Raw genomic sequence first — 72,089 nt, forward strand, 5'->3', positions numbered from 1 at the left:
TGATTCATCATAGTGAAGTTTTGCGAGTCTGAAATAGCGATTAATAAGGAATCGCTATTCCAGACTCGCAAAACGGGATCCATGTAGGAATCGCAATATTTTTTGCGATTCCTACAGGTTCTTTATTTGCGATTAGCTAATTGCTAATCGCAAATAAGGAATGACTCCCCATTCATTTCTATGGGCCTAGGCCTAGGCCTATGGCCTAGGCCCATAGGAATGATAGGGGAGTCATTCCTTATTTGCGATTAGCAATTAGCTAATCGCAAATGAGATTACGATTTCAAGGGTGCAGGGGTGTCCAGAGGACACCCTGTAACACCCCTGAAATGTAAATTCACACAGATGTTACACACACACATGTCCAAAGGACATGTGTGTGTGTAACATGCAACTTAGAAAAATGCATTTAAATGCATTTTTCTAAGTTTTTGCTATTTACCACGAGATTTGACCTCGTTAGCAATTTCGCTTGATGAATCAGGCTGATAGTCCAATAACAAGAGGGAATTCACTCTTTAATTTGGTTTTTCGAGGAAGTCCACGGCGGTGGTTATTCTTGAAATTGTGGTTGTTGGTCCTGACGAGAACCCCTACAATGATTTGGGTTTGAAACGCGTAGACCTTTGTCAATGCCACTCTCATTTAATTTGTGTTGACCTTGTGATTAAAACTGATGCGACATTATAAATGATTGTATCACTAACATTGTTTAGTAGCTCATGTAATTTTTATGCATTTTTGTAAACCTTGGTATGGTAGTGGTATGGCCTGTTTTCATAACAACTTTACAGGCCTATTAGGACTTTGTTATATGTGTTAAGGGTGTTGAATGTGTAAAGATGGGTATGATTGCATGAATGATCTACTAGGATTGAGTGTGAATGGAAAGCTGTGAGTGTATTTATTCTGTGTTATTATATGTTTTGTCATTTGTTGGTACATATCCCCTATATATTTTCCTAAATGAAAACAAATCCTTTTGAATATTGAAAATAAACGCAAATAATAAGCTTTTGGGTGCTTGGCTCCATTTTCATTGCATCTTTCATTAATTGACATAGGAATTGCTTATCAGTATTGGCAACTTTTTCGTTGTGTAGTGTAGATGACTCAGCCTTACTGTTTGGAGTCAGGTCCTTCTTTTGTTATAAGGCATATTTAAGTGTTCCTGGGTCTCGACCGACTTTTAAAGAAAATGGCACACATTTCTGAACACCAGGTCAGTTGTACAAGCTTCAGAGACATCATTGCTCCCTCACTAGTACTGTGTAATCGAAACTGTAAAAATGTAGTCTGGCTGCGAGGTCTCTCTTTAACCTCCAAGCCCCACACTGCAGGAGGACTGGACATGTCTGCCCTGACACTAACTGGACTGGTGTCTTGGGTCTCCGTCAGTGCTGCCCACTACTACTGCAGCCTGGCCTTCCTCTCTTTTCCCCTAGCACCCATGGCCAACTCTCCTAATTGTGAACTCACCCTTCTGTAGCAAGGGATAACTGCCGTGCAGATACGGGGTAAACCCTCCAATCAAAACCTGTGTATTCTAATCCGCCATGTGCACCAGACTGATTGCAGATCTAAGCTTGTGATACTGGACAGCAGCAGCCCTATGTACATAAGGGCTGCTTTATAGCTGGAGAATGAAATCGCAGTGAATTAGAAGCTTGCAAAGCAGTTCTTCGAGGCTGCAAGAAATGAGTCTGCGGGACAAGGTACTCTGAATAGTTTGGGTGATACTTTCAGTTGTGTATCAGGACATCACTTTATACTGCAAATATTCCAGTGTGGAGGTTCAGGACTGGGCCTTACATTTTCTCACTGACTTTACTCAAAAGCACGGGCCTTGCAGGTGTCCATACTAGACACTTCTGGCATGAGCCACCAGCAGAGGTCAGGATAGAGTGCTCAAGCAGAGCCTTGTCTCTCAGTACTTGAATAGCAGAAAACCTCCTGTTGCAATGTAGGTACATTTGGGGAGCTTAGGGGCACATGCATCAAGCATTTTTGTCTTGAATCCCCCCATTTGCGAACGCAAAAAATACTTTTCAGATGCAGCAAACCATATTTTGTGATTTTGGTAACCTGTTACCAATTCGCAAAATGGGTTTGAGATTCGCTATTAGAAACAGGCGTGTTTAGGGCGTCCTTCCTAATACTGAATCGCATCGGTATGCATGACTGTTTCATGACTGAAATGCGGTCATAAAACGTTCGCATTTTACCACCTACTTCAAGTAGGTGGTAACCCATTTGCAAATGGAAAGGGTTCCTCGAGAGACCCAATCCCCTTTGTGAATGTGTGTAAAAGCATTTTTTAAGAGCTGGCAGTGGTCCCACAGACCACTGCCTGCTCTTAAACAAGCATTTGCAATGCAATCTGTCTTGCCTTTGGGACCTTACATGTATTTAGCTATGCAGCACATTAGCCTGAGTGCTGAAACTTCTACTCTTCTTTAACATGGAGGGAAAGTAAGCACCAAATTGCGTGACACGCCAGGTATGGGAACACATGGAGAGAAATATTGCCTTTCAGCGGGAAATTGTATAGTTCAAGCTCTGCTTTTCATATACAATCAGGGCCTTCTGTGGTCATATCACTGAAAATACAAGATTTGAAAAAAATATTATTGTCTACGGGTGCTTGAGGAAGACAATTTCAATGGACTGGAATCTAGAGAATGCTAAAGTGATTCTGGTATTTTACTGACCTCTGCTGGTCGTTTTCTATCAAGAAAGTTAAATAGAGGCTATTGCCAGAAAAATAAATTAAAGAAAAGAAGGTCCCTCAGCAGAAAGCAATTCTGGTATTTTTCTGACCTCTGCTGGTCATTTTCTATCAAGACAGTTAAACAGAGGTAGTTGAACAGAAAAAGGTCCCTAAGGGAAGCAGAGAAGTCCTAGGGCTGATCTCCAGAGCCTAAAATATACATACACATATAAGTATGTACTAAAGTATATACAAGAGGTCTCGAATGCTCAACCTAAAAATGAAAGGAAAACTTTTCATCTTTATTTTTGTATTGCATCCTTTAAGGAAAACAGGCTGATTTACAAAAAAACAAGATTGCTTTATTTAAAAGAAATCACAGAAATGGTGCTCTTTGACCCCAACAGGCCACCATCCCTCTCATTTTTGCGATTGCTAGGGGATCGCAAATTGTGACCTAACTCGTTAATATTCATGAGGTAGGTCATTTGCGATCTCCTAGGAATCGCAGAAAGTGATCAACACACTTTCATGCATGTCATTTTGAGAATTCCTAATTGCGAATCGCAAAGATTCGCAAATAGGGAATCGCAAAACGATGTGTTGATGCATCTGGCCCTTAGTTTCAGTTCCCCTACTCAGATATCATAGGAGTGATGTGGATTATTTTCGTGCACTGTTCGAGCTTTTTGGGTTGCATGACGAGAATGCCAGTGATGGAGCAAGGTTTCGCACATAAAGCGATTTAATGGGGATTTGTACAAGAAGATGAAAAACTTCCACATGAATAATGGGGAAAAGCCTAAAAGAGTGTTTGAAGAAATAGAAATGAGTAAATGTAGAAAATTTGGCATCTGTTTCTGTAATATGTGATGATGTAAAATATCATCAAAGAGGGGATTGATGGAGCAAGGTTTTGCATGTAAAGCACCTTGCTTGGACTCAGCCCTCTCGAAATAAACTGTAATACACTAATAAACATGTTTGGTCTTATTAACAATCCAAACATTACATTTCTAGTATCTAGGGGAAGCTTTTCAAGGTTTCGCACGTAAAGCACCTTGCTTGGACTCAGCCCTCTCGAAATAAACTGTAATACACTAATAAACATGATTGGTCTTATTAACAATGCAAAACATGACATTTCTAGTATCTAGGGGAAGCTTTTTACTAATAGTTACTCGAGTGATCTAATATGGCCGCCGCAATGCGGGAACTTTTTCTGCGCATGCGTCTGTCATGCTCATGTGACCTGCCGTATTCACTCTGCTTGGTGGGAAATTCTTGCTTCTGCGCACTAGAACTAAAGATGGCTGTTCTATGTTCTCATGTGCTAATGCTTGCGCTATTGCTTTTACTAAGTAGTTTGTTCTGCATAACGACTAATGCTTTAGTTAAAATAAAGTAATGAGTAGAGATAAGTGATATACAGTGCATTCATTTATTTCTTGTTCTAAAACTGTTTATTTTCTGCTTTTGCATGTATAGTATTCTGGGCATGACATATACTTCTGAACTCCATCTTTGGAGGAATTGCGCCTGTGCAGAGAAGCTCAAATTCCTGAAGCACTGGCATTGAAATCCTTCCAACTCCCGTCTTGCTAGAAGATGTTCCTGAGAACTCGACCTCCTAAACCTCCAAGAGGATTTCAAAATATACATTGTATTAATATTGGAACATTCATTCTTGGGTGGAATAAAAGTGCATGGGAAATAAAATATTGGCAGCATTTGGGGGTGGTACAGTGCCCTGGAAAATGGTATATCTAAGGTAGGCTTAGCTAGTTAGATTGTCCGACTTGTCCGAATAGCTGACCTTTCACTGGCCCAATGCACTCAATAGGCGATCGAGAACAGAGGTGCTGGTGGAGCACTCTGTTAGAAGATTCGATAACCCAATCGGGGTTCTGGGAAGGAGTTCCATAACCAAATCGGGGTTCTTGGGGAGAAGATTCATTAACCCAATCGGGGTCCGACTGTTAGCTGCAGAGAGGGGTGTGACATTGGCGTTACACTTTAGCTGTGGGTGCCGGCCTTGACCTGCGGTGGTCTTTTCCTGATCCAATCTGGTGTGTACTTATCCAGATTCTGGTCTGCACCTGTTCTATCCTTTTCTTTTGGGGTCCTATCCTTTATCCCAACTCATGGCCAGGGTTGGTCTTCACAGCATTCTATGTAAATATAAAAGTCATAAGGGTATGTCAGTGTGCTGTTTCCCTTTTCTTACCCTTCCTATATTTCAATGCTTAAAAAACATTTCATGATACTCTCACATCATCTTGTTTTGATATTATTCTTGATTGATCAAACCTTGACTAATTTAGTATGGACATTGACATTTAAAACATTATTTAAATAAAACGTTTAAATCTTTCCAGAGTCTGTGGTTATTTATGAGTGAAAATGATTCATACTGCCTATTATTCTAACTCCTTTGATCCCTTAGGACGCTAGGTACCGGTGACAAGGATTGGTAAGACAAGGTATAGGTTTTAAAATCATTTTTACTGGTTAAAAGTGTAGGTTTACCTGTTCAAAGTGTGTATGTCTTTATGGGCCCAGGTGAGTATGGTAAAATTCTGGGCAGGTGAACCCACGCTCTATCAGTATTTTTGGTAGCAGTTAGATGGTTAGGGTTTAGTTAAGATAGGTAGTTAGTCACTTGATTGAATTATATTGATTATTGATTATGTATTGATTTTGTGTATTAACCAAAACCCGTTTGTATTGTTCTATGTTTGTTTTGGAATCCCGGGGGGCAGAATAGGGGGTGGTAAATGGAAGCCACTTTGCATTGAGGTCACTTGCCTAAGAAAGTAAGTGCATGGTTAGGTAAAACTGGAAGTACTGATTAGGGAATTTTCTGTATAAATGTGTGAATAAATGATAGCAAAGGAGTTTGCTGGTGAAACTTTGACCTTATGTCACCTAGAAAGGGTAAGCCTGAGGGAGTAACAGGTTCTCTAATGCTTGTATGAAGAGTAGGCGGACGGGATCTACTCGTAGTGTATGAAGAGTAAGCGGAAGGGATTTACTTGCAGTAAAAGAAAATCATCTTTCCTTTGAATTTAGTCACTTAGGCACAGTTGCGAATTTTTTATGTAGTAAATTAATAAATATTGCATTTAAAAGGGAAACGAAGTAAGTTCTCGTATTACCTTGCAAAGGAGGGAGTCGGTTGCGGAGCTGCTCTGACGGCACTCAGAACCGCGCTGTTATTGGTTGAGATAGCGGGTGGGTAATTGTAAAGGAGGGGTGAGTACAGGAGCTTGAGAACTTGTCTCACGAGAGAAAGCAGCGCAATTATTGGTCAAAAGTAAATTTGAATTCAAGTCACTGATTGGTTCATGAAAATAAGAAACGCGCTGGTATTGGTGAAACATTTAGTAAACAATTGAGTGTAGCTGCATATTAAAGTTATTGGCGTAAAATTTATGTGGCATTGTAGATCCAACAGTTATAGGAAATAGACCCGATAGGAGGTGCTTAGGTTTTGCGCACGAGCAGTACATGAGGGGAAGACCTTATATCATGTACGGAGGAGAGAGGAAGATGTCGCTATTTAAAAAGATTAAGAATTTCTTCAAAAAGGACAAAATCATTAAAACTAGAGAAGGGATTATTATTCCTCCACCAAATACGCCCGCATCATACATGATGGTAGAAAGGGGCTACCACACCTATGTGTGGTTAGAGAATTGGACAGAGTATAAAAAAATGATGGTGTTTTGGCATTTCCAGAACATGGTACCTTTAATGGTAGAGTTTTGTACAATTTGAGAACATGCATGAATGAATTAGATCCCAGACCTAGATTAACTCAGTATGAAGCATTAGAGGAATGGGAGACTGAGGCTTTCGAGCGAGATAGACCCAGAAGTAAGGGTGGGCGTAAAATCCGTTTCGCAGGCGAATTTGCAGATTTTCCGCGATCTCGCGATCCGCGAATCTCGCGAAATCGCGGTAAAATCCGCGAATCAGCTGGATGAATTTTCAGCCAAGCAAGGGTTACAGCAGCAGGTGCAAAAGTTGAACCTAATTTCTTTGTAACCTTTTACAAAAGGGTTACAAACAAATTAACTTCAACTTGGACACCTGCTGCTAATTGCTTCCTGGCGCCTCGTTGCCTACTTGAAACTATTCTCTGACCCTGCTCTGACTCTTGAAGCAGGGTCAGAGAATAGTTACAAGTAGGCAACGAGGCACCTGTCCAAGGAATTAAACCTCATCAAGAAGCACTTACAGATATAAAAAATAGGAAGAAGGGAGAGGATGGCAAATACACCCATTTTGAGTTGTCAGGAGGGGTTAAACTAAAAGAGACCTTTACAATTTTCATATGCATTTTGCTAAAAATAAAAAGCTGTATGTTCTGTAGGGGCAACTCAGGAATCTGGCCCTTCAGAGATCCGGCCTCTCTTTCTTTCTCTCATTCTCTCTCTCCCTCTCTCTTTCCCTCTCTTTCCCTCTCTTTCTCTCTCTTTCTATCTATCTATTTAACTCTCTCTCCCTCTCCCATAAACGACTGCATGGGTAACTTCGCTATGCAAGCGGCTCGCGAAGACGCAAAAAGCCCCGCGAACACACAAAAAACCCTGCGAACATGCAAAAAACCCTGCGAACACGCAAAAAAAACAAAAATCGCAAAATTCGCCCATGCTTACCCAGAAGCAACAGAAATAGGAGTAAATTTTATCCCAGATTTCCAAAAGTGACAAGAGATAAACAAAGGAAGAAATGGAAACAGTCTATGTTAGTAGAAGGATTATGGGCCCGATGTAGCTAAATCTCATTTACCGACTCTAGAATACCAAATTTGACCAATTCAGTATTCTAGATTCAGTAAATGAGATGTAGGAAATAATTCGGCAATTTTTACCGAATCGGTATGATTCGATAATTACCGAATCAGTATTTACTGATTCGGTAATTACCATTAATTCCAATGGGCCTTGAGGTCCATAGGAATCAATATCAATTACTGAATCGGTAAATACCGATTGGGTAAAATTACCGAATTGTCAAGGGGGACATAGTGTCACTTTGACACCCTGTTGTACACCTGATCCTGGCTTGTATGCCATGTGGCACACATACATGCCCTAAGGGCACACATGTATGCGTGCCGCATGGCACAGGTGTACATGCACAGATGTGCATGTACACAGGAATTCGTTATTTGCACAAGATATTATTTTGTGGTAAATAATGAATTCTTAAGGGCCTGTGGCACTGTTTTCAGTGCCACCTACATCTAGATTTACCGATTCGGTAAATTTACCGATTCGGTATTTTACCGAATCAGTAAATTTACAGAATCAGTAAATTTACAGATTCTGTAAATTTTAGGCCCCCTACAAAAACCAACTACCGGTCAGTAACGGCCGAAATCGGCCGATACCGACCGGCATTTGGTGTCCTACATCTGGCCCTTAATCCTGTAAGGACTTTAGAGGAAGCGTCAGGAAGCAAATACACGGAGAAAACAAAAAATGTAATGATCAGTGGTGGGTCAGATGATGACTACTTGGAGGATGTATTAATGAAAAGTCCGCCACCTTACCATGAAGAAGCAAATAGAGTTAACCCTAGCACCCCGTTTTTAAACCCACCTTTGGTTCTGCAAGTTGTGTATGAAACTTTGTTAGAAAAAGTGATACAGGAGAGGGAACGAGAAGCCATAAACAAACAGAGCAGTGAATTAATTCAGAAAATTTCACAGCTAAATATGAGTCCTGAAGCCTTGACCATTCCGGTAACCATAGGTCCTGTTGTCCCCTTTGGAGCCTTCAGAAACCATTTTCCGACGGCAACTTAAAACTCATCTGTTCTCCTTATAGCCTATTTAATTGCCCCTTGCCTCGTACTGTCTTCTCCCCCTTAGTAGTTTCTCGCCTCTTCTTTTAGCGCGGGGACACGCCGAGATGGCGTACTATTTTCCATGCGCTCTATAAATGTCTTTATTATTATTCTTATATGGAGAGAAACAGACCTGTCCTAGACCCCCTGTTTTAACTGCAACCTAGAAAAGAACCCTTGATAGTTGATGATCAAGCAAGTGAATGTGAGTCAGTGATTTCCCTCATGGTTTTACCTATAAGGGAACCAATGGGTGATTCTGTCAGGAAAAACACTCCTGGAACTTCTAGAGAGGTACGGATGGAAACACCCTCAGGTACAAGAAGTGCTACTGTAGTAACCCCAGAAGAAATAGAGAGATGGTCCAGAGAAATCGAAAAACCAAAATCTCAGCCGAAGGTATTGGATATTTTTAAATTAAGAGTCGAATTAGAGGAACTGATGGCTGGAAATGTGGGATTAGACAGGTTAAACACTCTCAGTGAGGATGAATTGTTGTTTATATGTCGAAGTATCACTCGCAATATCAAAACATTTCATGAAAAGTTAATGAGTTTGGCTTCTGAAATGGGAAATGACATTGGAAAGTGCAAAGTTTTACAGAAACCTTACCGAGCTAAATTTTCTGACTAAGATTTAGAAAGCATGAATGTGTCAGGACGTAAAGTGCAGATTAAGGAGTGACTATCATTGTTGCAGAAGTTGGGTGATGTAGACAAATGGAAAGCTAGATGGGAAAAGAATAAGGAGGAGGCAAGCGAAAAATACTGAAATTGAATATTTACAAAAAAACAAAACATAAAAAGTGGAAAGGTTGTGCCAGATGAGAGAAGTGCCTGGAGGAGGTTATGTGCATGTCCCATGGTCCCGACAGGATATTTTATCATTTACGAATGATTTCCCGAAACTCAGAGAGAAACCTGTAGAGTCGTACAGACAAGTCAAGAGATTTGTAAAAGTTTCAAAAGTACTGCTAAAAGATTTAGATGGGTCATTTAACATTGTAGTTCATGTGGATTTATGGACAGAATGTAAAATAGCTGTTGATTGGCCTAATGATGAGTACCCGAGAGACCCGGAGAAAGTAGCCCCATCAGATTATGAAGAAATATAATCAAGTAATACTGTACTTGAAAGGAAAGAAATCCCCAAAAGAAACTGACTGGACAAGAATAGATAGAACTACCCAAAATAAAGATGAATCAGTACATGCATATTATAAACGCCTTTTACGGATATTTAAGCAGTACAGTCGTTTGGAAAGCACTGATACGAAAGACATGACCCCTTTTATTTATCGATTTGTGTCAGAGTTAAAACCAGAAATTTCGCAAATGATTAAAGATCATAAAATCTGTTTGCAGGCCAAGCCGATAGATGAGATACTTAAGTATGCAAAATATTGTGGGGATGAAATTGACAATAAACGAAAGAATTTAGAAGAAAAGGTAATGTGGGCACAAGTAAAATTAGCAGAGGAACAGGAACTTCAGTTAAGCCAATTGAAAAACAATCAGAATCAAGGAGATGGAAATGGGGTAAACCAAAAGGTAGAATGAACAGGGAGGAGGCCAAGAAGAAATTTTCTTCTCATGGGTGCAGAAAAATGAGGCATTGGAGGAACGAGTGTAAGGCTGTATTGAATAATCCTGTACAAAACGATAATTAGAATCCACAGACGTATAATGGGGTGTCAAGGAAGCCACAGCAACAGGTAATACAGAACCAGTTACCACTTGCACCTATGCCAAATTCTGGGAGCCAAGCAAATTACAAAGTGGATACCACAAATTGGGAGAGAAATGGAAGGAGAGACGCAGTGACATCACAATTTCTTTCGAGTGACGCATTTTTTTAAGAAGATAGTTACTGACGGTGCCTGAGAGGAGAGGACGAGGAATGCGTGCTTGGCGCATCCTTGCCGGTAGATCAGTCAAGTCCATACACTGAGGAAAAATTTGAGGGAAATGATGTAACCTTTTTGTTGGATACTGGCACTACCCGTTCTACTGTGAGAACGGCAGACGTTCCAAACCTACCCCTCTCGGGAGAAGCGATCCAAGTAGTGGGTGTTTCTAATAAACAAATTAGTACCCATGTTACAGAAACTATGGAGATTAGAATAGGTAATTTTAAAGAAATGCAAAAGTTTATGGTGTGCGACTCCAGTCCAGTAAACCTATTAGGTAGGGACTTACAGTGCAAAATGAATTTCACAATCTTTTGCACAAAGAATAAAACGAAGTTCTCTTGGGACCAATTATAATTCACAGATACCTAGAAAGATCACTAATCTTTCTCATTCAACCGCACTTTCCGTCCGGACTCATTCAGTACCACTTTGGTCACCAATCCCCAATTTGATCAACAACCCAGGTTCCTACTAGTCAATTAAGACATACAATACTCTAAAGAAAACATATATATGACAAAAAGTGATGAATTTAATAAAAGGATTATACAGTCAAAATGGCAATTAAAAAAACATAGACTAATCCACAGTCTACACAATAGATAAAAAGACAATATAATAAAAATGAAAGGATGAGAGAGACATCAAAATACAGTGCACAATGTTAATGACATCCTGAATCAGTTGCTCCACATGGAATTCATTATATTCTTTTGTAACTGTCCATGAATCACATCCTCTTTTGGACAGAAACAAGTTCCTTGGATACAACCCTGTGTGAAGCTACAGATGCGTCAACGCGTTTCAGTGGCAAAATTGTTAGTTCAAACCACCTTCTTCAAGACATGAACATTTATTAGTCTCTCTTGTTACCAGCCACGGAAATTCCTAATGGAGAATATAAACATTGAACTCATCAATATTATCAAATACATTATTTCTAAACAGTTAACCCCATAACATGATCCCTCATTCCTAGTTTTCATCACCACATAAGTCTTGCCAACCCAAATACGTTGTGCTAAAGGGTCTAAATTAGTGTCATCTTTTGGAAAAGAAAAAGTATCAATCAAATAAAACACATTTTTTTTAAATTTCACACTTTGACATTAAAAAGAGAAGATGACAAATTGTATACTCATATACAATGCATCTAGTTTAGAAAAACATATGATTACCCTGCATTTCTAATTTAATATTATAGAATACATTTGTCCGTAGGGTCCCAATGGCAACACACATCCTCTCACCACCACGTCTATCACGCCAAAGAACTCCTTCACCCACCCATCATGGCACTACTCCACACAAGCTATCATAGACGGCCTTACACCCACCTCTCGATTTTCAGAGGTAGATCAGAGATTTGTATATTTCACTTTAAAAATAGCGGGGCTCCTTAGGGCTCCAAACGCTTGTATGTACAATCTCTCTAGATTGGGGATAAGAATAACCAGTTATACATATGTAGCCGAGTACATCAACCCTATAACTGCATGTATTAATGTTAGATCCCTGCTGTGTTGGGGAGACCTACCTAGTAACCCGGCGTTGCCCTATTCCATGAAGCAAAAATAAAAGTAACAACTGATAGGGCCACTCCACCACCCTTTTTATGGGTGCACCATTACAGAGGTCCTACAGACAAAATATAAGAACGGTGGGCATTAAATTAGTGTCCCCAGTATCTAATCATGTCAATAATAATCACCGTTTCTGGCACCAACACTCACCGATATTGGCGATCTATTTGGTATGTTCTTGTATTAAATGCAGTCCATGTACTTGGATACACCTTTGTCCTCCACTTTTATTCAAAGTACTGGTTGAATCTGAGGAATTAGGCAGTACACCCCCGTTTATTTTGTATTGAGTGCATGTGGAGAGCAGGGTCTCAGGCTCTCATCATATTCTTAAAACATTTCCCAAGTTTCACCTGTATGGATATGTTTTCAAAATTGGTTAATAAAGTTCCTCTAATGGACTTTCGGGATTCTATTGAGACCACTGCTCTGCCTTTGTATCTCCAGCTATTTCTAACAAAGGGCGGGATTCTATATTTTCCCTTCAATGTTTGTTCCCTCACCTGGTATTGTGATCCTAACCATAGGTATCAATATACAAGGGAACCCGTAATAATGGCCAAGGACCACGGGTAGTACTACTTATTTTTATTTTACAAAGGTCCTAGGCTTTAGTAATACTTAGAGAAATGGTTTTCACAGGCTTGAAATAAGGACTGTGTTTTCCTTCTTCAGTGTCCAGCCGGACCTAGAAGTATTTATTTTGAACACAATTTTAAAGTATAAACAGAGTAGGGTGAGACAAGTCACACATTAATAACTGGGCACAAGCCTGTACCAAGTCAAAGGAAGACAATACATGGGAGAAAGAAAAGAATTAACAGGCAAACAAGGAGAGCAGGGTGGCTTATAGTACAATGCAAAATTTAAATAAGCTCAAACCCACAGTAACTGTCATGGAAAATGCAAATCATAGAACAAGCAGTACTGCACAAACAGTCGACGAACGTTTCGATCCCTATCTCCAACAATATAGTGGGATCATCTTCAGGACTAAAATGAGCTTTGCCTGATTGGTCGAGTGAGCCTGTAGGGTTTAAACAGGAAGAGAAGGGGGAAATGAAGAAGGTTTTTCATCAATTATTTACATAGTGAAAGGCTAAACAGCTAGTCAGAAACCACTCTTTTCATGCAGGGTGCAACACGTGCACATGCAGTTGTTTGTTCCAAAGGGCACGGGTGGCAATGTGCTCGTATTTGGAGTGTGAAAAATGACGAGTTAAGTGGGACATACCGCGTTGTGCACTGAAGATTTTGTGCTCGTGACGGGATACACGGTGCTTGTGCAAAAATTGACAAGGTGGGGGAGTGTTGGCCAGAAGGTCGTCAAGGTTGTGAGCTAACCGTAATACAAAGATTCACATTTCTAGTTACCACGAACGATGCAAAATGGGCAGGACGTGGCTGACACACATCAGTCGGCATTCAAGTTTCGATTGGCTGATGAGGATTGTGTCCTACAAGAAGGTAGTTATATCGTAAGCTTTGCGAATAACAGGTTTGAATAAAACGAAATGGAACGGAATAAAGTTACCGGATTTACCGTTTTCGCCTAGCAATTTTGCGTGGCGTCAGGAAAGTTACTGGCAACAAACCGGTTTGGTCGGTTCAATTTTGACCTGTAAAAGGGTTGGTCAGGAATTAGAGCCTACTGGGTGAAGCAGAGGCAGCGATTAAGGGCGGTGAAAGAACAAAATATTACCGTTGGAGCCTAGCGTTTCTAGCGTAGGCTTGACGGGGAGCTTCAATGAAAGGGAGCCTGTGAATAAATACATGAGGAGTTGAAGGTTGGAAGTGAGTGAGGGTGAGGGCGGCGAGTGCAAGCGGGTTATTACCGTGAATTGATGCTTGTGATCTCTGCAGGGCGCTAAATAGCGTGGGCCTTTTCCGTGCGAGCCTGCAAGGAAAGAATATGGAGGGCGCACATAAGACATATAGGACTGAGAAGGGCCCTCGTTGGAACCAGGGTAAGGGGAGTGCCTCAGATCAAGGCTTACCGCAAATTGCTCGTAGTGGGGCCGAAATAGGGTCCCGTCTGGAGGCACAATGGCCGAGTGCTGGGTGCCTGCATGCAACGCTGCCTAATGTGGTCCTCGATTATGGTGATGGAAAGTGAGGAGGGACTAGTCGGAAGTGATGACAGTGACTCCAGTAATGGGCGCCATCTTGGAATGGTGTAACCCCGGGAGTGAGTGAAACAGGTGCATTCAGGACGCGTTTTTTTGGGGGAACAAGGTCACAAAAAACAGCTGGTATTTTGAAAAGGATTAAAATGAACACATACGATTATATGGGCTCATGTAAAAGTGCGTTCAGGACGCGGTTCCCAGGGTAACAAGGTCACAAGTTATATATTAAAAACAACTGACATTTTGGAAGAGTTAAAATGAACACAGACAATTATGTGGGCTCATGCAAAAGGAAGGAAAAAAACATCAATAGACAGCTTATGTTAAGCTAGTCCAGTCCTCTGTTCTGTTGAGGCCATCCTGGATAGAGTTGAACTGTATGACGGACTTCAGCTCTTCTTTATTGAGTAACTGTCCCATGTTGCCACCTCTCGTTGGAAGTCTCAGCACTTTCAAGACAGTCCATTTCAGGTCGCTATCAGAATGTTTTTGGGCTGCAAAATGTTCCACCAAAGGTGCGTTGGGGGTACCGCATCGGATGCGACTTCTGTGTTGCCCAATGCGAATTTTTACTTTCTGGCTGGTTTGTCCATTGTACACTTTTTGGCATGGGCATAGGATTAAATAGATGACATTGCAGGTGTTGCAGTTGGAAAAGGAACGACATTGTATGGTAACATTGTTAAAGGTGAAACTTTTTCCTTCTATAGTGCTGTCACAGTTATTACATCCACCACCTTTAGCATGCCCAACAATGGGGGACAGACCCCATACATTATCAAGTGTAGCAGGAGGTAGAGAATTGGGTAAAGCAGCCCTCACAAGGTGGTCTCTAAGGTTCTTACTCTTTTTGAAGGCAAAAACTGGTTTTTCAATGGAGAGGACACCTGTGTTTAGTATTGGCCAGTGCTTGACAATAGACTTTCTTAGTTGGTTGGAAATTGGTGAGAAAGTCGAGACACACGCTATGCGCTTTGAGTCAGTCTTTTCTTTGGGTGTAAGCAAGGCTTCCCTAGGACAGTACCAGGCCCGCTTGGTAGCGTTCTTTACTAGTTTCTTTGGGTACCCCCTTTCCTTAAGTTTGGATGCTAGGGTGGCAGCTTCTCGAAAATAGTCATCCTTACAGGAGCAATTCCGCCTGATTCGCAAAAATTGCGAGTACGGGAGGGAATCGCGTAGTGCTCTCGGATGGTTACTATTGTAGGCCAAGAGGGTGTTCTTTTCAGTGGGCTTGCGATATAGGCGTGTCAATAAGGAGCCTTCGCTGTGATAAATTGTAAGATCCAAAAAGGAGATGGAATCATTATTGGTGGTAATGGTGAAGGTGAGCCCTAAACAGTTATTATTCAACCAATGTAAGAATTGGCGCAGGTAGTCGATGTTTCCATTCCATATGATGAAAATGTCATCGATATACCTGCGCCAAAACTTAATCCCTGAGAGGAAGGGATTAGTGGGATTGATGATCACATTGGTCTCTATCTCGTCCATGAAAAGTACCGCCAAGTTTGGAGCAAAAATTGCGCCCATGGCAGTCCCCTTGATTTGTTCATAGAAATTGCCGTCGAAAAGGAAAAAGTTCCTTGTCAGGCATATTTCCAGTAGTTGAAGGATAAACATGCTCGGTCCAGCATGGGGTCGAGGTCGTGAGTCCAAAATCTTTTTAATCACTAGGAGTGTCCTAGTGATTAAAAAGATTTTGGACCACGCCCACTGAAAAGAACACCCTCTTGGCCTACAATAGTAACTATCCGAGAGCACTACGCGATTCCCTCCCGTACTCGCAATTTTTGCGAATCAGGCGGAATTGCTCCTGTAAGGATGACTATTTTCGAGAAGCTGCCACCCTAGCATCCAAACTTAAGGAAAGGGGGTACGCAAAGAAACTAGTAAAGAACGCTACCAAGCGGGCCTGGTACTGTCCTAGGGAAGCCTTGCTTACACCCAAAGAAAAGACTGACTCAAAGCGCATAGCGTGTGTCTCGACTTTCTCACCAATTTCCAACCAACTAAGAAAGTCTATTCTCAAGCACTGGCCAATACTAAACACAGGTGTCCTCTCCATTGAAAAACCAGTTTTTGCCTTCAAAAAGAGTAAGAACCTTAGAGACCACCTTGTGAGGGCTGCTTTACCCAATTCTCTACCTCCTGCTACACTTGATAATGTATGGGGTCTGTCCCCCATTGTTGGGCATGCTAAATGTGGTGGATGTAATAACTGTGACAGCACTATAGAAGGAAAAAGTTTCACCTTTAACAATGTTACCATACAATGTCGTTCCTTTTCCAACTGCAACACCTGCAATGTCATCTATTTAATCCTATGCCCGTGCCAAAAAGTGTACATTGGACAAACCAGCCAGAAAGTAAAAATTTGCATTGGGCAACACAGAAGTCGCATCCGATGCGGTACCCCCAACGCACCTTAGGTGGAACATTTTGCAGCCCAAAAACATTCTGATAGCGACCTGAAATGGACTGTCTTGAAAGTGCTGAGACTTTCACCGAGGGGTGGCAACATGGGACAGTTACTCAATAAAGAAGAGCTGAAGTCCATCATACAGTTCAACTCTATCCAGGATGGCCTCAACAGAACAGAGGACTGGACTAGCTTAATATAAGCTGTCTATTGATGTTTCTTTCCTTCCTTTTTCATGAGCCCACATAATTGTCTGTGTTCATTTTAACTCTTCCAAAATGTCAGTTGTTTTTAATATATAACTTGTGACCTTGTTACCCTGGGAACCGCGTCCTGAACGTACTTTTACATGAGCCCATATAATCGTATGTGTTCATTTTAATCCTTTTCAAAATACCAGCTGTTTTTTGTGACCTTGTTCCCCAAAAAAACCGCGTCCTGAATGCACCTGTTTCACTCACTCCCGGGGTTACACCATTCCAAGATGGCGCCCATTACTGGAGTCACTGTCATCACTTCCGACTAGTCCCTTCTCACTTTCCATCACCATAATCGAGGACCACATTAGGCAGCGTTGCATGCAGGCACCCAGCACTCGGCCATTGTGCCTCCAGACGGGACCCTATTTCGGCCCCACTACGAGCAATTTGCGGTAAGCCTTGATCTGATGCACTCCCCTTACCCTGGTTCCAACGAGGGCCCTTCTCAGTCCTATATGTCTTATGTGCGCCCTCCATATTCTTTCCTTGCAAGCTTGCACGGAAAAGGCCCACGCTATTTAGCGCCCTGCGGAGATCACAAGCATCAATTCACGGTAATAACCCGCTTGCACTCGCCGCCCTCACCCTCACTCACTTCCAACCTTCAACTCCTCATGTATTTTTTCACAATCTCCCTTTCATTGAAGCTCCCCGTCAAGCCTACGCTAGAAACGCTAGGCTCCAACGGTAATATTTTGTTCTTTCTCCGCCCTTAATCGCTGCCTCTGCTTCACCCAGTAGGCTCTAATTCCTGACCAACCCTTTTACAGGTCAAAATTGAACCGACCAAACCGGTTTTTTGCCAGTAACTTTCCTGACGCCACGCAAAATTGCTAGTCGAAAACGGTAAATCCGGTAACTTTATTCCGTTCCATTTCGTTTTATTCAAACCTGTTATTCGCAAAGCTTACGATATAACTACCTTCTTGTAGGACACAATCCGCATCAGCCAATCGAAACTTGAATTCCGACTGATGTGTGTCAGCCACGTCCTGCCCATTTTGCATCGCTCGTGGTAACTAGAAATGTGAATCTTTGTATTACGGTTAGCTCAGTCACAACCTTGACCTTGTCAATTTTTGCACAAGCACCGTGTATCCCGTCACCGAGCACAAAATCTTCAGTGCACAACGCGGTATGTCCCACTTAACTCGGTCATTTTTCACACTCCAAATACGAGCACATTGCCACCCGTGCCCTTTGGAACAAACAACTGCATGTGCACGTGTTGCACCCTGCATGAAAAGAGTGGTTTCTGACTAGCTGTTTAGCCTTTCACTATGTAAATAATTGATGAAAAAACTTCTTCATTTCCCTCTTCTCTTCCTGTTTAAACCCTACAGGCTCACTCGACCAATCAGGCAAAGCTCATTTTAGTCCTGAAGATGATCCCACTATATTGTTGGAGATAGGGATCGAAACGTTCGTCGACTGTTTGTGCAGTACTGCTTGTTCTATGATTTGCATTTTCCATGGCAGTTACTGTGGGTTTGAGCTTATTTAAATTTTGCATTGTACTATAAGCCACCCTGCTCTCCTTGTTTGCCTGTTAATTCTTTTCTTTCTCCCATGTATTGTCTTCCTTTGACTTGGTACAGGCTTGTCCCCAGTTATTAATGTGTGACTTGTCTCACCCTACTCTGTTTATACTTTAAAATTGTGTTCAAAATAAATACTTCTAGGTCCGGCTGGACACTGAAGAAGGAAAACACAGTCCTTATTTCAAGCCTGTGAAAACCATTTCTCTAAGTATTACTAAAGCCTTGGACCTTTGTAAAATAAAAATAAGTGATCCTAAGCATGGCCTATCTCAAAGACAATGCCCGTACATTGCCCCCGATGCCGGGACATAAGAATAGATGAACAAGATGCCCCATTGCTGTTCCGTGCTTTAACCATGATATACTGGTTTCTGTGGTTACTACGCTCGTATGCAGTTACCAAAAATCGACCATTCCTTTCCTCATCCCTGTACTTGTGACTGTGTTCCTAAGTGGGAGATAACACGATAGCCTGAGTCGGGGATAGCACGATAGCCAAAGACCGTGCATATGATTTGTGGAGGACTCCACGCTAAGTTCTGCCGCATGTTCTATAAAGCACTGGGACCTATTCATCCCTAAACAAATGTTCCTCCCCACCGTTCGAGCGCTGAGCCCAGCTCACCTTGTTCAGTTTCAAATCTCGTATACGGTCACTCCATGCAGCGGTATTTCCTTGCGTGTAAGTGTAACTGTGCGCGTTGTTCTTTTTAAATGTTATCTCTGATTATCAACACCTGATCTTCCGTGAGCGTCAGCCTGACGCCGTTAGAATGTCATAGGTGTGTAGGCTTCTCTCTGTTCGTATACACCTAAGAATTTAAAAGGGCAATTACCCGCCCCTGTCTGCCATATCTTATATCCTGAATTAAAAGGGCAACAATGTTTCTGTTGTATAATATGGGCCCCACTTTTCATATTTACATAGAAAATGTATAAAGGGCTAGTATTCTATTATCTATTTTCTACAAACATTTCTAGGCGTTTGCTCAGCTTTCTAAGTGTGGAGTTCCTCCCTTAGGAGGTCTTATATAATTATTTATGCTATAAGACGGTTACAATGCAATCTATTTATCCACCAATGTATATTTTTTTGTTTTTTTGCTAAAGGTAATCTGTATGCATAGTTTTTGTTTTTAGTAAGTATAGCAAAAACTCGAGTGCATGTTTACTCCCAAGCTGATTGTAAGAATTTGATCATTTCTCCTAGCTTCAAAGTGAGTCCGGAACAAAGCCCAATCCCATCACGGGGCAAATTCACGTGTGCATGCATTTAGGGAATAATGTATGGCTGGTACATACATCTCATCACACTTTCAAAGCATGTCATATGTTTTTCTAAACTAGATGCATTGTATATGAGGATAACATTTGTCCTCTTCTCTTTTTAATGTCAAAGTGTGAAACAAAAAAAAATTGTTTTATTTGATTGATACTTTTACTTTTTCAAAAGATGACACCAATTTAGACCCTTTAGCATTACGTATTTGGGTTGGCAAGACTTATGTGGTGATGAAAAATAGGAATGAGGGATCATGTTATGGGGTTAACTGTTTAGAAATAATGTATTTGATAATATTGATGAGTTCAATGTTTATATTCTCCATTAGTAATTTCCGTGGCTGGTAACAAGAAAGACTAATAAATGTTCATGTCTTGAAGAAGGTGGGTTGAGCTAACAATTTTGCCACCGAAACGCGTTGACGCATCTGTAGCTTAACACAGGGTTGTATCCAAGGAACTTGTTTCTGTCCAATAGCGGATGTGATTCATGGACAGTTACGAAAGAATATAATGAATTCCATGTGGAGCAACTGATTCAGGATGTCATTAACATTGTGCACTGTATTTTTATGTCTCTCTCATCCTTTCATTTTTATTATATTGTGTTTTATCTGTTGTGTAGACTGTGAATTAGTCCACGTTTTTTAATTGCCATTTTGACTGTATAATTCTTTTAATAAATTAATCTATGTTTCTTATATATATGTTCTCTTTAGAGTATTGTATGTCATAATTGAGTTGTAGGGTCCTAGGTTGTTGATCAAATTGGGGATTGGTGACCAAACTGGTACTGAATGAGTCCGGATGGAAAGTGTGGTTGAATGATAAAGATTAGTGATTTTTATAGGTATCTATAAATTATAATATGGTCCCAAGAACTTTTTGGTTTTTTTCTTTGGCTTACCTGTGGTACCCCTTCTCTTGGGTGTGGGGTCGCTTCCTTCTTCTTTAAAACAATCTTTTGCAACCCAAGTGGTGTTGAAATTCAAACCCCAGATGAAGATGGAGTTTATAAATTAATGTTGGCCAAACAAGAAACTAAAAATAAAAAGATGTTAGTGACAGACCTCCCAAAAGAATGCAGCGCACAGTGAATCCTGAAGTGTTGGATTTTACTGGAAAGGATGTAGGATTAATGGCAAATGTTGACCCAGTAAAAGTGACAGTGAAAGAAGGTGCAGTCTACTCAAACATTCAACAGTACAGAATGAGCCCAGAAATAAAAGCAGGCGTTGCAGCAGAAATAAAGCATTTGGTTGAACAAGGCATTTTACAAGAAGTAATGAGCAGTCCATGTAATTCACCGATAATTGGCATAAAGAAACAGAGCGGGAAATATAGGGTCGTACAAGACCTTCACAAAATTAATAAAATTGTCTTCCCATGGTGTCCAGTTGTGCCAAATCCTGCAGTGATTTTGTATCAGATACCGTGGGGAGCCGGATGGTTCACGGTAATAGATCTGTGCCATGCATTTTTCTCCATACCTTTACATCCAGGTAGCAAATATATTTTCTAGTTCAAAATTCGATGACCATGTCTACGTTTGGAACCATGGGCCTTATTTATGAAGGACTTGCGCCGCCGGTGCGTCACTTTTTCCCATGTTAAAAGTGACGCACCGGCGGCGCAAGTCCTTCATAAATAAGGCCCCATGTCCCTCAGGGGGTACACAGAGAGTTCATCGATTTTCAATCAGATATTGAAAAAATGCCTTGAATCTCTGGTCTTGCCCAGACAGTCTGTCCTGGTGCAATATATAGACGACCTGTTGGTGGCGTCTAAGACTCGGAATGATTGTGTTGTTGTTACCATTGCATTGCTGAATCATTTGGCAGAAGGAGGGCATAAAGTGACACCTGCAAACTTACAATTCTGCACCAAATCTGTAACGTATCTGGGGCACCAGATAGAAAGAAGTGGCAGAAGAGTTACCTCTGAAAGGATCAAAATAATTAGAAACATGACTCTACCTCAGGCACAGAAAGAAATCAGAATGTTTCTTGGAGTTGTAGGTTACTGCAGGCAGTGGATTGTGGGATTTGCAGTCCTAGCTAAACCTCTGATACAGATGACAATGAAAAGAGCAAAAGACTCAGTAGAGTAGGACGACGAAACCATGACTGCCTTTTTGAATCTGCGAGATTGTGTTTGCTCATCTCAGCCTTAGGGATGCCTGATTATTCGAAAGAATTTGCATTATTCTGTGATGCACACGACAATTGTGCATTGTCTGTTCTGACCCAAACTCATGGTTTAATGAGACGTCCTGTGGCATATTTTTCATCCACACTAGATCCAGTAGCATCTGCATTGCCAGGATGTCTGAGAGCAGTAGCTGCAACCTGCATGAGTCTTGAGCAAAGTAAATCCATCATTATGGGACACCCTGTAACTGTGTATGTTCCACAATCAGTGGTAATACTGTTAACCAGAACACGTACTCAGTATTTGACTCCTAGTCGGCTGACTAAGTATGAGCGAATTCTTCTGGGTGCAGGGAATGTGTCTATTGCCAGGTGTACTGTCTTAAATCCAGCCACACTGTTACCTGATTCACACTTCGTAGAAGTGAAAGAGGAAGTCGAACATGATTGCCTCAACCTCACAGAATACAGTACAAAGCCCCGACCAGACATAAGAGAAGAGCCATTGTTGACATTTGAATATGAGCTGTTCGTGGATGACTCATGCATGAGACATGAGGAAGGAGGATTAAGCGCTGCTTATGCTGTGTGTACTTTGTGGGGTCCAGTGGAGGCATCCTATTTACCTGGAGTCAAGTCTGCACAAGTAGCCGAATTAGTTGCATTGACAAGAGCCTGCAAATTTGGGAAACATTTGAGAGTAACCATATACACTGACAGTCAGTATGGTTATGGGGTTGTGCATGACTTTTGCCAACTTTGGATGCAAAGGGAGTTTCTGACTTCTTCGGGTACTCCTATTAAGAACGGACATTTTGTAAAAGACTTACTAGAAGCGATTCAATTACCAAAAGAAGTGCTGTGGTCAAATGTGCTGCTCACCAATCTGGAAATGACAAAGTAACAGCAGGTAACCGATATGCTGATCAACTAGCCCAGCATTGTGCCAAACCTAAGATGGCAATAAATAAGAAAATTGATGCACATGGAAACAGCTGCCAACGTATGTCGCTTGGAAGAGTGAAAACATGGGAGAAGTGAGAGATTTACAAAATGAGGCAGAAATGAAGGAAAAGGAAGAATGGGAGAAAATAGGATGTCAGAGAAGGGCTGAGGATGGTGTTATTGTTTACCTTGATGGGAGACCTGTGTTACCAGATTGTTTGCTTGCTCCTATGGCTAGGATGTATCATGGAAATACACATGTAGGTAGAGATGCTATGATTAGACAGTTGAGACAGAGTTGGTTCAATGTGAGGTTCAAGAAAGTAGCAGAGAGTCTTTGCCAGAGGTGTATAACATGCCAAAGAATGAATTCTGGTAAGAGAACTGCAGTGTTGCCAGGAAAGATTGGAAAGGCAGAAGGTCCCTTTATATGACTCCAGTTTGATTTAATTCAATTACCCCCTTGCCGAGGACTGACGTACGTCCTAGTCATTGTCTGCCTGTTTTCAAAATGGGTGGAAGCCTACCCTACATGCAGGAATGATAGCATCACTGTAGCTAAGTTACTACTAAGGGAACTCATACCACGTTTCGGTTTTCCAGTAACGATTGAATCAGACCGAGGGTCTCGTTTTAATAATGAAATAATTTGTCTGATCTGTGTAGCATTCCAAATTGAGCAAAAGCTGCAGTGTGCATACAGCCCAGAGGCTTCTGGAGTGGTAGAACAACTGAATGGCACAATCAAGTCACGATTGGGAAAGATGTATGAATCTACCCAATTGGAGTGGCCCGATGCGTTACCTGTTGTTCTGATGGGACTCAGAAGCATTCCAGACAGAAACACAGGCTTGAGTTCCCATGAAATACTCATGGGAAGAGCAGTGAAGCAAGCATGGGTACCAGGACACAAGCTGATAAATATATCTGATGATTTTGTGCTCGAGTACAGTAAAGAACTGGCTGACCAAGTGCATTCTGTCTCTCACCAGGTTGGGGAAGACGCTGTTGTAAGAAATCAACTCCAGCACATGACCTGAATCCAGGTGACTGGGTAGTGATAAAAGAACATACTCGAGAATCTTGCCTAGCACCAAGGTGGGGGAGACAAATCAAGTGATATTGGTTACTACCACAGCTGTAAATTGCAGGGAAATTTCAAACTGGATCCATGCAAGTCACGCCAAAAGAGTGACTGAACCTGATGGCGTAGGAGGTGAAGGTTGTGCAGCTGAGGGGTCTCAAGAAGTTGATCTCGAAGTAGTTGATGAAGAACAACCGAGCACCAGTCAGGATGAATGGATTCCAGTAGTCGACATACCTGCAGATTTTGTGAGAACCAGAAGTCAAACCTATCTAGATAGACAGAGAGATAGTGAGGACGAGACAGGAATAGAAGAAGGTACTCAGATCCTAGAAATCCAAGTCAAAAGTGGTTCTGAGGAGTACCAAATAAGGAAAGGTTGGTGTACTCAGATATTTGAAACTCCAGCCAGTACTACAGAGTCTGAGGAGGGAAAGATAGGTATTAGGGCGAAAGCTCAGGCAGAAGATAATCAAGAAAACCAAAGGCCTGATCAGGACCAGTCAGGTGTAGAAAAACATGTTCAGGAAGAAAAAGGCGAACAAAAACAAAATCAAAGTCAAATATAGCAAACTCCTGAACAAGGCCAGATTATTATCCAGGCAGAAGAAACAAAAGTAAGCCCTGGACCTAGTCAGATAGAGAGGAATTCAGAAGTTGACAGAGAACAAACAGTGCTACAACTAAATGAAAATAAAAGAGCATATAAAGAAAGTCAAAGCACAGTGCCCGCTAAAAGGTTCAGACCGGGAGATAAGTAACCTGGTTTTGCCAAAAGACTGATATTTCTCTTAAAATAATAAATTAACCACATGGCTGCTGCAGGGATTTTTGCCCTGTGCTGCAGATTCTGCATTCCCATTGTTCATGACGAGCTCAGCTCGTCATCATCACAACTCCACTGTGCCTCATGACGAGCTGAGCTCGTCATGAGCATGGAAAGGGTTAAGAACCAGAGCAAGTAAACAAAATACCAAGCCAAGATTGGACGTCCATAGAGCAACCCAGAAGGAGAAGTCCATGTTTGAAAAAACTGAATAACAAGTTCAAAGGACCTGAGTGAACCTACATCATACTTGAAGATTTTGAAAATCTAGAACTAAGTGATGACAAACTGATTGTTGATCAGACTGACGAAGAAGTGAGACCAACTTGAGACAAGAATCACAGGTTAAAAGACTGTGAAAAGTTACAAAGAAGGGATAAAATCTCCTTAGTCGAAAATGGCTGATTATAATGTTAACAGAAGACCGAAAAGAAATTGTTTAAAGACATGCTGTAGAATATGTACACATAGTATAGTAATGTTAGTTATAGTATGGTTTGGATTGACATTAGCTATACCTTACCTAATGAGCAAAGAAATGCAGAATAACACTAATCTACCTGAGCAAGTATATTCACCTAAGACAATAGATATACATACAAATGAGAAAGCAGTTAGTCTTAAGCAACCTGGAGTAGATTTAGTAGCACCAGATGAGGGAGATTTACATTATAGAAGAGCTAGAAATAGAACTCATTTAAATGTATTTGCTAATCTGTTAGTACATTATGTAGAAGCTATGGAAATTAGTGATTGCTACGTGTGCATGAGTTTGAATTATTTAGAAGAGGCGACAAAGTGCCATGTCTTTAGTGATTTTCTAAATAAAGAGTGACTACCTTGGGATCTTAAAAATCACTGCAGAGAATTACAGAGTTTACCAGTCAAGTAGGAGATTCTTCTGCCCGCCCCCTAACATCCCCCCCCCGCCCCCGGTGATCTTTCTTTTTTTGGGGGGGAGGGGGTCGTCGTCCGGTTTTGCTGTGGGCCAGCCGGTGCTCTTAAAAATTCACTTCGCCCACCACCGGCAGCCAGTGAAGATCCTGATTCTATAACAACTAAACTTCCAGTAATTTCACTAGTAGAAACTCTACTAGTATTAGGTTTACTATTAGTAAGTTTACTAATAGTAAATTTAATAGTAGTAACATAGCTTTGTGAACATCTGAAAGTAGTAAAGTTCAACTTTCAGTCTAAATTTGACTTTGGTCTCACTTCCCTTTTTGTGAATTGTGCTTTGTGTGTCTATGTGGATGTGGGTGTGCTTGGCATTGTTATATGGCATTTTGCCAACATACCAATTTTAAATTATGCCTGGGGTGTTGTTTTTCGTATTTAAAATATGTTTTTCCGGAAAACTGTTTTGTAAAATGCACCATAGAGCGTATTTGTTTTTAAATGGCTGTCACATGGGGAATACATACCCCATCATAACCTAACCTTAAGTTCAAGTTCACTCACTGCACCATATCAGGAGTTCAACTCAAATCTTAATTTTCTGCCAAGCTATTTTGGAAGACCACCAGCCGCCCATGAAAAAGTGTCTTTTAAGGGATATGTAAGGAAGGAAACAGGGTGAAAAGGATGCGGCCAACGTTCAGACAATTTATGCTATTTCCTCGGATAATCACAATCTTCAAAGTAATGCATCACGCAAACAGAAAAAGGCCCTTCTTGCATCTTTGAAAGTGAATGTGAGTTGGACATAAAATAGTTGCTTATCAGTTAGATAGTATGGATAGTAATTTGCTAATTTCTGACAGCTACATTTGATATGTTACACTTCTAGCCAACTACAGGACCGATCATAAAATATGGATGACATCATCATGTTGGTGCTGTAATGCTTAAACCTTTTCAACATATTCAATGACTGTTTCTTTAGAGTGTCATAGGTAATCAAGGCCCCTCCAATTCATGTAAAATGTGTGCCAATCTCTGGAAATTCATAGTAGTGTTACAACTGGTTATAAACCCACATTGAGCTTCATGAAATAAGTGTGTAATTAAGCTTCAACAAACTGAGGGAGGGGAAACCAAAAGATTAATGAAGTGCATGTATGCAATGAATCCGAGATTGGTAAGTCATGGCACCCAGGTAAATTAGTGCATTTATCTCAGATTTTAAGTATTTTAGTGGTATTAGTTATTTATTGAACCAGTAATGCTAAATGCTGTGTGTATTTAAATAATATATATAGAGATGAAGTATGCTAATCAGTCCTCAGATGGATGCACACTGCCATACATGCAAAGTTTCAGCTCGCAATGAGCCCCAGAGTCGTCCAATTCATGGCAAACAATATCAGCTGAATTAGGAAATGAAGATACCATGTGCGCTGTGTCTGCCATGCCCCAGAAAGAAGAGGCAAACTCGAAACTTGTTGGGAATGTGAACTATGCATAATTAACTGGTGAACGGGACTGCCTGTACCTTTAAATAAAAGATTTTTGGGGACTATGCTCACCTGTGTCCGAGTGCGATCCAATACCAGGACCCTCCCCACGAGCAAAACATTGTATGTGTGTTTCTGTAAAGTTTAAATATTTTTCATATATATCTATACCAAGGTATATTAAAGAATGAGTTGATTTACAAGTGCTTGAAGGAATTATTTAGTAAGTGCTTGACTGACTGCATAAGTGAGTGATTGAACGTGTCTTACTGAATGCATGGGTTAGTGACTAAACTGCGTGAAAGTCTGTATTACTCTCTTAGTTGGTGTGTAAGCAACTGCATGGGTTGGTGAATAGCTACACAAGTGTCTATATGGGTTATTTATTTGTTGTCTGAGTATCTGTATGGGTCCCTGAGTGGCTGTGTCAGTGGGTGGGGGTGTATGACTGTGCATAGATGCCCGAGTGGGTGATTCACTGGTAGTATGGATTCAAAAGTGCATCTAGGAAGGGCTGTATGCGTGAGTTAGTATGTGTATGGGTGTGTTGATGAGTGAATGAATGTCTCAGTGGTATATGTGTGACTAACTACATATGTTTTATGACACTATATGTGAGTGTTGGAATATATAAATGACTATATGTGAGAGTAAGTTATTTGAAGAGTGGGTGTATAAATGAGTGTCTGCTTCTATCAGTGATTGTATAAGACAGCAAATATGTGTTAGTATCTGTATAAATAAGTGATGTGGTGTGTCTATTAATAACAGAGTTGGTGTGTATAACTGTATACATGTGTAAATGGGTATGTGATTGATTCTTTGCATTACTGACTAGGTTTTTGAGTAACTCTACGGATGAGTGGCGGAGTGTGACTGCATGTATAGATGTATGAGTGCATATTATAGTACTGTATTGATTAGTAACTATATGTATAAGTGACTGGATGTGTGTGTAGACCTAGGAAATAGTGAGTGGTATGTAGTATATGGCATTGTTGTGTGTATGGATTCAAAAATAGTAGTATGCATTTTAGAATGGGTGTATCAAAGTTTACATTAGGGCATCAGTATGTGCATCAGATTATCACGTGGATGATGTCATCAGTGATGTCATCAGTGATGCCATCAGTGATGTCAATTGAGATGTCATCAGTGATGTCATCAGTGATGTCACTGACCATGTCATGAGTTATGTAATATGTGACATCATCAGCAGTGCATTGCGGGCGCACAAGTTATAGTTAGCTGGTGGAGAAGTGTGGCTCAATGGTTAGAGCGGCAGACCCTGATGCAGAGGTCTAGCCCGGGACCAGGGTTCAATTCCACGCCTTGGCGTGTCTTGGGGTCAAAAATTCCACTACCTGATAATTCTCGCCTCGGTGCCTATTCCAATCATGGAGTCCCACTCTGCAACTCTGGGCAATAGCTTGCTTAAACTCCACAACGGCCCCCACAATGCTAAGGATACCTGGCCTCCACCTTGGGGGTGCCCAGGAGTGGACGCCTCACAGGGAAAGCCAGGAGGGGTTCCACAGCGGTATTCAAACAAGCGCCTTGAGACCCTTACGGGTGAGTAGTGCGCTACACAAATATCAATTTACATTTACATTTGTAGCTCAACTAACTATAACAGGCGAATTTCTCTGGTTTTCTATGAGTCAAATGTACAACTAACTATAACATCCCTGAAACCTATGTTTTTTTAGTGAATTTCTAAGGTTTTTTAAATGCTAATTCCTAACTATAACGTCCCTGAAACCTATGTTTTTTTTCAGTGATTTTCAGCGGTTTTCTAAATATTGAACTACTATTGTGTATTTGTCATTAGTACTGTTTTTTCTAACTTTTCAACTTCATAAAATAAACTGCAAAAGTGCTGCGTATTATAATACATTTCACAAATTACAATGAGTTTTTAAATAATACAAAATAATTTAACATTCAGATAAAAAATGTTCTCCTATTTTGCTGTCATCCGCTACTACTTAACTTCACTATTCACAGTAGTTTCATCATAAACAGCAGGGAAAAAAACTATCAACTAGATTGTTAAAAAAATCACTACAAAATCAACGCAAAGAACACTTCCAATACTATTTCCAATCTTCAAATCTTACCTTCACTTCATAGTTTCTCTGCACATTTTCCCAATACGCCAGAAAATGTATCAAAACATTTGCTTTGAAAGCATCCAGTATGAATTCCTTAAAGTATTTTTACACCTTCCCACAAAGCCAAATGGTGTATCTAAAATCTTTGTTTCAGACATATCAAGTATGAGTTGGATAATTCATAAGGCAATCTGGGTTTCATTTCCAAGTGTGTATCGTTGCAGTGACTCCAACCATTATTACATTTTAAAGGAACTGTATAATGTCCACTTGTAGTAGTACTTCCAGCATGGAAAACAATAGCAACTGTTGCAAAAGTTCTTCCAGAAATAGATACTTGACTAGAATCAACATTTTTAATTTTGATTTCCACTTTTCTTCCATTTGGTCTGCAGCTTTGCAGCATTATAATCAAATATTTCCATATCTTTGTAGGCATAATGTAGATAGCATTGTTGATTTACAACAAGAACACATCATCTTGTGATCAGCTTATTTTACTAGTTTAGAAAATGCTACAGATTTGCAGTCAGGTATTGTTAAATTTATAAATCGTTCCCTGTCAACTAGAGTGCTTGAAGTTAATGAACACTGTTTACATTTATGTTCCCATTTGTAACTGAGTACAAATAAAGTCTCAATCTGAATTCCTTCATCTTCTAGTACTGCAAGCATAACCATCAGAAATTCTTGTGCTTCTTGTTGTATATTAGCACTAAGGGGCTCATTAGGATGGCGGACGGAAGTGCCTCCGCAGACCCAGAGCATGCGGAACATGTCTATTTTCCGTGCGCCCGTCACGGACACTCCGGCCGCCAAATCAGGATACGAAATACGGCCCAAAATCCGTCCGCGGCGGTAGAACACTGTCTGCCGCACAACCACACCCAACCACGCGGCGGACGTAACCTATCCAGAGACTCCGCCATACGGACTGACGTCTAGGACCGTCCTCCAAATCAAGATGGTGGAAAATACACATAAAAGCGCAGCGGAAAAACAACCTGCCTGAACACTGCGGATGCTCCACAGCGACCATACCCACCACGAGCCGCTCGCCGACATGGACCCTGCACTACAGGCTTACCCGATACTCTTCGCGATCCACTACGTCATAGTCTTGGCCCACCATCGAGGACGACGCAGGTAGGCTACAAACCATTCGCTGACTGGAGAGGAGTACCTGCAAGGGCCGTGACGTAGGGAGGGGGGAGTGATATGTCTCGAAATGGACATATTCTTGTGTACGGCAACGCCTCCAAGGGTCGTGACCCAGGTAGGGGAGAGTGACATGTATCTGAACCCACCGCCCTCAAGAAAATACAAATCCACACCAGCATCACACACGCAAGAATGACTCCGACAAACCACGACACATGAATCACAATTTTATTTACGCAGAATCGGAGTACCATCACAGTCTAGGATGGAGCATGGGCAGTGTGGACACCAGAGCAGGTACATCAGAGGCAGTACATCAGTATGAGGATAGCAACAGGGCACTGTGGACACCAGAGCAGGTACATCAGATGCAGTACATCAGTATGAGGATAGCAACAGGGCAGTGTGGACACCAGACCAGTAACATCAGAGGCAGTGCATCAGTATGAGAACAGCAACAGGGCAGCAACAGGGCAGTGTAGACACCAGAGCAGGTACATCAGATGCAGTACATCAGTATGAGGATAGCAACAGGGCATTGTGGACACCAGAGCAGGTACATCAGATGCAGTACATCAGTATGAGGATAGCAACAGGGCATCGTGGACAGAAAAGCAGGTACATCAGATGCAGTACATCAGTATGAGGATAGCAACAGGGCAGCAACAGGGCAGTGTGGACAACAGAGCAGGTACACCGGAGGCAGCACATGAGAGGGGCTAAGTGCACCAACAAGCCATGGCCAGGCACAGGTCCATCAGAGGCAGTACATGAGAGGGGCTAAGTGCACCAACAGCCCATGGCAAGGCACAGGTCCATCAGAGGCAGTACAGGAGCGGGGCTAAGTGCACCAACAGTCCATGGCAAGGCACAGGTCCATCAGAGGCAGTACAGGAGAGGGGCTAAGAGCACCAACAGTCCATGGCAAGGCACAGGTCCATCGGAGGCAGCACATGAGAGGGCACAATGCAGTATCAGAACAGCAACAGGGCAGTGTGGACACCAGAGCAGGTACATCAGATGCAGTACATCAGTATGAGAACAGCAACAGGGCAGCAACAGGGCAGTGTGGACACCAGAGCATGTACATCAGATGCAGTACATCAGTATGAGGATAGCAACAGGGCATTGTGGACACCAGAGCAGGTACATCAGATGCAGTACATCAGTATGAGAACAGCAACAGGGCAGCAACAGGGCAGTGTGGACACCAGAGCAGGTACATCAGATGCAGTACATCATTATGAGGATAGCAACAGGGCATTGTGGACACCAGAGCAGGTACATCAGATGCAGTACATCAGTATGAGGATAGCAACAGGGCAGTGTGGACACCAGACCTGTAACACAGAGGCAGTACATCAGTATGAGAACAGCAACAGGGCAGCAACAGGGAGGTACCGGGATTTGAACTGATGGGTTTCTCAGTCAAACAGCAGGAGTCGATGTGCTGCTCGGGTGTTCTCTGTTACCGCCCCCCGGGACCAGCACCTTCCATTCCTCTTCTCATTGACCTAATCTATGAACTTGCCAGCTCCCACTCCAGGTTATTAGTTCTTGGTGATTTTAATCTGTGGGCAGGCAGTTCGCTGGACAATGCTTTTTTCTCTCTTAGCCAAGCGTGTACAGATATTAATTTAGTACAGTTGGTGAATGCCGCCACGCATCGGAAAGGCCACATTTTGGACCTGGTGTTCGCGGATCCTCAATGGGCATCATTTGTGGACATCAAGTGCCAATATTGGACGGATCACTTTCTGATCAGGTTTTCCCTTTGGTCGGAGGACCCTACTTCGCGTAAGGCTGGATTACCTCTAGCTAAGCTAGAGAGACCTTGGTCCCGCATCTTAAACAATGTCCCATTGCCGAACATCTTAGATAAGGACTTCAAACTTGGCAATACAGTTGAAGACAGTTATAACCTCTTCTGTCAGTCCATAGCTAGCTCACTGGATAAGTTAGCGCCCCTTCGGAAGTCGCGAGGGAGAGTGAACCGAGCCAGTCCTTGGTACACGAGCGAACTTCGCCAGCTCAAACTCGACTGTAAACGCGCGGAAAGGGTATGGAGGAAGCAGTACCTAGACTCCGAGAAAATTGCATTTAAGTCTGCTATGCATAAATATAAAGCCCAAATTAAGATCGCAAAAGCGACCTTCCTTGAACTTACTCTGAATCAGGCCCCAAACAAGGCTCAGGCCCTTTTTAAAATCGTCAAGGACCTGGCTCATCCGACCTGTGTGGCCAGCGCTGTTCCCTCGTCGCAAGCTCTTTGTGACTCTCTGGCGGATGCCTTTGAGGAAAAAATTCGTAAAATCCTAGCAGGTCTGCAGGACCCACGGAACCTTACCACTGAGGAGGGAGCTCCGGAGGAAATGGCCAGTCGACCCCTGCAGAGGGCTACCATTCTCTGTCAGGAAGCTCCGGTCTCGCCCTCCAGTCGACCCCGACCAGCTGAGCAGCCCTCCAGCCCGGGAGCTCCGGCGGCGGAAGCCAGTCGACCCCAGCTGAGTAGCCCTCCTTTGCTTTTGTTGGATCAGGCCCTCAGCTTGGGAGCTCCGGCGACTGCGGCCAGTCGACCCCATCTGAACTGCTCTCCCCTCGCGGCCCTTGATTCGGCTCCCTGCTTGGGAGCTCCGGCAATTGTAGCCAGTCGACCTCAGCAGGGTAGCCTTCTCCCTTTTCCGGTGGAGCCAGCTCTCAGTTTGGGAGCTCCGGCGAGCGAGGCCAGTCGACCCCAGCTGAGCGGCTCCTCTACCCCCACTTTGGATCAGGCTCTCTGCTTGGGAGCTCCGGAGATCGCTGCCAGTCGACCCCAGCAGAGAAGTCATCTTTCTCCTTCCTTGGAGTCGGCCCTCAGTTTGGGAGCTCCGGCGTGCGAGGCCAGTCGACCCCAGCTGAGTAGTTTTCCCCTTCCATCCTTGAAGGAGTTCGGCGACCTAGCCCTAACGATTTCCTCTGGCTCGCCTTTGGACCCTCTCCCCCCTAGACTCTGGAGGGTGTTTCAAGAGGACCTCTTCCAGCCCCTGCACGCCATCTGCTGTCAGTCATTTGAGACAGCTACTGTTCCAAGCTGCTGGAAGAAGGCAGTGGTATCCCCGCTTTTAAAAAAACCTACGCTCGACCCTGCCTGCCTTTCTAACTACCGGCCAATCTCCCTGCTCCCTTTTCCGGTTAAAATTATGGAAAAGCTGGTCACCCGTGCTCTGTCCAGTTTCCTAGAAGGGAACAGCTGGTTGGATGAGACGCAATTCGGCTTCCGCCCAGCACATGGGACGGAATCCGCGTTGGTGACCGTGTTAGACAACCTGCGGGCGCGAGTCGACAGTGGTCGGGCAGCATTCTTGGTGCTGCTCGACATGTCGGCCGCGTTCGACACGGTCAGCCATCCCACCCTGATTTCTAGGCTGGAGGAATGCGGGGTCAGGGACAAGGCCAGGGATTGGTTAATCTCCTACTTGGACTGCCGTCAGCAACGGGTTTCATTACCCCCCTTCAGTTCGGAGGAACGGAGAGTGGGACAAGGAGTACCTCAGGGCTCGGCCATCAGCCCCATACTCTTCAATGTCTACCTCCGCCCCCTGGTCCAGCTCATTAAAACCTTCGGTATCTCTGCATTTAATTATGCAGATGATACCCAGCTGGTCTTCTCTCTGGAGGGACAGGACGCAGTCACACTGGAGACTTTTCATCGGTGCATGCAGGCGACAGCGGAATGGCTCCGGCTGAACTCGTTACAGTTCAACGGAACTAAGACGGAGGTTTTACATTGCTCCACTGATCGAATTCCTCGCGACCTCCCAGTGGACTTCTGGCCTCCGTCCTTCTCAGAGACGGTGTCTGCGGCACAATCAGCGCGCAATTTAGGCGTCACTTTTGGGCCTAACCTGCAGTTGGATCTACATGTGAATAAGATCTCGTCAACATGTATGATGCTGATTCGTATGCTGCGCAAGGTCCTTCCTCTCCTCCCTGTGCAAGCCAGACCAGAAGTAGTGCGTTGTACCATCCTAAGTCGACTTGACTATTGTAACGCACTACTTCTGGAGGCCCCGGTAACACTCTTGGGCAAGTTGCAAAGGGTGCAAAACATCGCTGCTAAACTCGCCCTTTCTCGCCCTTACCATAGTTCTTCTACGGCAGCACTGCGAGAACTTCATTGGCTGCCAGTTCATCTTCGGGTGCGCTACAAAGCAGCATGTATTGTGTTCAGGGCTATTCACGATCTGGGCCCCATTCCTTTGCGGCGAATGTTTGCCTGGTACTGTCCATCGAGAGCCTTACGCTCTTCGTCATCCAGGCTATTGGTAGTCCCACGATTCCAGAGAGTGAGGATGGGGGGCCGCTCTTTCAGAGTAGCGGCAGCCAAACTCTGGAACTCTCTGCCTATATCCTTGAGAAGCCTTGGAGATCTCCTATCCTTTAGAAAGGCTTTAAAGACTCATCTTTTTCCTAGGATAGGCTGAGCTACTGTTTTCATTGAGTACGGGTCAAAGCGCCAGGATGCCCTTGGTGGTGACAGGTTGCGCTATATAAGTATGCCACAATACAATACAACAGGGCACTGTGAACACCAGAGCAGGTACATCAGAGTCAGTACATCAGTATGAGAACAGCAACAGGGCAGCAACAGGGCATTGTGGACACCGGAGCAGGTACATCAGATGCAGTACATCAGTATGAGGACAGCAACAGGGCAGTGTGGACACCAGACCAGTAACATCAGAGTCAGTACATCAGTATGAGAACAGCAACAGGGCAGCAACAGGGCAGTGTGGACACCAGAGCAGGTACATCAGATGCAGTACATCAGTTTGAGGATAGCAACAGGGCATTGTGGACACCAGAGCAGGTACATCAGATGCAGTACATCAGTATGAGGATAGCAACAGGGCATTGTGGACACCAGAGCAGGTACATCAGATGCAGTACATCAGTATGAGGACAGCAACAGGGCAGCAACAGGGCAGTGTGGACACCAGACCAGTAACATCAGAGTCAGTACATCAGTATGAGAACAGCAACAGGGCAGCAACAGGGCAGTGTGGACACCAGAGCAGGTACATCAGATGCAGTACATCAGTATGAGGATAGCAACAGGGCATTGTGGACACCAGAGCAGGTACATCAGATGCAGTACATCAGTGTGAGGACAGCAACAGGGCAGCAACAGGGCAGTGTGGACACCAGACCAGTAACATCAGAGGCAGTACATCAGTATGAGAACAGCAACAGGGCAGCAACAGGGCAGTGTGGACACCAGAGCAGGTACATCAGAGTCAGTACATGAGAGGGGCTAGGTGCACAAACAGTGCATGGCAAGGCACAAGTCCATCAGAGGCAGTACATCTGAGGGCACACTACAGCAACTTACAGCACACTATCAGGTGGATTGCATGAAGTACCCGCATCGGACAGACTGCCAGCACCAGAAACCGGAGTGTGACACACAGCCACAGATGTAGTGACTGACACGTGAGCCACAGACCCAGATACACTGCCAGCACCTGATACATGAGTGTGAGACACAGCCACAGCCCGAGTGACTGACACATGGCCCATAGACCCAGAAACACTGCCAGCACCTGGTACAGGAGTGTGAGACACAGCCACAGCCCGAGTGACTGACACATGGCCCATAGACCCAGATACACTACCAGCACCTGATACAGGAGTGTGAGACACAGCCACAGACCGAGTGACTGACACATGGCCCATAGACCCAGATACACTGCCAGCACCTGATACAGGATATGTCTCAACTGATACCCTGCCACTAACAGACACATGAGAGTCAACTGCACCAGCGCCACTGGGACCACTGAAATGATGAGCCACAGGGCTGTATGGTCCAGGAGGCAGGGTGGCTCTGGGAGCGGGAGATAGTTGCAATTGTCCGACATCGGATTGTGCATGTGTCAATGCTGTGTGTCTACGTTTCTTTTGGATATGTGCCTGCACCCTGGACAGGACAGGACTTACAAGTGGACCGGACTGAGAAGAAATTTCACCCACTATGGGAGTGGCATCTGCTGGGGGGGGAATGCTCTCTGGGGACGTGCTGGAGCCTGCTTGTCATTTGCTGTGCGGCTGCCTTGTGGCCTCTGCAACATGTGTCATGGGGGATGCTACTACAGGGTCCACCTGCATCCGTCCCTGACGGGCCCTGATGGGAGTGGAGGTAAGGGGTGACTCCACTGCGGAGACATCTGTATTCTGTTTCCCAGAAAACAGCTGCCTCAGTGCAACAATGGGTGATGTATGCCTGTCCCTGACAGCGCCACTGTCCATGGGAGATGCCTTGGGCCTTGGATGTTCAATTTCCGTAGGAGTACTGTTGTCTGCGGACTTTCCCTGTTCCCTGGATGGTGCCCTGTTCCAGGCAGCAGACTTGTCGTGTGTGGTGTACATGTCCCCAGGACACACCTTCTGCCCGTGTGTGTCCCTGCCCCTGGGAGTGTCGGTGCTCTTCTTAGGTGCGTTTGTCTTGTGACTGTCCTTGTCCCTGCCCTTGGGAGTGGCTCCTTCCTTCCCAGTTTCCCTGCCCTTGGGAGTGGCTCCTTCCTTTCGAGTTTCCCTGCCCTTGGGAGTGGCTCCTTCCTTCCTAGGTTCCCTGCCCTTGGGAGTGGCTTCTTCCTTCCTAGTGTCCCTGCCCTTGGGAGTGGCTCCTTCCTGCCTAGTGTCCCTGCCCTTGGGAGTGGCTCCTTCCTTCCTAGTTTCCCTGCCCTTGGGAGTGGCTCCTTCCTTCCTAGTTTCCCTGCCCTTGGGAGTGGCTCCTTCCTTCCTGGTATCCCTGCCCTTGGGAGTGGCTCCTTCCTTTCTGGTCTCCCTGGCACTGGGAGTATGCGAGCCCTCAAGAGATTCATTCGTCTTCTCAATGTCCTCGTACAAGGTAGTGTCACTGGAAGTGGGAGTGAGTCTTGGCTTGGTAGTACCTTGTGTGTGGGATGGCTGTGCAGCATGTGTGGCCATTACACCCAACCCCTCTTTAGCTTCACGTGTGTGTACTCCACTATATCTGACGTTGTCCTTGTGAACAGATTTACCTGACCTAGGGGATGGGGTCTGAGGCCTCCGTGCCTTGACGTGCTGGCTGACGCTGCTTCTAGTGCAATAACCTGTATTAGAGTCCTGGTCAGAAAATTCACTCCCACCTGACACATCCAGAGTTGTAGATGGTGGAACAGAAGTACCACCCAGTCCATGCGACTGTACAATGGCAGACGACACACTGTTAGGCAATGACTGCAGTGTCCTGTGTACACCAGCCAGATCACCATGCATACCTTCCATGAATGCCACCACCTGCCCCAACTTCCTATCGTGGTCTTGGAAAGCATTAATCATATTGGTCTGCCCCACACACAGCTGTCGCATCAGATCAACAGCCTCTGCACAAAGAGCATTTTGGCTCACCGAGGCTGGGGCAGCGGTGCCGACACCGAACGCCACTCTGCTCCCCCTACTCCTGCGTGCACGAACAGTACATGGTGCAGTTGGCGGCAGGGTGGGCCCTGTGTGCTGTGTCCCGACCGAAGGTGTTGATTGCCCACTCCCAGTCTGTGACAACAGTGCTGACTCACCAACACTGTCGGAAGATGATGACGATGTTGTCTCCACATGCGAGTCCTCCGGGACGGTCCTGTCCCCCTCTCCGGCGCTGGCCCCTTCGGTGTCAGTCTGCGTGTGCGCGACGTCTGATCCGGATGCATTGCCTTCTGTCATCTCCGCCGTCTGTGGCTGAGTGCCCTCTGCCAAAGCTGAAATGCACAGGAAATTGGTGCAAGTCATGGGCACACTCACGTACAGCACTGCTACGGAATCCCTAAAGCCAATGATGACAATGTCCATTGATCCCCAACCTGCACATGGCCCACCCCAACCAGTCATCCTCACAGGAATTAAGTGGCGTTGGCCGTAATACATGTACAGCATGCACACTGGGCATGAGGAACTACATCTGCACACAAGTGTTGCCAAGGGGTGACGGAGCACTACAGCATGTGCATGAAAACTGAACCGCTTAGCGGGTGGCGTCTCAACATGCCGCATCGGAAAGTGAAATTTTACTGCGGCAATGTCACCAACATGCCATTGGAACGAGCCCGACGATCGACGGAAGTCCATAATGTGTGTAGGCAACTATACATGCGTAGCACTCACAAGCAACATACACTGACAGTATGCTTACCGCCACGTTGTTGTTCATCCACACGCAACCGCTCGGACAGGTCAGGATGCGTCACAGCTATGATACGGTGCATGAGAGGGGTCATTGAGCGTCGGGCCAGACGTGCCGTCCTTGGAATCATCCCTAGTGTCACTTCCGCTACATTCTTGCTCAGCCTGGAAATGTCGTCCCAGCGTTTGTGGCAGTGTGTATGTCGTCTATTGGACACCCCCGCTGCTCGTACTTCACGTGCAATACTCCTCCACACGTCCTTGCGAAGGTGCAGCTTCACCTACCATGATGGGAGACAAAAGGGTGGAAGTCAGTGGACAGTTGGCCAGTCACACAGATAGGAGCAACACATTTCTCTCTGCAGCCATGCACATATCGAATCTTTTGTTGGTCACACATCACACCGCCAAGTTTTTAGAGCCCAGGTGTCATATGACACCTCATGCACAACAACTTATCCCCCACTGCACTTACCACCTGTCCAGGTGCGCCGTACAGGCGTCCGTAGTTGTGGAGCACAGCGTCCACGAGGACATCAAACTCCGCGGCGGTGAAGGGACGAGACCGGATCTCTTTGACTCTCGACATGCCAAGGTCACGGAGTATGGCACTAGAGGGGCAGTCGGTGGTCAGCTCCGCAGCAGCAGGTGGAGGTGATGGTCACAGGCAGCAGTCGGTGGTCAGCTCCGCAGCAGCAGGTGGAGGTGATGGTCACAGGCAGCAGTCGGTGGTCAGCTCCGCAGCAGCAGGTGGAGGTGATGGTCACAGGCAGCAGTCGGTGGTCATCGTAGAAGGTATGATTTTGCACATCACACATATATAGGGCCCTGTGGCCATGTCAGTGGCATACGGCGCCAGCCATTGGTCAGCCGTGAAAGCGTGTTTGGAATTGAGCCAATGATTGGCCCTGGTGTTGCGGTGAACAGCATACGGTACTTGCTATTGGCCAACCGTGGCCCATGTCCACACCTCCCATTGGCTGCACGTGCACAGACCGTCACGCTCACACACCGGCAAGTGCATGTGCTAGACACCGGGACGGATGCATCATTTGCAACAAAGTTGTAACAGTGGCGCTACCATGGCGGGACACGTATTCGGCGGGGGAGGTGGAGGCCAAAACATTCATAAGCTGATGTCAATGCACATGGCAGTTCATGACCCCCCTTACAGTGACATTGCATCAGCCAGCCTACACCGGCCAGCCCAGGCCTGTCCATGACCGCCGTTCCGGCCATGCCAACTACCGCCGCTTCAGGCCCCCTCCACTACCGCCGTGCCAGGCCCAGCCCATGACCGCCGTTCCGGCCATGCCAACTACCGCCGCTTCAGGCCCCCTCCACTACCGCCGTGCCAGGCCCAGCCCATGACCGCCGTTCCGGCCATGCCAACTACCGCCGCTTCAGGCCCCCTCCACTACCGCCGTGCCAGGCCCAGCCCATGACCGCCGTTCCGGCCATGCCAACTACCGCCGCTTCAGGCCCCCTCCACTACCGCCATGCCAGGCCCAGCCCATGACCGCCGTTCCGGCCATGCCAACTACTGCCGCTTCAGGCCCCCTCCACTACCGCCGTGCCAGGCACAGCCCATGACCGCAGTGCCAGGCCCGCCAGGGCACGGCGGTAGTGGAGGGGGCCTGAAGCGGCGGTAGTTGGCATGGCCGGAACGGCGGTCATGGGCTGGGCCTGGCACGGCGGTAATGGAGGGGGCCTGAAGCGGCGGTAGTTGGCATGGCCGGAACGGCGGTCATGGGCAGGGCTGGGCCGGCCGGTGTAGGCTGGCTGATGCAATGTCACTGTAAGGGGGGTCATGAACTGCCATGTGCATGGACATCAGCTTATGGATGTTTTGGCCTCCACCTCCCCTGCCTAATACGGGCCCCGCCATGGAGGCGCCACTGTTGGAACTTTGTTGCAAATGATGCATCTGTCCCGGTGTCTAGCACATGCACTTGCCGGTGTGTGAGCGTGACGGTCTGTGCACATGCAGACAATAGGAATGTTGAACGCGGGCGGCGTATGGCCAGACGTAAACAGCAGAAGCAGTGCACCGCCATGGCGGCGTCAATGATTGCATGTCAGCTGACGATGCACCTTGTTTCATTGTCTGCAGCTGCATGATGACGGTTGTGTGCGTGATTGCGTGATTCCACACTTCATGCTCTATCCCATGTGTGTCCATACCATGCCCATCGGTGTGCCACTAATGTCCGTCACTTTTGGGTCATGTCACATGTCTTGTTGGCAGTGATGTTGAGGTGAGACAAAGTGCATTGCACATGTTGCAACACATCATGTAGCTAGTGGGTGCACATTGCTACGTCAATCCATGTTGTTGTGACAATCAGAGATGTCACACATATGCTAATTGAACACTGCCTATTACATGTTGGATAGAGTGCGATGACATGTGAATGAGTTGCACAGACATGCGTTGTATGTGAATTGACTTCCATTCCATTTACTCCCACACAGGAGGGCTCCAAATGTCCATCGCCCATACACTGTGCTGGAGGATATAGTGGACGAGGAGGTGATCAGGAAATTCAGGCTTGATCGACGTCGATTGCTGGAGCTTGTGAACCAATTGTCTCCTCAACTGCAGCCGCGAAGAACCTATCCAGGCTCCATTTCACCCACCCAAAAGGTGATGGCGGCACTCCATTTTTTTGCAACAGGCACATTTCAGTACACTGTTAAACATGCCGGGGGAATGTCACAGGCCATGTTCAGCACGGTACTTCGAGATGTACTGACAGCCATGATGCTGTACAAGAATGACTACATACATTTTCCACAGGCGGCAGAGTTGGCAGCGGTCAAAGCAGACTTCTATGCACTGGGTCGCATACCACAAGTTGTGGGTTCCATTGATGGCACGCATATTGCGATCATTCCACCACGAGCACGTGAGCAGGTGTTTAGGAATCGGAAGCACTTCCACTCCCTAAACGTGCAGGTGGTGTGCCAGGCCGACAACATTATCTCACATGTGTGTGCAAGATTTCCTGGCTCTGCACATGACGCCCACATCATGCGGAGCAGCATTGTCCCCCAACTGATGGCAAATCTGCGTCCGGCACAAGCCTGGCTTGTTGGTGAGTATGCTGTGGTGACAGGAGTGATATCTGTGTGGCTTTGTGTGGCCACATGTTCAGGTAGTGATGTTTCTCTCTCTCTCTCTAATTTCCACAAACACAGGCGACCCGGCTTACCCAAACAGGCCTTGGCTTCTAAGTCCAATACGCAATCCCACTACAGCAGGAGAAATGCGATACAATGATGCCCATGGTAGGACACGTCGAGTGGTGGAACGAACATTTGGCCTGCTTAAGTCTAGGTTTCGGTGCCTGGATAAGACTGGAGGGGCCCTGCCTTACGCACCAGGCAAAGTATGCAAGATTGTGAATGCCTGCTGCATGCTCCACAACCTGGCTGTGCGCAATAACATTGAACTGATCTTGGACCCAGATGAACAGCAAGTTCCTCGCCCTCCCGACCCACCCATGTCGACTGATGAGGATAGTGGTGAGGAGGAAGGTGTGGACCAGAGGCGGCAGCTCATTGAACGCTACTTCCCTTGATTGTGAGTGTGCCCCTCTTGTGCTGCTTGTGTATGCCCTGTGTAGGTTTGCTGCTCTTGTGTTATTGTGTTGGGCATCATCTATGTGTTTTGTTATGTGATGTATGCATGTGTGTGTGTCTCTTCATTTATGAGTACATGCACTTCTCCATGATGTGTGTAGTGTCATCCATTCGTCTAGTGATGTGTGTGGTTTGTTGAAAGTTGCACTACAGTGAGTTGGGATGAGTGTGATGGTGTTTCCTAACGTCTGTTTGCGATTTCTATGTTTCCCTAGGTAACTCCCTTGCGGCATGATTCTGTACCACTTGGATCCCTGAACCTGGTTACGTCTGTTTCTGATGCAATCATGTGAATAAACATGGAGGCAACACATCATTGAGTGAGTAAGTGTTATTTATTTACAGATTGTGCATAGGTGTAGGTCCATATTTACAAATGAGTGAAGGGGTGGGGGAGTGAGAGTCCAAAGTAATGGCAGATGAGATGTCCGTGCAGACACCACATAGGGTGGTGTGTGCCTAGTGCAGCAGGCCTGTGCCAGGTGGGCCCGGATAGTTGGCAGGGTGGATGGCAGGCTCAGGTACTCAAAAGAGTCATTGTCGGCTCCTCTTGGAGCGTGTGGCAGGAGCTCCGACACTGCTCTCGCCCACTTCCAGCCTCGGACGGCCCCTCCGTCTTTGTGTCGGGACGGAGTCAGCTGGGGGCGCTGGCTGACCAGGTGGCACATCTGCCGCCAGGGGCGCAGGTGGCGGTGGCGGTGTTGTTGGCGGTGGCGTTGTTTGAGGGGGGTGTGGTGGGTGGTGTTGGCGGATATCCTCGTGCTAAAAATGTCCACGAGTTGGCCAAGCCGCCTCTCGATGGCACCCAACATCGCTGTGTTGTCCACAAAGTCCAGGTGGGTCCGGTCTGCATGTGCCTGGCTACGTACATAGCCCGCCTCCACCCTGACTAGTGCTTCAAGACACTGTTGCACGGCATTGGGTGTAGTGTCATCATGCCTTCTTTCCGCTGTGCTCCTGCCTGCAGGATCTGCCCTTGCATTAGTGGTTTGCCTCACTCTCTCCCTGCGTGGCTGAGATGGCGCTGCCCCATCGTTGGCCGGTGGGTTGGGCAGGGTGGCAGGGGCAGAAGTGGTGGTAGTAGTGGTGGTGGAGGTGGTGCTGGAGGTAGCTGTGCAGGTCACAGTAGCCGGTGTTGTGGTGATGCCAGAGCCCGTAGTTGTTGTTGGTGCAGGTGTGACCTACGAGCCAGAGGTCCCTGGCTAGCTGCTTGAGCCGGCACCATCCTCTGCCCCGGAAGTGGCTGGACAATCGTCCCCTGAAAGTTCAGAGTGTGGGGATGCTGGAGGCCTGGTGTTAATTGCAGCAGTCAGATTAGGATCCCCTGCAAAACAAAAATGTGAGGATGAGTCATGTTGCCTAAACGTGTACATTTATTTATATTTGACATTCAGTCGGCAATGGCACACACCCCACCCACCACCACCCTCTCTATGGACATGGGGGCCTGTTGGGAGTTGGACTAGTGACCCCTCACACACCCCACCCACCACCACCACCCTCTCTATGGACGTGGAGGCCTGTTGGGAGTTGGACTAGTGACCCCTCACACACCCCACCCACCACCACCACCCTCTCTATGGACATGGGGGCCTGTGGGGAGTTATAGTTCCGTCCCCTCACACACCCCACCCACCACCACCACCCTCTCTATGGACGTGGGGGCCTGTTGGGAGTTGGACAAGTGACCCCTCACACACCCCACCCACCACCACCACCCTCTCTATGGACATGGGGGCCTGTTGGGAGTTGTAGTTCCGTCCCCTCACACACCCCACTCACCACCACCACCCTCTCTATGGACGTGGGGGCCTGTTGGGAGTTGGACTAGTGACCCCTCACACACCCCACCCACCACCACCACCCTCTCTATGGACATGGGGGCCAGTTGGGAGTTGTAGTTCCGTCCCCTCACACACCCCACCCACCACCACCACCCTCTCTATGGACGTGGGGGCCTGTTGGGAGTTGGACTAGTGACCCCTCACACACCCCACCCACCACCACCACCCTCTCTATGGACATGGGGGCCTGTTGGGAGTTGTAGTTCCGTCCCCTCACACACCCCACCCACCACCACCACCCTCTCTATGGACGTGGGGGCCTGTTGGGAGTTGGACTAGTGACCCCTCACACACCCCACCCACCACCACCACCCTCTCTATGGACATGGGGGCCTGTGGGGAGTTGTAGTTCCGTCCCCTCACACACCCCACCCACCACCACCACCCTCTCTATGGACATGGGGGCCTGTTGGGAGTTGTAGTTCCGTCCCCTCACACACCCCACCCACCACCACCACCCTCTCTATGGAAATGGGGGCCTGTTGGGAGTTGTAGTTCCGTCCCCTCACACACCCCACCCACCACCACCACCCTCTCTATGGACATGGGGGCCTGTGGGGAGTTGGACTAGTGACCCCTCACACACCCCACCCACCACCACCACCCTCTCTATGGACATGGGGGCCTGTGGGGAGTTGTAGTTCCGTCCCCTCACACACCCCACCCACCACCACCACCCTCTCTATGGACATGGGGGCCTGTAGGAGTGGTTTAGACGTTGGTGAGTATGTGGACTGCATGCATGGCTGGGGTCTGTGAGATGTGTCTTCAGAGTTGTGTGAGGCACACCGTGTTGTTGTGTTTGTGGTGCTTGGTTGGTACTTACCAGCCTCTTCTCCCTCATCAAGTCCATCGATGGTCTCATGGTGCAGGATGGTCAGCACCTTCTCCTCTCACTCGGTGTACGGTAGGGGCTCCGGGGGGGTTCCACCGCCTGTGTGGTTGGCCCGGAGGAAGTTCTTGGCTCTGATGGACTTCACCCGGGTCTTGAGGTCGTGCCACCGCCTCTGGATTTCATGCGTGGTCCTAGGGACGGTCCCGGAGGCATTGACTCTGGTGACGATCCGATCCCACAGGCTGTTCTTCCTAGCTATGCTGGTCTGATGCACTAGGGATCCAAAGATGTGGGGTTCAACACGAATAATCTCATCGACCATTACTCTGAGCTCGGTGTCGGTGAATTTCGGATTTTTCTTGGGTGCCATGGTGCTCGGGGTGTGTGTTTGTGTGAATTAGGAGGTGCTGGTGTGTGGTGTTTGGGTATGGTGTGGTGGGTCTTTGTGTACAGTGTGTGTTTGGGTGTGGGTTATGTGTATGATTTAAATTTTATGCTGTTGGCCAAGTGTTGTCTCCTGCTAGCAGCTATGCTGTGATGCAGAGGATTTCTGGAGTGGGTGGGAGTTAATTTATAGTCTGTGTGTTGGCCCTGTGTGAATGTTGATTGGCAGTCAGGTGATAGGTGGGTGTGTTGGCAGGTGTGGTTTATGCAGTTCTTGGGGGTGGGTCATTGTGTCTTGTGTTTGGTTTAGATGTGTCAGGTGGGTGGTCGTTCATTTTCCTGTGTTTGGTGATGAATTCTGTCGGTATGTATGCCATTGGTTTGACTGTAGGGATGTTGGACTTCCGCTGTGGTGCACGGTTTCTCCTAGCATTGGTACCGCCGCGGACGTGGATCGCGGTGGCTACCGGGGTACTTGCGGAGTTATCCTAATTGCGGACACGGACACTACGCAGGTATCGCAGGGGAGGTTGTTGTTCTCCTGGTCATGTGCGTACGCGGCGGTCGGTGTTTTGTAGGTTCCGTCCGCATGCCGCGGCCTCAGGTGTACTTCGACCGCCGCGGACGGAGATTGTTGTGCTCCGTCCGCCGCGATGGGCGTTTCTATCACATTTGATCCTAATCGCTATTGCGGTTTTTCCGCGGGCAGGTCCAGAGTATCTTGCCACCTTCCTCGGCGGACGGAACACGTTTCCGTCCGCGATCCTAATCGACCCCATAATGTTAAAGATCCAGTACATGTATCCAACAGTTTGCGAATACCGGAAGCAGAATGGATCTTACTTCTATTAAATAAAGTATAAAGTGCCGAACATAATCTTCTTTCCTGACTTTCCATAATTTCACCATAAACATCTTCAAGATAAAATATAACGTTTAGAATAGCATTATCATAACAGTTGACACCAGAAGCATTTCCTAATTGGTATCCGACAACATCATCACGTTTGTATTTTCTGCTTCTTTAATTTTTTTCTTTTCTCTTGATTTTCCTTCTGCTGTTCAACTTAGTTGATTCTTTAACATGTTAGCATTTTGAACACACAACACGTTTCTCATAAATAGGATATATGCCTAAACTTGGAGCATAAGGCCTTCTCAAATGATTATATTGTCTTACACAATTAACATCACGCAATTTTTGCTACAATCACCATTAATACCCCTTGCGATAAGAAACCTACTTCCACTCCTCAAAAGTCTTTTAAAGATTGGAAAAATATTAATCAGGACGACCTCAGGCTAAAACTGGACCATACTCGTCCATTGCTGTCCGCTGAACCCAATTCAGCGCTACTTCAATTTCACACCTGGTTGGGTCTGGCCACGAATCAATCAGCCCCTACCAAAGAATTATCCAAAAATAGATCCAAACCCACTGCTCCCTGGTATAACGAAGAACTAAGGTCGCAAAAGCAAATTAACCGGAACAAGGAGAGACAATGGAGGAAAACCTATGATACAGCTAGCAAAGCAACTTATAAGGAATCTCTGGCACTTTACAAAACCATGATCACAAAGGCGAAAAAAGATTTTTACTCTGACCAAATCCAAAAAGCCAAAATCTCCAGTAGACGATTGTATCAAATCACAAAATCACTATCAGGCAACTCCCTGGATCTCACTCCCCCCCCGTCGCAAGCTTTATGTGACTCCTTAGCCTCCTTTTTCTTTACCAAAGTTGACGATATCTATCAGGCATTCTCGGCAAAATCACTCCCTAGGAAAGTCAATTCCTCCACTCTACCTCTAGCCAACACGTTCACCTGCTTTCAACCAGTTACAACTGAACATATAAAAACCATATTAAATCAGGATCGGCCCTGGACCCTTGCCCATTCTCAGTGCTCCTGCCGGTAATGGACTCCATCATTCCATTACTCACCCAAGTCTGTAACTCCACTCTGCTTGCAGGCACTTATCCAGACCCCCTAAAAAACACCCTACTAAAACCCCTGTTAAAAAAACCTTCCCTGGATAAAAATGAGCTAAAAAACTACCGGCCCATTGCGAGTCTCCCGTTCGTGGCTAAGGTGATCGAAAAAGCCATGAACACTCAGATTTCTGAATACATCGAAAAACACCATCTCCTGGATGACACGCAATTTGGATTCCGGAAATACCATGGGACAGAGACAGCCTTGATAAAGGCTGCCGATGATATCAGGGTAATCAGGGATCAGGGGGGGACAGCCATCCTGGTAATGTTGGATTTATCAGCGGCCTTCGACACGGTCGACCATACCATCCTGGTCGACCGTGTCGAGGGATTCGGAATCTGTCACTCTGCTAAAGACCTAACTGCCTCCTTCCTAGCCAGAAGAACGCAGGCTGTCAACTTAGGACCCTTTCAATCGGCACAACTCTCATCTCCCTGTGGAGTTCCTCAAGGCTCATCCCTTAGTCCGACACTATTTAACATTTATGTGTCGGACCTTGCTAACACCATCAAAGCACACGGGATGAGCCTAACCTCCTATGCCGACGATACCCAGTTGGTATTAGCAATCAAAGGTGACGGAGACCAAGTGGCAGAAAAATTTAAAAAGGGACTAGTAGACATAGGAGAATGGATGGCCACCAACTGCCTTAAATTAAACTCAGAAAAAACTGAGGTGGTCATATTCGAACCCCTTCTCCCAGCCTGGCCATCAAGCTGGTGGCCAGATGCTTTCGGCACCCCTCCTACCCCGACTGCCAAAGTTAGGAACCTCGGAATCATCTTCGACGAAGGTCTAAACTTCATGGACCATGCAAATAAAACAGTTTCCACAGCACATCTAAAGCTGAAGATGATCAGAAAAATCCGTCCCTTTCTCCCGGAGTCAGCCATCAAAACATTGGTCAGTTCCCTAGTGCTATCAGCTCTGGATTACTGTAATGGTCTCTTCCTCAACGCACAATCCAGAGTTATAACTAAACTACAAACTATCCAGAACGCAGCAGCACGTCTGCTTTCTGGCAAAACAAAATACTAATCAATTTCAAAAAGCATAAAGGAATACCACTGGCTCACTATTCGAAACAGAATTCATTTCAAGTCCCTTTGTATTGTTTTCAAAGTACTCAAAAACCAAGGACCACATTTTCTGAAAGAGCAGCTGCAACTGTACAAACCAAGCAGACTGTTACGTTCAGCTACCCTCAGCCAATTGGTCATTCCCCGTACCAAGACGGTATCTTGGGGTGATCGACGCTTCTTGGTGGCAGCCTCGAAGCTCTGGAACACTCTACCCCTAAACATCAGGCAGAGCCCCTCCCTCCTTCACTTCCGTAAGCTCCTGAAAACATGGCTGTTTGATCAATGATTGCTCTTTCCCCATTCTCCTCATCACAAATAACTGGTTTTATCAGTGCCAAGACGCCCGAGGGTATTTGCTGCACTTTAGAAATATCAAAAATAAAATAAATAAATAAAATAAATAAATAAATAAACATCAGCACTAACCTTGTTCTCATCAAAATCAATTAAATGCAAACCAGACAATGTTCTAATACGAGATAATGCAACATTTACCATTTCCTCTTTAAACACAGTTCTTCCTACATTTACCAAAGAATTATCTTCACTTAAAGCTTGAGATTTATGAATGGTTATTGCATATGCAAAAACAAAAGTGAAACTGTTTTCTATCAATATACAAGTCTTTTACAAGCAAAAAGCGTGCAGCACAATTCACAATCTGTTTTACCTCTGTAATCTGATCAAATGTAACTTTCAAGAATTCAATTCCATTTCTATTTTGATATTTCACAAAATCAACAACTTTCCCCATTGCTCCATTCACTAAACCTTCTTCTACATTAAGCGCTCTTCAGAATTACCCAACAGTTTAAACATACATCTACATTTTTTTCTAAGCCAGCAGTTTTTTCCAAAAAATCCAATTTAGTCTGTAGTTTTTCTGAAAGGGCAATTGTTATTCCTTGATGCTCAAATTTATCAATAGCGTCAATGTGAACTTTTTCTTGATTTTCCAATTTCATAAGCTCTCTGTTAAATGTATAAAACATTTCCACTGTGGGCATTAAGCAAACTATAGACTTTTTTTCTTTCATTTTCTTGTACATTACTTCTGCTGGTGTGTTTTCATTTGTAAACAGGTTCTTTAGTAGATGACTTTGAAAAGCTTTTTTACCATGTATGCTTAGAACACCAATTCTTACATCTTTTAGAATATTTGCATAATCTTCATCTCTTGCTTGTTGCATTTTCCGAGTGAGTTCTTTATATTCAAAATGTAACCACAGATTCACATTTCCAATACTTCCCAAAGATTTCTTAGTGTCTTCATGAAGCAGAGTTTTAAACACGGGTTCTCCTTTTACAGGGGTTAGTTGTAGCAGATCTCCAAATACAATTAAATGTTTTCCTCTAAGGATAACGTTGTAATCTGTTTTTAATACCTATTGCATTCTTTAGTGTACAAAAGCAAGCATTAAGTTTGAGACCATGCTCACCTCATCAAATATTAAAAGTTTCATTTTCTTCAGCACTCTTGACACTTCATAAGAAGCTTCTCCAGACAACTTCTGATATTCTAATTTATTATCATGCTCAACTGGTAACATCAATAATCTATGTAAAGTAATCCCGTTAACATTGTGTGCAGCTAATCCAGTTGGAGCTGTTACCACACAACATAAATGTGAACCAGTAGTTTTTTGAAGATAACTGGTCAAACTTTTACCTGTTCCAGCTTGACCACTGATGTACTTCAGAAGAGGTTTGAAAGATGAACACACACATTCTTTTTGTCATGCAACAAACCATATTCTATCCATTCTCTCCATTGCACATATATTTCTTTCTGTTCAACATTTACATGTTCTTCTAAGTTTTCCAATGCAATATTCTCCTTGTGTGCTTGTTGCATTGCAATTTCGACTTCATGCATAGCGATCGCTGCTTCATTTTCTAGCATTGGTTGTCCAAGAAGATCTTGACTACATGGACCACTACTTTGACTATCTTGAGAACTTTCATGAGCTATTTCAGCTTTAATAGTCTTTTCCTGTTCAACTTCATCATTCAACATTTTAAAATATGTAGGGAAAATTGTACATCCAATGCTATATTTAAATGCATTAAAAGAATCTTCATAGCCGTCAATGTCTCCAAGTAATTCACTTTCGCTATGCCATGGTTTAAACAGTTGCAGAAGTGCTAAACAGTAAAATTCTCGCTTATCTTGAGTTTCACAACTACGTTTCTTGTGGTTTATAAGATTACCCTATGCATGTTTTACTAAACAACCATGCCATCCAACTACGGGCATATTTTCCTTCTTTTAAATTATGTTTAACATTTCTTTTGAAGCTGTAATATTGAAGTACTTCATACAGACATAGCTGTTCCTGATGACGACTCCTTTTTGGATAGTATGTGTCCAACATATTAGTTTTAAGAATGTCTGTACTGTCTGTTTCATTTGCTGCTAACTGTTCAATTTCTTCCAATTATTTTAACACTCTATTTTGTTTGCAGGCAAGACCTAAACTTACTAAAATGATTCCTCGTGACTTTGAATTTAAACTTGAAGAGCACAAGCAGTCTGAATATTCATAGGATCCAATTTCTCAGTGGGAAAGTATTTTCAAAGAAAAGCTGTACACGTTTTTTACTAAGGCTTTTCTCTTGTGCAATTTCTTCTCACATTGGTTTCATCTCTGTTTTTTCTGATTTTGTTATGTACAATGTAACATAACGTGCAACAGCAATTGAGTTATATGCAACATACAGGATATCCATGTTCGCATTCCACAATTTTAAAAGGACTGAATTGTAGTCATTGATATACTTTGGCACTTCTGTTCATTTTAAGTTGTAGGTATTCTTTGGAGATTTACGAGTTACAGTGTGCCTTACAGAAGAAAAAAAATGTTACTCTTCCTTTAGAAATGAGTGGACAGGGAAAACCAAACCGACATTGCGTGTAAAAATTTCCTTTAGACTTGCATTTTCTTCTGCAATACTTTCCAAAACGATGACTTTGGAAACATAGAACTTGCCATCTCATACTTCTATATCCTTCTTCTCTTGGAATCTCACATGTCACATACTATTCAATGAAAGACAATACTATTTCATCAGAATCATTTCCAAATGTAGGTGCATCCTTGATCCAAATATAGCATATGTATATGAGGTCATTGAGGTGCACCTCTTGCTTGATACTCCTTTCTCCAAAAGAAATCGGTAACTTCTCCAAGAGGTGGATTCTTTTTATTGCATATAAAAGACACCATACCTTGAAACATATGATTAAAATATCTGCACACATGTACAGGATAGTATGAACACAGTTCACCTGGAGTCTTTATTTCAACATTTTTTATATTGGAATTTGCTTCTCTTAGAAACTCAAGCAAATCTTCCCATGCATACTCTGCACAGCTAAGTGTGACAAACCATGATGGTGTACCCAAGTTACATAACATACACTTGAGGTCTCCTTGACAACGATACCAATATTAATTTGTTCCACGTTGACGCGCCATCAAATTGATTAACTGTGCTTCTAAATTTTCATCCGTTTCTTGAACTTTCTCCACAAATTCTTTCGCAGAAAGAAGTGATTGATTAACTCAAGTTTTAAGTATGTGGTGCACTGCATACGACAGAGAAGACAGCTCACTTTCAAACAAAAGGCAAAATATGTTTGGAATGCACTGTCGAAATCTAGGATCTTCAGAATATAATCTTGATGACCGATATTCTGAAGCTGGAATCCGTACAGGACGGTAATCATATCGTCCACCTTCTCCAGTAGGAAACAGCTGTGAAAAACAACAAACTTCCAAGCTTTTCTCCCATATACTCGTTGGAGTTCCCTGTGTTTTTTCAATTGAAATAACTCAATGCTGCTCCCTATATTACTTCTTTTGAATGCAAAGGACATATTGTGTAATGTTCATAAATCTATTCAGTCCTTGACTTGTCCACTTTCTCTATTTGACCACTTGAAATTTCAGATTCATCTTCTAAACTTACTACCTGTTCATCCACATTGACATTTTGTTAATAAATATTGTTTTATATAAGATATAATGTAGCCTTTTCAACTTTAACATCCACAAATTCTTACCATATTTTCCGACTGAATGTTGGTACACCATTTACTGAAACAACTACTGCCTCATTTTCCTCTTTCTCTCCAGCAAAAGTTTCAATATTTTTCTTAAAATCCAAAGGTAAGTACACCACTCTTCCTTTCAGCCCTCTTTGCAAGTCTGTTGGTGGCAGTGTACCAGTTTTAGGCTCCATCCGAAATATAGTTTGAAAAGGATGAACAGATTGAATTAGAACAGACTCATATGTATTCAATTTGGCCAGTTCCTCCGGAATAGCTACTAATTCTAAGTTATTATGTGCTGCACTAGCAGGCATTTTGTTCTATTCTAATTTGTTGTAACAATATTTACATATACATATACATTTATCACTACCTAACGCAAATAAGTAGGTCGACACAAATAAAGGGGTCGGTTATGATTGCGGTGATTCCATATCCTCCGGGCCGGTGGAAGACACCGCCGGCCCGGAGTATGCGGATTAACACACCCACTGCCAGATTATGATAGCGGGGAGATCAGCGACGTCCGCCGCTGATCTGCGGTGTGTTGGCCGCAATTTGGTGGCGGTGTCTGCAAGACACCGCCAGCCAAATTTCCATAGATTTGTAAACATGCTTTTCCGTGGCGGATTTTCAGCTGTGGAAAAGCATGTGGACATTAGCTTCAGGGGGCCTTGCGGGCCCCCAGGGTGTGGCGGGGGTGGGGGATGCACATGGGGGGTACCTATGGTACCCCCCTGCATTTGCATGTACAAAGCAGCAGGCACCGTGCGGTGCCTGCCGCTTTGGTCATGCAAATGCAAAGTATGCATATTTAACCTTGTGGCGGGTCCTGCTGAAAGCAGCACCCGCCACAATGTTAAATATACAGGATGTGACCGCCAGGGTGATGGTCACATCCTAATTCCAATGGAGGGAACACCGCTGCCCCTGCGGACGGTCCCTCCACCTCAAGGGTGGCAGACGGACGCAAGTCCGTCCGCCATCCTACTAGACGTCATAGTTTGGTACTTCAGGGTACACTACATTAAACTCTCCTATTTCCTCTTCAAACTGATCAGTACTAATAACTTTCCCATCTCCTCCAACATCTGTAATTGTCAAACTTTCACTTTCTATGGACTACACTTCTGAACCAAAATATCGCATTTCAATGTCATCACTCTTTTTTTGAACATCTGATAAATAACCATATAAAACACATGTATTCAGTTCACTTAAACATAATGTAGGACTTTTTACATAGTACAGTTTTCTTACAAACTTCCGCATTTCTGAATGGTGTACTGCTAATATCCTCAAGTGACGAAAAACACTTTTACAAACTTTTCTTGAAAGACAAGCCAGAGAATGCCCATACTTCTGGGTATATTTTATTACATTACATTGATCTAGTCCTTGTAACAACTTAATCTTCTGTTTAATACTTTTTCTGTTTATATTCTTGTAGCAAATTTCGCATTATATCAATAGATTCCTGTTGAATACTACAAATACTACTACAACCCCACTTATACACAGGAGCTTGTAGACGTTTCACTTGCACTTCATCACCTATTAACTCTTCTGCACTTTTACCAACAATTTACTCCTTTGGAAGAGGACAACCATCCTGAACTTCATAGCAACGACCTCCATTATCAACTGCAAATGGTAAACTATTTTCCTGGAAGTAACTTTCCTCATTGCAAAAAGGCTCACTAGTAGAAGTATGTTTCCAATGTCCACTGAAAGATTTTGATAAAGTTGGTTCTGTTCACAAGTCTCTTTTTTCAACACTTCAAAATCAGAATGAATAACTTCTGTTTTAAATTGAAAGCAGTTTCCACTATACTTTCAATATGCTGCTTCTCTTTGAATTGCAACACGTTCCTTTTATAGTTGCAGCATGTTTAAATTCTGAATCACTCTAGATCAAAAAAGTCTATGATGATTTTCTTGAAATTGCTTTTGTCTCCAAGTAACAAATACTGTTTCTCTGTCATGTTTCCTTTTACTGGTATTTGAAATTGAAGTCTGCTTCACCTTACTTCAAAAATTCTTCTTTTTGCCTTGTCTAATTATTTTCATTAAATGTTCATAATATATTTTTCACAAATTGTCTAGTTCTTTTAGTAGAACAAACTGTTTCTGTACTACTAGCATTTTCCTCTAAATGAAGATCATTTCTTTTGATCAAATATATATTTTTCTTCTCTTTCTTTATTTTTCACTTCTTCTAGGCTTTTGTAAATTTTAATCCAAATGAAATAATTTTCAGAAAAACAAAAAATAGATTCCATTTTTTTTTACATCTGTTCACTAAATTTAAATAATAGCATACAATTTCAAAACTTCTATTAACGGCTTCCAGACCCAGTGCTGCATCGTGATGGAGCACGACAGGGGAGCAATTGGATGACAAGTAGTGCCATAGAACATACAGCAAGTATTTATTTAATTATTTACATAACCTCTACAATTTTAATGTAACTGCACTACCTCATACATTTCACCTCTCCGCCACACCCCAACACCCCACAGCACGCTCTCTGCAACCCACTGCAGACAACTTTATAGATAGTACTTTTACAAAATTGTTATCTAAGTACTTAGGATGATATCATCAACCAAACAGCACAAAAAAATTACCATTATTAGCCTAACAATTTGATGTTCAACTTCGCAAAGATAATAGTGCACCCAGGGCTTTAATTGGGGGGAGGGGTCTCAGCACCAGCACTTTATTTTTGGGGGCCTCAAAACGGGTCTTTATGGGGCGCTATTATCGGGCCTCGTAAAGGTAGTCCGTTTTTTTATTTTTTTATTGCACTGCAGTGACTGTGAGAGCATGCACATTGCTCACTACTGAGAAGATCAGACATCATGCCAGGTGAGTCGCATTGTAGGAGAAGGAAAATCTTTTAAAGAGAGCCATTTTTTCTCAGGATTTCCCTTCTCTTTTTGCAACGCAGGAGCAACATCATCATAGAGTGATTAGCAGAAAGACCACCAGGCAAGCAACGCCCATTGCCCTGGATGCTCTGGGACAGGTTCCTGGGTGCATACACAGAGCTGCACTGAGTACTTCACAGGTCTTCAAAAGACAATTATTTTGTAAATGAGACTCTGTTCCTTTTTACAGCCCCTACATCCCCACTCTGCCTATTGCTGAAAGAATTAGGCTTCCCCGAAATTTCACTCTGGTTGCGCCTCTGCAGACGACCACAAGCAGGCAACTCTGCTCTGACCTCACACAGTGTCTTGTTTTAGTGCTACGAAAACACACGCTTTGTCTGGGTCACTTACAGCCTGATTCATCATAGACCCGTTTTGCGAGTCTATAATAGCGATTCATAAGGAATCGCTATTAGAGACTCGCAAAACGGGATTCATGTAGGAATCGCAAAAAGAATTGCGATTCCTACACAATCCTTATTTGCGATTAGCAAATTGCTAATCGCAAATAAGGAATAACTCCCCATTCATTCCTATGGGCCAAAAGGTCCATAGGAATGAATGGGGAGTATTCCTTATTTGCGATTAGCAATTAGCTAATCACAAATAAGATAGCGATTTAAAGGGTGCCAGGGGTGTCCAGAGGACACCCTGTAGCACCCCTTAAATGCTAATTTAAACAGGTGTTGCGCACACACATGTCCAAAGGACATTTGTGTGTGCAACATGCAACTCAGAAAAATGCTTTTAAAACCATTTTTCTGAGTTTTCGCTATTTACCATGAGGTTTGACCTCGCGGTAAATAGCGGGCCGAAATTACGAATTCGCAAATTTTAAATGGATGATGAATTGCTTTTAAGGAATCTCAAATAGAGATTCCTTAAATGTAATTCCTCGCAAAATAGCAAAATCGCTATTACCGATTTTTGCATTTGGGATGATGAATCCCAAATGCAAAAATAGCGCTCGCAAAGGGCCAGATTCTCAGAATCTGGCCCTTTGCGAGCCAATTTCGGATTGATGAATCAGGCTGTTAGTTCTCACACAACGTCTTTAATATGAAGATAAAAGCTTTGCCATTCCTTTTATATTCCTATACTGTGTTTCACATGGAAATATAGAACTGCAGGTTCTCACCACCCTAAATTACTCTCTCAAATGTAAGAAGTACAGGTGTTCAGTATCTGTGAATCACAGCCACTTTAAAGTAGTGTTCCTATATACAACTGGACAAAACGTTATGGTTCTAAATTAACGTCTTACACTGAAAAGCTCCTTTACATTTCTTTTGCTAGATGAACCTTTTTTAAAACGCAACCAGAAAAGGATGGTGAACTAAGCTCCACAAAGAGAAACTCAAAGCTTTGTTGTTCTTTATAAGAAACATCTGCTTATCACCAGCCTTTTCGATCCCTTAAGAGGTTGGGTGGATGTGTAAAATACGACGTATTTAGGATCGGTGGGCAGAGGGTGCACGGAAATAGGGACGGATAGTTGAATAAAGGGCGAGTGGATGCATGGCCAGATGGATGAATGGATAGGTAGATGGATGGATGTATCAATGTATGGATGGAAGGATAAATGAATGCATGGACCAGTACTTAGGATAGACGGGTGGGCTTAGGATTGGTTCTGGGACAGACGGGTCTATGCATATATAAAGAATGGCTGCATGGATGGCACAGTGCTTACCATAAGCGACTGGGAAGATAGATCCTTAAGATAAGTTCAGGAACAGATAGGTAGGAATGTATGCATCAATTAAAAGATGGTTGGATGGCGCAGTGCTTAGGATGGGTGGATGCTGGGCTTTAATTGGGCCGGGTCTGAGGACCGGCATGTATTTCCAGGGATCCTCCAAACAGGTCTCTATCATGCTCTATTTTCGACCGTGGCAAAGATAGTCCCATTTTTTTTATTTTATTTGCGCTGCAGTGACAGCATGCACATCGATGTATGCATGATAATTTTGCTCACTATTGAGAACTGGTGAGCCACGTTGTAGAAGGAAGGGAAATCCTTTAAAGAATGTTTCTTCCGAACATAGGTTAAATGGTGGGGATTTTCTAAAACACACAATGCTACTTATCTTGATTTAGACCACGCCCCTACTTGCATAGCCCAAACCCCTTTAGGAGGTTTGCACTCCACTTTTAGAGACCCCCCAGTTTATTTTTTGCCACTTAAAACCCTGTCTACACCATAGTAACAAAGAAATAGTCTAACCTTCCATTTAAATCTACAATGGCACCAAGTTTCATAATTTTCCATCAACACTGGCAGCCTTCTACTACAGTGCAAGAGTATCTATCAGCATGAAGATTTGTTATCCACAAAAATGTTGTGTGATTTGTGTAGCGTCTGCTGGAACATTCATCACCAAAAAGTATTAAAACATGGGACTTTGCCAGAAAAACATATACCATACCATACAGTGATTCATAAATGGGCCCACTGCCACTACACCACCCTCTTCAAATCCTTCCTAAACCTTATAAAATGAAAGAAAGAGCCCCAGCAAACCTAGTGGAGCCACTATATCAATACAGGAACTTAATTTCAACAACTCTCTGCCGGAACGCTCATCAGCAAAGCGTATTAAAACATGCAAATTTGCGAGTAAAACATACACCATACCATAGGTGACTTTATAAGTGCTCCCAGTGGTAGTACATCACCTTTAGTACATTGACATCTGCACGTTACTAAATTCTGTCTTTTAATCACCAACATACTCACCTCCCCCATAACCACCCCCGCCCTTGCTTAATCATACGAAATCAAACAGAAACACCCACCATTCCCAATAGCGCCACTATACCCATAGATGGGTTTAATTTTAACAGGTGTCTTCCGGAACACTTATCAGCAAAAAGTATTCAAACAGGCAAATTGGCAGGTAAAACTTAAACCATCCCATAGCGCGGTTTATAAATGTCCACCTTTACTAGCTAGACATCTATATGTTACTAATGTTGTTTAAACACTCTGTAGAGTGTATAGCAGGGAATGGGGCGAGTAAACAAAGTTGTAATTCCCAAACTTTTGATATACCATCCCTCTACTGTATCAATATTAAAGACATTAAATGGAATGAAAAAATTGACGAGTGTCTCAAAAGGGATAGGGAAGCTGAGCACCGGTAAAACCCGGACCACTTCAACACTTACGTATTTCCAGCACAGGGACACAGCCTGCCAAATAGTATCACTTATAATTACATGTACTTTACTAATGTCAACAAAGTCATGCAGAAAATATACAGCACATTTTAATTTCTTTTTTATCTACCACACAATTATAAAACATCTCTTCTAAAGAAGTCCTCCCCAACCACTTCTATATCATAAGAACAGACAATCATTAATACGTTTACTACCATATATTTTAGTATATCTACCTTTTTGTTATTCACTAGTCAGAAACTACTAAATCTATTAACTATACCCAAATGCAAACCAGAAACTATGTTCATATTACATCTCAACCTATGATCAAATGATTCAAACTATGCATACATATAAAAGGAACGTATCACTTTTACTATCTCCATCTCCTCTCCATGTAATCACCAAACACTGTAGGCGGCCTCACAGTACAACAACCTACCTCGACTTACATTCCAATCTACTTTTCTGTGTCAAAAATGATACCACAACCTGCCCACATAACATTTCAGGGTTTCGTTTTATCGCTTTTAACTTAACAAATACACCTACCTCCTACCCCCAACCACACTATTTCCACTAAAAGTATAATTTGCAAACGTGGGACATTTTGTTTATCTCACCTGAATACATTAGCAAGCCCAAATTAACGCTGTACCTCATTTTCAAAACCATACAGTCCTTTAAAGATGACAAACTGAAAAATTCCTAAACATATATAAAGTACTTATTTTATTTAACAACATGTCAAACTTTATGCATATTTTATAACCAATATGAAACACCACACTTTACTAACACAAAATTATTTTGAAATAAAAAATACTTTCAAACTTAAAAACATCACCTCATATACTTAATCACAACTACAGAACACATAACACACCTTGCTCATTTCTACCTCACTTTTGTAGTTGGTATGCAGATTGCAAATATCACACACACATGGAATTCTTTCTTTGTCACACACTACATGTAAAGCACTGCTTTCATCAAGAATGGAACCCGTAATGGCACAATTTCTCAGTAGCTCCACACTAAATACATGTAAAGAACAAATCAGAAAACTTCATTCCTTTGGTTAATTTTACATTTTCCATGCGAAAAGCTACTTAATATTCGGTGCCACAGACCGGTCAGAAATTCAACCTATTTTATCACCACTCTTTCTGGAACATTCCACTTTACAAATGCTGAATTAATTTGATATGCGCACATTTACCTTTAAACTCCCTCTATAACACCACCTAAGCACAATACACAAGTGACAATGTTCGAAACAAAAATGTACTTCTTGGACAGATGTAGCACAGCGGCCAGAGCACATGACTTCACAGCATCTGACACAGTTTGGGTTCACGCTTTCATCCCAGATTTCGTCATCAGCTCAGCTTAGCAGCAGGAGACTTTAGACAGTACAACTCTAAAAGAAAGGATTATTGAAAAACTGTGTGGAGAAACATTTATTTGATAAAATAAGGAAACTGCATTGAACAGTCGTATAGCCTGTGTCCTGGGGGACATATCCTAAGGATTTGGGAATGCTACCCGAGTGACTCTAGACAGTACCTCACATATTTTCCATACCTTAGGACTTTCAGTAGTTGTTCCTAGTAGGTATTAACATATGCTGACACTACTTCCACAGGTGTGCTGCAGCGGCCAGGACACATGACTTCACAGCACAAGACACACAATTTGGGCTCACACATTAATCCCTGAGTCCCACACCAGTTCACCATATCAGCATCAGACTCTATGCACTATCAAACTAAATTTCCATAGCCCAGCACTTTCACACCGGTAGGGGTGAATACTTTGCTGCGCACCCCCTCTATAGTACACCCTAAACACCCCACAAAGGTTACAGTGCTCCTCCCATCCTCTTTCCAACTTTTTGTTGCCCTTTTTTCCCCTTACTCGCTTCAACTGAATCACAAAATGGCAGCCAACACTTCCTTGTTGCAAATGCTTGCAGCGCTCGCAGCCAATAAGTAGCAAGCTCGTGCTGGAAACGCCTCAGCCAATCGATTGGCAGAATTCCCAAATATCGATATCTGTAAATTTTGATATTTTTCCAAAAGTACTGAACAAATTTACACCAAATAAACAAAAGCGTTCTTTCTAGACCAAGACAATTCTCCCTGCCAAATTTGGGGTAATTTCGTTCATCCGTTCGACCTGTAGCCTTGTCTAAAGTTTCCTAAGGAAATTAACATGGAGAAAACACGTTTTGGGACCCCCCTTTTTATTTTCAGTGCCCCCTTTACGAAAAACCCCCAAACTTTCAACATAGGAGCTGATATGAACAAAGAATTCGTTTTGATAATTTCATGAAGATTCATCAGATGATGCCAAAGTTTAAGCAAAAAAAAATGCTCTTTCTATGGAAACTAGGTCCTAACCCTAATATTGTTAGGAGCGTCGTTTTTAAGTGGTTGAGCGGGCTGAGCGAAAAGAAGTGAAAGACCTTTGAAGAAGCAGAAAGCGAAACGCGTCGGCCTCACTACGTGCACTGTGGGGTCTATATGGTATTGTCCTAGAGTTCTCCCCATCCGGAGGGCAATCTGTGACAGTAGGTAGTTATAAATAGGACCTATTTTCCATAGAAAATCCACAAAATTCTATTTGCAATAACTTTGGTGCTGGTTGATGAATCTTCATGAAATTTTCCAAACTTATGGCCAGCAGCTCCGGCCCGCTCCTATCCTTAAAGTTTGGGGGTGATTCATCAAGCGGGCCCGAGAAAAAAGGGGGTCCCAAAATGCGTTTTCCCCATGTTATTTCCCATAGGAATTACACCAAATTTGGCAAAAAGGTAGCCCTTGGTTCAGAAAGCGCCTTTTGTTTTAAATGGTGCAAATCCGTTCAGTAGTTTCTGAGAAATTCAAAAAATAGTGGTGAAAAAAATAATTTTCCCATAGGAAAATTTAGACACTGGTATAGCAAAAACTGCTGAATGGAATTACACCAAATTTGGCAAAAAGTTAATGCGTGGCTCAGAAAGCACCATTTTTTTTAAATGGTGTAAATCTGTTCAGTAGTTTTTTAAAAATTAAGGAATAAATATAGTGATATCTATGGCCGCGGTGGATCCGCGCACCCAGGGTGCACCCTGCGCGCACCCTCCGAATCGCGAGCTTCATGCTAATTGGCTGTCAACACTCCAAACCAGGAAGTGTTGGCAGCCATCTTGTGCCTCGATTCTACCGAGGCACAAGAAATCAGTCAAAGTAAGGCGCAAAACGCAAAAAGGGAGCATGCTAGGCCTTCTTAGAGGGTCCCACAAGAACGCCCAGGGCCAAAAAAAGCTTATTTTTAAAACGAGGGTGCGCGGATTCAGCCGTGAAAATGAAAAAAAGTGTATTGTGGCCTCCCACGCTTCTTTTAATTAAACTCCCTGGATGGGCCAGGTACCGGGGACATGCGAAAAAAAAGTGTGGGGGGCCCCAATCCCCCACACTGCCCTGGGAACTGCCACCCCTGGGGCTTTTATAAAATATTTGCGGGGGCTCACAGCCTTCACCAGCCCCAGGGACCACCACCACACCACAGGGCTTTAAGAATAAATTTGCGGGGGCTCAGGGCCCCACTGCAGCCCGGGGACCGCCACCCCCCTCGTGGCTTCCGCCCTGCCATAGCAAACTTGGTTTGGATTTTGAAAGAGAGCAGGGAAACCTGTTCTCTCTTTCAAAATGCAAACCTGATTGCTTTTCCACATGGTGAGCTGCATGTTAGTGGCTCCCCGTGTGGAAAAGCAATGCTGGTTGCCGAAGGACGCAGGGAGCCCAAGGGACCATGGGGGCATTGTGGCTCCCCTACGGTCCCCAAGGTTGTATATAGGCCCCTGGGGATGGGGTCCCCGGGGGGAATATAAATTAGTGATAGGAGATAAAAAAAAATTACGGTAAAATTTGGAGTCACGCACCCAGCGACTCCCAGATCGGCCCCCAGGTGTGAACACACTGGGTGCACGGTTCCCAGATCGGCCATCTGGTGTGACTGCGTTGGGTGCACGACTTCAAAACTCGGCGGGTGCGAATATGGAAAGGGGCGACCACTCGGTCCCCCCGAACGTATGGCGGAGTGCCTCGATCCCCCCGGGAAGCCATTTTTGGGCGGGAGGCGCGTCTCGGCTGGTATGCCCGAAGCGGCGTAGCCGGGGCGCGCCTGTTCCCGCCCTAGAGTGGGCTGGCCTAGACACTGACGCAGCCAGCCACGCCCTCGGGACGGGCAGGGGCGGGTTTACGCCCGCCCTGAAGACGGATAAAAGGAGACGCAAGGCCGGAAGACGTCCTCTTGTTCTTGTGCTCCGAAGCTGCACCTCCTCGCTACACGTGAGCTCGGGACAGAACAAAGAGCCAATTTTGAGCGTTTTGATCTTTTTCTTTGTCTTCCAGATACTTCGTCGAAGAAGATGCCCAGGAAAGGCGAGAAGAGAATGACGACTGACCAGATGGTTCGGGCACTCTTTAAAGATATGTCCGACATAAAGAAACGGTTGGCGGAGCGAGATGGGGAGGAGGGTTCGGGCCCTTCGCCGGCTGGAGGGAGACCTAAGAGGCCGAGAAAGGTTCCAGCCGGTGGGGACGTCCCGGCTCCCTCTGCCCCTCTCGAGGCGCCGACCCCAGTACCGATAGAGGGGAATCCAATCCCGGGGGTCGTCTCCCCGACATCCAAGGAAGACATGCCCCCCGAGCTGGCAGCACAGCTAGCAGCGTGGTTGGGGGATAGTGGTGATGGCGCCACGGCTGCCGAGGCACAGGCGCTGATAAAAGGGCTTCGTGAGAAGAAAGAGGCAGCTAGAGTGGCGGGGATAGACAAGCCGCAAGCGGCAGAAGCTGCGTCCGGTGCAGGTAAGCGGCCATTGCCGATTGCAAGGGACGAGTCAGCACCCTCTCGTAGAGAGAGATTGGGACAACATGTGCCGTTAGCTATAAAAGAAAAGATCTGGGCGGGAGAGTACGTGAATATTTTTTCCCTGCTTGTTGATCATTATGATGTGGAGCATGTGAAAAGTCAGAAGGACTTGATGCATCCGAGTGTTTGGCGCGCAAAAATGGCCGCCTTTAAGGTTAATGAGAACATTGGCAACTGGGGCAATGCATGGGGTATTTTCACATCGATTTTGGGGGAACGTAGGCCCGAGTTGCTCCCTGAGTTTCCCGTTTACCAATCACGAATTATGGGTTACTCGACAACGTATCAAGGTAACCATTGGTTTTGTTATGACAATCTGTTCAGAAAGGAAAAGGAACATAACAAGAGTTTGACTTGGGATTGTTACGATTCGTTAACTTGGGACAAAATGAAAGAATCAGGAATGTTAAGAATGCCATTGGTCGGGAGCAATGTTGTTGATTACTCCCGCCAGAATGTGGGGACGCCCTTTCGACCAAGTACGAGCACCGACGACCAGTCAAGGCCCGCAGGCAATACAGGAAAAAAGGGTTTCTGTTTTAATTTCAACAAGGGGAAATGTACCAGGCCTCCGGGATCGTGTAAGTTCAAACATGAGTGTAGTACGTGTGGGTCGTCCCATCCTGAGTCATCGTGCAGAGCCAGAACGGGTGAGAATGGGGGTAAGGGGGGCGCCAAACAGGTCTAAGCTAGGCCGAGGGGCGCCTTTACCAACCCCGATTGATACCTTGGCAATGATTCCCTGGCTCAGCGAATACCCGGATCGTACTTCTGCCGGGGTGCTACGGAACGGTTTTACACATGGTTTCCGCATCCCGGTAGGGGACTTTCAGGGTGTAGGGACGTGCAAAAATCAACTTTCCGTTTTACAACATACATCGGTAGTGCAGGAGAAAATTCAGAAAGAGGTTAGCCGGGGACGGGTCGCCGGCCCGTTTAGTGAACCTCCGGTACCAGGTTTCGTTTGTTCTCCGTTAGGGGTGGTCCCCAAGAAGGACCCGGGTGAGTTCCGTTTGATCCATAATCTGTCTGCTCCACGAGGTCTTTCGGTGAACGACGCAATTGATCCAGAAGTTTGTTCGGTGCGATACGCATCTTTTGATGAGGCAGTAGCCATCTTGAATCGCCTGGGGCACGGGACGTTGATGGCGAAATCTGATATCGAGTCAGCGTTCCGGTTGCTCCCGGTACACCCAGACGATCAGCGTCTTTTGGGATTCGGGTTCCAGGGATCATTTTACATGGATAGGTGTATGCCAATGGGTTGCTCTATTTCATGTGCTTACTTTGAGCAATTCAGTACTTTCCTGCAGTGGGTGTTCACTGAGACAGCGGGTTTCCGAAATGTAATGCATTACCTTGACGACTTTCTGTTCCTTGGCCCCGCCGGTAGTCCCGAATGTGCCCAGGCTTTAGACAAATTCTGTGTGTTAATGGGTCATCTCGGCGTGCCGTTGGCACCGGGTAAAACTATGGGTCCCACGACTTGCCTCGAGTTTCTGGGGATCGAGTTGGACTCAAGGGAGGGGTGCTTCCGTTTACCAGCTAGCAAGGTGTCGAAATTTAGGGCAGCCCTCCAAGTATGTTTAACTGCATCCAAGGTTACACTGCATCAGTTGCAACAGTTAGTGGGAAAATTGAACTTTGCCTTGAGAGTGATACCAATGGCTCGCCCCTTTTCCCGCTCAATTGCCCAAGCGATGGTTGGCCTGAAGGAGGGTCATCATCGCACAAGGTTATCGACTGAGGTCCGCCAGGACATGCGGATTTGGTTAGCATTCTTGGCGGACTTCAATGGCCGAGTTGTCTGGAACAAGCCAGTCATGTCCTCCGATGAGCTTGGGCTATGGACAGATTCAGCAGGAAGCGTAGGTTTTGGCGCCGTCTTCGGCACAAAATGGTCGGCACAGAAGTGGCCCCTATGGTGGCACGAGAAGGGGCTGACAAGTAACATCGCTTTCCTCGAATTATTTCCCATTCTGGTGGCCCTGAGAACCTGGCCAGAAGGGTTCAGAGATCATTCTGTTGTGTTCTGGTCCGACAATATGACCGTGGTAGAATGCATCAATAGTCAGGCAGCCCGTTGTAAATTGATTTTGAGGCTGCTCAAAGAAATTGTCTTACTGTGTATGCAACTGAACGTGGTATTCAGAGCAAAACATGTCCCTGGGGTGATGAATCAGGCCGCTGATGCACTGTCTCGTTTTCACATGCAGGCTTTCTCGGGCTTCCTTCCTTCAGCGGACCCGGAGCCGGCACCCTTCCCCGAAGCTCTCTGGTCTCTCGGTGCCCCGAACTTCGTCACCTCGTGGGAGAGAGTCTAGCACCCAGGACAAGGAAGGCATATGAAGGGGCGTTCCAGGCCTATTTAGCCTTTTTGGGGGCAGAGAGAGGGGGACTTTGGGGGCAGGAGGAGTTGGTAGTACTTTTCCTGATGTCCTTACGTAGGGCTGGGAAATCGGTGGCCACGGCCCAAAGGCATCGTGCCGCCATTTCCTTTGTTGCCAGGGCCCATGGCATCCTGGACCCGACAGCGTCTTTTACGGTACAGAAAGCGCTGCGAGGGTGGCAACGTCTGGAGGGTCGCAGAGTAGACGTAAGACGACCGATAGGTCTAGACAGGTTGTCCCAGTTGCTGACCACACTCCCTAACACATGCTCGTCCCCGTTCGAGACCTGTTTGTTCCGGACTGCATTTATGCTGGCATTTCACGGGGCTATGAGAGTTAGTGAGCTAGTTGCAAGGAACAAACGGGATGTGACGGGGGGCTTGTGCAGGGAGCAGGTTCAGATCAGGGGTGATGCGATGATTGTCTCCTTTCTCAGGTCCAAGACTGACCAAGATGGGAGGGGGGACTGCACGATCATTCGCAGGATCCCCGAGTCATCCATGTGTCCGGTTCAGTGCTTAGAAGATTACCTAGCACGAAGGGTGGCATCATGGGGGGGGACATTGTTGAGGCATGTAGACGCCACCCCGCTGACGAGGTTTCAGTTTCAGCGGGTGCTTGCAATGGCCATTGCCGCAGCGGGCTTGGACCCGGGTGAATTTGGGACCCATTCCTTTCGTATAGGGGCTGCCACAGAAGCTACAGCCAGGGGTCTCAATGTAGAACAAGTGAAACGGGTGGGGCGTTGGTCCTCCAATTGTTATAAGAGGTATGTGCGATTGCACATGTTGTGAAGCTGTAATCATGTACTCACGCTTCTTGTCTTCTGTTTGTTTTCAGTTCAGCAAGCCTACGCGGCAGGGCGGACTGTGCAGTTGACCCAACACCAGGCCAGCGGTCACACATCACCGGCTGAGAGAAAGGAGGTGTGGGTTGTAGGCCACTCATACGTGAGACGGGCCGCAGACGTATTCAAAGCAGGTGATATGATTCACGTACCTGGGGAATACGGGTACAGAGTGTCCTTCTACGGAAGGGGCGGTCTCTGTATTGACCAGTTTCAGGCATTTTTTGAGGGTTTGTTAGAGCGGATGAGGTCACCGCCGTCCATAGTCATAGTACATTTAGGGGGCAATGATCTAGTCACCACCGGTAGACGACTTCTCCTGGAGGCTATGCTTTCCACGGTAAGTTGGTTAGCAAGGAGAGTTCCGGGGTGTACAATTGCGTGGTCTCATATGATCCCACGAAAAGTGTGGCGGGGGGCTATCTCGATCCCTGCTTTGAATCATTCCGTTAAAAAATTGAATAACAAAGTGAGTCGGTTGTTCCGTTCCAAGACATTACATTCGATCTCGCATAGTTGTATTAATGATGACAGTATGTATTTGCGGGATGGTGTGCATTTGTCGAGGGTGGGCAATGAGTTACTCATAGGTGACTTCCTAGCTTGGTTAAAATCGTTAAAACATGACCTTTAGGTAGGAGTTTGGTGGGGGGTCCGGATAGCCGGTCAACTATCCGGACCTGTGGCGGTAAGGTCATGATCGGTGAGCACTAATTGGTAGATCCCTATGAGTGGGCGTCACCCAACACGGATGGGAGCGCTCGGGGGAGGTGGCCATTGGCCCCTCAATGGGGAGGCGGTCCCGTCTAAGGGCGGGTCGCCGGAAGTTAAGGAAAGGCGGTCAAGGCCCCTTCCTGTGTAGGAGGGGTTACAGCCCCCTCCTGAGGAATTTCCCGGGGCCAGGGTCATCTGCGACGGCAGATGCGGTAAGTTGTGTGGGGTGGGGGGAGGTCCACGATACCTTCTAGATACCACACACAAGTATTCGAACGACCTTTAAATGGCGTCGAGTCTTAAGTGCCCCCGACAAGTCAAGGGAAATTGTTAGTAGTTGCACTTGAGGTAAGCCTCTGTGCTGTCGCCCTTCCCAAGTGGGAGGGGTAAGTCTGGTTAGGGATCTTGACACCGGTTATGACCTTGCCGTTGGCCCTTAAACGTTAGGATGTACAATTTCAGTGTTTATAGAGAATGTTTCTGTAGGATGCTAGTTCGGCTAGGAGAACCTCTGTATTAGAGAATATGTTAAGATTAGCCAAACATCGCAAATGTGATAATGAAATTGTACATAATATGAAACGTTTAATGTTTAATTTTTTGTTTTAATAAATACGGCCGCGGGAGGGTCACTCCCTCCCACATCCAAAAACTTTGAAGAACTGTTTCCGGTTTCCCTTCTTTTGGGGATCGTGTTGAGAGGGGGTGGCGGGTATCTCAGCCATATGGAAAGGGGCGACCACTCGGTCCCCCCGAACGTATGGCGGAGTGCCTCGATCCCCCCGGGAAGCCATTTTTGGGCGGGAGGCGCGTCTCGGCTGGTATGCCCGAAGCGGCGTAGCCGGGGCGCGCCTGTTCCCGCCCTAGAGTGGGCTGGCCTAGACACTGACGCAGCCAGCCACGCCCTCGGGACGGGCAGGGGCGGGTTTACGCCCGCCCTGAAGACGGATAAAAGGAGACGCAAGGCCGGAAGACGTCCTCTTGTTCTTGTGCTCCGAAGCTGCACCTCCTCGCTACACGTGAGCTCGGGACAGAACAAAGAGCCAATTTTGACCCACCCACCAGCCCCTGAGGACAGCAAGTTGTTGTGCAATAAAGTGGATTTTCTAAGTATGTTCTTCCTTTTTCGTTTACAGGTTGTGAAAGTATCAGTTTTGTTGTTTTTCATAATAAAGTATGGTGAATATCATTTAGGTTGTTACGATTAAAAGGACTTGATGTAGTGTTGCTTTTTGAGCATGCTCTTTCGGTCGTAGCGACCAATGTTTTCATAAGTTCGAATTGTCGTATTTATTTTTTGGTAGGCGGTAAGGTCATGATCGGTGAGCACTAATTGGTAGATCCCTATGAGTGGGCGTCACCCAACACGGATGGGAGCGCTCGGGGGAGGTGGCCATTGGCCCCTCAATGGGGAGGCGGTCCCGTCTAAGGGCGGGTCGCCGGAAGTTAAGGAAAGGCGGTCAAGGCCCCTTCCTGTGTAGGAGGGGTTACAGCCCCCTCCTGAGGAATTTCCCGGGGCCAGGGTCATCTGCGACGGCAGATGCGGTAAGTTGTGTGGGGTGGGGGGAGGTCCACGATACCTTCTAGATACCACACACAAGTATTCGAACGACCTTTAAATGGCGTCGAGTCTTAAGTGCCCCCGACAAGTCAAGGGAAATTGTTAGTAGTTGCACTTGAGGTAAGCCTCTGTGCTGTCGCCCTTCCCAAGTGGGAGGGGTAAGTCTGGTTAGGGATCTTGACACCGGTTATGACCTTGCCGTTGGCCCTTAAACGTTAGGATGTACAATTTCAGTGTTTATAGAGAATGTTTCTGTAGGATGCTAGTTCGGCTAGGAGAACCTCTGTATTAGAGAATATGTTAAGATTAGCCAAACATCGCAAATGTGATAATGAAATTGTACATAATATGAAACGTTTAATGTTTAATTTTTTGTTTTAATAAATACGGCCGCGGGAGGGTCACTCCCTCCCACATCCAAAAACTTTGAAGAACTGTTTCCGGTTTCCCTTCTTTTGGGGATCGTGTTGAGAGGGGGTGGCGGGTATCTCAGCCATATGGAAAGGGGCGACCACTCGGTCCCCCCGAACGTATGGCGGAGTGCCTCGATCCCCCCGGGAAGCCATTTTTGGGCGGGAGGCGCGTCTCGGCTGGTATGCCCGAAGCGGCGTAGCCGGGGCGCGCCTGTTCCCGCCCTAGAGTGGGCTGGCCTAGACACTGACGCAGCCAGCCACGCCCTCGGGACGGGCAGGGGCGGGTTTACGCCCGCCCTGAAGACGGATAAAAGGAGACGCAAGGCCGGAAGACGTCCTCTTGTTCTTGTGCTCCGAAGCTGCACCTCCTCGCTACACGTGAGCTCGGGACAGAACAAAGAGCCAATTTTGAGCGTTTTGATCTTTTTCTTTGTCTTCCAGATACTTCGTCGAAGAAGATGCCCAGGAAAGGCGAGAAGAGAATGACGACTGACCAGATGGTTCGGGCACTCTTTAAAGATATGTCCGACATAAAGAAACGGTTGGCGGAGCGAGATGGGGAGGAGGGTTCGGGCCCTTCGCCGGCTGGAGGGAGACCTAAGAGGCCGAGAAAGGTTCCAGCCGGTGGGGACGTCCCGGCTCCCTCTGCCCCTCTCGAGGCGCCGACCCCAGTACCGATAGAGGGGAATCCAATCCCGGGGGTCGTCTCCCCGACATCCAAGGAAGACATGCCCCCCGAGCTGGCAGCACAGCTAGCAGCGTGGTTGGGGGATAGTGGTGATGGCGCCACGGCTGCCGAGGCACAGGCGCTGATAAAAGGGCTTCGTGAGAAGAAAGAGGCAGCTAGAGTGGCGGGGATAGACAAGCCGCAAGCGGCAGAAGCTGCGTCCGGTGCAGGTAAGCGGCCATTGCCGATTGCAAGGGACGAGTCAGCACCCTCTCGTAGAGAGAGATTGGGACAACATGTGCCGTTAGCTATAAAAGAAAAGATCTGGGCGGGAGAGTACGTGAATATTTTTTCCCTGCTTGTTGATCATTATGATGTGGAGCATGTGAAAAGTCAGAAGGACTTGATGCATCCGAGTGTTTGGCGCGCAAAAATGGCCGCCTTTAAGGTTAATGAGAACATTGGCAACTGGGGCAATGCATGGGGTATTTTCACATCGATTTTGGGGGAACGTAGGCCCGAGTTGCTCCCTGAGTTTCCCGTTTACCAATCACGAATTATGGGTTACTCGACAACGTATCAAGGTAACCATTGGTTTTGTTATGACAATCTGTTCAGAAAGGAAAAGGAACATAACAAGAGTTTGACTTGGGATTGTTACGATTCGTTAACTTGGGACAAAATGAAAGAATCAGGAATGTTAAGAATGCCATTGGTCGGGAGCAATGTTGTTGATTACTCCCGCCAGAATGTGGGGACGCCCTTTCGACCAAGTACGAGCACCGACGACCAGTCAAGGCCCGCAGGCAATACAGGAAAAAAGGGTTTCTGTTTTAATTTCAACAAGGGGAAATGTACCAGGCCTCCGGGATCGTGTAAGTTCAAACATGAGTGTAGTACGTGTGGGTCGTCCCATCCTGAGTCATCGTGCAGAGCCAGAACGGGTGAGAATGGGGGTAAGGGGGGCGCCAAACAGGTCTAAGCTAGGCCGAGGGGCGCCTTTACCAACCCCGATTGATACCTTGGCAATGATTCCCTGGCTCAGCGAATACCCGGATCGTACTTCTGCCGGGGTGCTAACGAACGGTTTTACACATGGTTTCCGCATCCCGGTAGGGGACTTTCAGGGTGTAGGGACGTGCAAAAATCAACTTTCCGTTTTACAACATACATCGGTAGTGCAGGAGAAAATTCAGAAAGAGGTTAGCCGGGGACGGGTCGCCGGCCCGTTTAGTGAACCTCCGGTACCAGGTTTCGTTTGTTCTCCGTTAGGGGTGGTCCCCAAGAAGGACCCGGGTGAGTTCCGTTTGATCCATAATCTGTCTGCTCCACGAGGTCTTTCGGTGAACGACGCAATTGATCCAGAAGTTTGTTCGGTGCGATACGCATCTTTTGATGAGGCAGTAGCCATCTTGAATCGCCTGGGGCACGGGACGTTGATGGCGAAATCTGATATCGAGTCAGCGTTCCGGTTGCTCCCGGTACACCCAGACGATCAGCGTCTTTTGGGATTCGGGTTCCAGGGATCATTTTACATGGATAGGTGTATGCCAATGGGTTGCTCTATTTCATGTGCTTACTTTGAGCAATTCAGTACTTTCCTGCAGTGGGTGTTCACTGAGACAGCGGGTTTCCGAAATGTAATGCATTACCTTGACGACTTTCTGTTCCTTGGCCCCGCCGGTAGTCCCGAATGTGCCCAGGCTTTAGACAAATTCTGTGTGTTAATGGGTCATCTCGGCGTGCCGTTGGCACCGGGTAAAACTATGGGTCCCACGACTTGCCTCGAGTTTCTGGGGATCGAGTTGGACTCAAGGGAGGGGTGCTTCCGTTTACCAGCTAGCAAGGTGTCGAAATTTAGGGCAGCCCTCCAAGTATGTTTAACTGCATCCAAGGTTACACTGCATCAGTTGCAACAGTTAGTGGGAAAATTGAACTTTGCCTTGAGAGTGATACCAATGGCTCGCCCCTTTTCCCGCTCAATTGCCCAAGCGATGGTTGGCCTGAAGGAGGGTCATCATCGCACAAGGTTATCGACTGAGGTCCGCCAGGACATGCGGATTTGGTTAGCATTCTTGGC

This window comes from Lissotriton vulgaris, unplaced genomic scaffold (assembly GCF_964263255.1).
Source record: "Lissotriton vulgaris unplaced genomic scaffold, aLisVul1.2 SCAFFOLD_355, whole genome shotgun sequence".
In the NCBI taxonomy this organism is placed as follows: domain Eukaryota; kingdom Metazoa; phylum Chordata; class Amphibia; order Caudata; family Salamandridae; genus Lissotriton; species Lissotriton vulgaris.